Raw genomic sequence first — 72,089 nt, forward strand, 5'->3', positions numbered from 1 at the left:
TGCCAAGAGCTATCCACAGAATCAATTTCAAGTAACTTTGATGAAATAGAAATCCTATGCGTAGGATGTCTCTAGCATGATTTTGACCTTTTGTGCAAGAAATGACTTCATGGGAGCCATTACCATGGTGCAAGAAGCTCATATATCAAATTTCAACCCATTTGAATATCATTTGCCACCTGTCGATGGCATCCTACCAATTTGTGAGCCTATAGCCTGAATCTACCCAAAAATGCACTTTTGATGCCCAAACCCAATTCCAATCACATAGCCATGTTCAACAGGTCAAGGACCACCAGCATACCAAGTTTCACAAAAAACTGATGAAATAGACATCCTACGCGTAGGATGTCTAAATGATAAATTTTGGCCAGAATGATACTGTGAGCACATGCAGTGTTTCCCAAGTTCCTTTTAAGTTTTATTTTCAATTTTCAAGTCATTTGGATAGTTAGAACTCAGTTTCTCAGCTGATATGGAAAAAATGCTAACTTTGGAGTACTGAGTGCAACAGGATCCATGGCAGCCGCAAAATCACCGGCAAAGAAGAAGAGAATGACAATAAAAGACTATTTGGAAGAAGTAGAGCCGTTTGTCATCCCAGAAGGAACTTTGAAGCCAACCAACATGTGGATTCAGGAGGATTTTCTAGAGTCCAATGACTTAAAGATCTACCAAGGCGTGTTCAAAGATATTGAAGGAAATGCAATAGAGCTACCCATGCTACCTCGGGAGCTCAACGAATTTGTCAGAAGCAAGATGGGAGAATACCTAGATAAGATAGATCTCCATAACTACTTTGAAGCTCTGCCAGTGGGAATCGACATCAAAAGAGTGTGGGAGTTTGTAACTACTATCAAAAGAAGATGGAGTGGCCAAAGTCACTAATCTGCAGGGCAAGCCAAACACTATGATTGTGATTACAGAGAGAGTTGTGGAAGCAACACTAGACCTCTCCAACAAAGGGGATAGTGTGACCAAGAGAAGAGATGAAGTCAAGGTATACTCCGAAAAGAAGAACAAGTACACCTTTGAAGACATTGCAAACCCAAAAGTGGCATTCATGAGCCAGCTCTACAACCAGTACTTCCATATGTGTACAAAGCGGCCACAGAAGTACAGAATGCCACCTGGAGCCATTGCTACCACCTTCACCATGCAAAAGAGCAAGCCAAAGGTGATAAATTATGCTGCTTATATCCATGACAACCTGGTGAAGATGGGCAACAAGAATCCCATCTACATTGTGTTAGGTGAACTAATAACAAAAGTGGTTTATGGGGCATTGCACGCCAAAGGAAACTAGCCAGAACCTCCATCTCAGAATGATTTGCTAAGGCTGAAAGAAGATAAAGAAGAAGAACCGCCCAAGGCACCAAGAGTAGCCACAAGGTTGAAGCGCCAGCTAGAGACTATGCTAGAAGAGCCGCCAGAGCCGAAGAAGGGAAAGAAAGAAAGTGTACAAGTGCCGGTCAAGGAAACCAAATCACAGAAAGCGGTACGGCTAGAAAGATTGATGGAAATCTTCAGAGCTGAGAGAGCACTGAAAGGAGATTTGAGCGAGCTATGGAAGCCCTCACTAGAAGCCATGTCGGGATCATCCCGAAGGGTGCACAGAGATAGATTTGAAGACTACATCAAGAATTTTGAGATTTTGGATGCTATGAAAGAAAATATTCATAATATCCCTTTTACAGAAGAAGAAGTGGATGAAGTATGAAGGCAACTGCTAGAAAAGCAGGAAGGCCAAGAAAGAGAGCGAAAGACCAAGGCGGACCGGGACTTCAAGAAGAAGCCACCAACTCCACCATCAAGCAGGGAGTCCAGCCCACCGCCATCACCACCTCCTCTTAGCCCTCCACAAACCCAACAAAAGGAGGAGCTAGATACATCTGATGAACATGAAGGTTCTAAGCAAGAAAATAGCCAAGGGGAAGAGCAGAAAGAAGAAGTTAAGCCCAAAGATAAGCAGCAAGAGCCAGAGGAAAGAAAGTTTAGCACATTCCTTGGTCTACTAGCTGTGGGGTATTCACGAGAAGAGGCAGCTGCAGTGGCCTTTGAGTTGGCAAGCACAAGGCCCAAAGAACAGATGCAGAGCCTACAGTTAGTGGAACTGAAAGAGATGGCCACTGATACAGTGGACCTACAGCCACCTACCAATGATTGGGATGTGGTGATGCACAAGCTAACCGGGCTCATGGCAAAATCAATGGCCACAGACAGTGAGATTGACAATCTCAAAGCCAATGAAGTTCTTATCAAATCTGAAGTCGACACACTACAAAAACAAAGCCAAGAGCATGTAGAGAAAGAAGCAGATCTGCAAGCCAATCTGGCCACGGTATTACAAAGATGCCAGGAGATGGAACGAGAGAATCAAGCAGCAGAAAACAAGCTTCAAAGAGCTGAAGAAGAATATAAGAAAATCAGCAAGTCCTTGACAGATGTAGAGAGGGAAAGGGACAACCTAACCCTGCAACTTGCTGAAGAATCCAAAGAAGTGGAAACACTCAGAAATGCCAAAGAAAAGGGAGAGATAGAACATGAAGCAAGCCAAGATGAGGTCATCGATCTAAAAGACCATATTAAAGTCAAAGATCAAACCATTCAAAGATTGTAGGCATCTCCTGCCAAAGTCAGAGCTACTAGCTTGACTCACACTACTTCAAAGATTGATTTATATGAAGAACAAATGAAAGAGCTTCAAAAGGAGTTAACATTGGAGAAGCGGCAAAGGCTGATGCTGGCTGAGGGCTCTATGGTAATGCAGAACCGAATGGAAAAAGAGCACAAGGCCATGCAAAATGAGCTAGAATCCATCAAGAGAAAGCTCGAGGAGGCGGAAAAGATAAATCGATCTAAACGACCTCCTTGTGAATATGGGAGAGCAAGCGGAAGAGGAGAAGAAAACATTTCAGAAACAGATAGAAGAGCTGAGAGGCCAACAACAAACAAAAGAGCAGCTGTTTAGCAGTGGGCAAGCATTCATGGAGGGAATAGACATAGAGAATGTGGCAGATCCAGTTGACACTACCATGCAAGAGGAAATACTTGTGGGACCCTCAAAAGAGCCACAAGATCTGACACAAGAAGAAGAAGACAAGCTACAAAAGTCCATAGAAGCGGCAGTCAGAGACACAGCCAAAGAAGCCTTGGAATGGGACCAGAGGGTCCTTAAATCAATGACTATCCAGAAGATAGATGCCAGCAAACTTCGGCCTGAATGGCTACAGCCCTCTCTCCCATATCCTCTGTTGATCAACAAGTGAATCAGAGAGGAGCCAACGTGCCAATGTACAAAGCAGACATCTCCAAACCTGAAGGGTCAAGCTGATAGTAGACTCTCAGCCTAGGTGGAGAAAGGCATGGCTGACAGTATCTAATCCATTTGGTAGAGGCACCTAAAGTGATTAGAGATAACCTCAATTTCTATCCTCTACCAAGGATGAGGATGTGGAAAGCCCACGAGCTGCTGCAGAGAAGACAACCTACTTGGCTAAATTACCCAAAGCTGCCCCGCTCAAAGGCAGGCGAGAGAATAAGTGAGCAATACATGGTGAAAACCCTAACGGGTGCCATCAAATTGTTCACTGGCTTGCCTGACCTATCTTGCATCATGATGAGAAAGATTTGTAAAACACTTTTGGCACTCTTCGAGACCTTCAGACCAGGCCAGGCGACAAACAGTATCTTCTTCTTTCAAGATACATACAGATGTGCATACGATCTATCTGGTCAGCCTTCTCACGAGGTGATACATGCATTGTATCACACGATCATGTTTTTACCATCTTATCACCTCCAAGCCTTTGAAGAAGCCTTCTACACCGGCTTCAATCAGCACATATATATTCGGCCCAACACTACTGGCTCAACATGCGAGATATGAGTCACTTCTCAAGATGAGAGAAAGCCTACGATGAAGAAGCAGCTCAACAGCCATGTCGGGGACGACATGAACAAGGAGGGGGGGAGTGTTAGCGGCTGGACACACCCTACGGAAAATGACTGCTTGGTGGATTATTGTTTTTTGTAATTATTCATTTATTGAGAAAACCGGACATTTCACCTTAGTAAATATTGGGGCTTACAGAAGTTTCCAGATTGTATCCTAGTTTTGACATTTAGATTGAGTAGATGGTTAAATCGGAACATTAGGGTTTGAGATTGTAAGGTATTTATACCACTTTTTGACCTTAATGAAAAACCTTTGTCATTTTAAAAAGTATTGTCTGTGAGTGAGTGTACTGTGTATGAGAGAGAGTGAGAGCTTCATCTTGACGCTACGCACGCACCGGTGATCAAAATCGAGTGCGAAGAAGTGCAGGATGTTGCCCCCAATGAGAGCTACGTGTCGATAACTACATTGCGAGTGTACGGTTCGGTTTTGCGAGCTCGACCTCTGAGCTTCATCTGGTGATTCGGTGAGCATACGTTATCCGTTTTTGCATTTCAACATATCCACGCGTTCGCATTGAGTAGAGCTACATATTAGGCACTTTAGTTTTTGGAAACGATGACCTGCAAATTTCGGCCAGACATCCTACATGATTTTGCACCAGGTGTTTTGGGTTGGGATTTTGGTTCATGGACCTTAGGGAGAGCGACCTATTGGTGATAGTAGGGTCTCCTTCAAGTTCTATGGCGTTTTGAGACCATTTGATGGGTATTTGGCTCTTGGAGGCGTTGTAGGAAATCTCCTCTTATGCACTCCTGAAGGCTATAGCTTAGACATTGGGTAGAGACCTCTGTAGGAATTAGTCGAGAGCCGGTCAAGAGAGTCGGTAGGGTGTAGAATGACACCCTATGCTTGCTTCCACACGCATGCGGGTCGAGCTTCATCCTTAGCCGACAAATCTTGTTAGGTGAGTTCTCGCTGTGATGATGTCCATTGCGGCGTATCCGCCAACACTCACACGATGGATGCCAAGCTCAAGGCAAAGGTTGAGACCTTTCTCCAAAGTAGCATACTCAACTTCATTGTTGCTTTGTGTTGCAAGCTTCAAACTCCTTTTAATTACCAAAGCACCTTGAGGATCATAAATTACAACACCTCTTGAAGCTTCACCATGCGCTTTCCTATAAGAGCCATTAAAAAGAAAAAGATAGGCATTGTCTATGTCAGGAGCTTCCATGTGTTGCTTCTTCACTGCATCCTCCTTAAGAAGAAGAGGGCTTTCCTTATAAGTAAGAAAATCAGCCAATGTAGCCCTTCTACTCTCCTCAACAAGAAAAGAAAATTGGAATTCTTGTAGCTCCACAATCCACTTCATGACCCTCTTTGACAAAGTAGGGCTATTCACCAATTAAAGTAGAAGAGTGTTGCTAGTGAGGAATGTGAATGGTTTCGGGATAAGGTAGTGCCTAGACCTTCTACATGCATAAATCACACTTATCATAATAATCTCCACCTTAGTATAGCCTCTTTCCACCTCTAGCTTCACCCTACTAGAACAATAGATAGGCTTCATGTAGTGGGAGTTGTTACCTCTTTGAAGAAGCATATCTCTAACAGCATCCTAACCTACTTATGGATTCACATTAAAATCCTTATCCCAATTAGGAGCTTGCATAGCAAAAAGAGAACCCAGAACCTCTTTGATACCTTGGAAAACCTCTTCACATTCATTTGTCCATTGTAGAGGATCCAACCTTGCTACTTCTTGTAGAGGATAAACAAGTTGAGAGGACAAAGGAATCAACCTTGCCATATAATTCACCTTTCGAATAAAAGTAGAAAGTTGATTTGTATCTTTAGGTGATGGAAGGAGCACCAAAGCCTTCACTTTGTCAGGATCTGCTTCAATCCCATTCTTTGAGATCATATGCCCCAAAAACTTCACTCTTGGCTGAGCAAGATGACATTTCTTTGGGTTGAGTTGATCTCCACTCATATTGCTTCAATGCCATCCCAAGCTTTACACAATGATCCTTTCTAGAGCTATAAACACAAAAGTCATCAATAAGATCCTTCACAAACTTTCCAAGAAAGGGAGAGAACACCTTATTGATGCGCTTTTGATACCACGCACATCCATTCATAAGACCAAAAGGAAGCATACAACAACAAAAGCATCCCCATGGTGTGATAAATGTGGTCTTATTTTGATCTTCTAAAGCCAAGGTGAGCTGAAAATATCCAGAGAATCCATCACATACACTATACCTCGCATGTCGTGCAATAGAATCAGGTATGTCATCTATGAAAGGAAGGGGATATGGATCCCTATTCATGGCTGCGTTTAGAGGCTTAAAATCAACACATATCCTCCACTTTCCATCCTTCTTGGGTGTGACAACAACAGGACTCACCCATTCTGCAATACTCACAGGACATATGAAACCTGCTTCAAGAGGCTTGTCTACTTCTTCCTTTAAAGCATTACGTTGTACTTGTCCCATTCTCCTTAGATTTTGGCGTATGGTCTGAGCTCCTTCCTTGATTGGAATGTGGATTTCCTCTCCCTGAAAGACTCTAATTTCCTCATAATAAGTGATGAATCAATGGGGAAATTGTTGTATCATATGTAGGTACTCACCCTTCTCATGACTAGTCAAGTCGGGAGACAACATACCTTGTATCAGCTCCTGTTTGACATTAGGTTGAAATTTGGGTTGCATCAGCTCTTCAATTTTCTCATAAGGACCAGAGATATCCTCATTCTCCATAAGGCCAAGAAATCTTTCTTTCTCATCATGCTCTTCTTCAAGAAACAAGGAGGAAACATCTAGATCGCTATCGTTGCTATCTTCCACTTCACTGCCATCATCCCCATTGTCTTCTTCTTCACTTGATACTCTTCTTCATCACTTTTCTCATCAAAATCAACATCCAAATATTGCTTGCTAGCCATGTCAAACCTCTTCTTATCACCCCTTCTATTGTAGAGAGTGATGGTACCATGTCCCTAATCCTATACAACTTTGGTTGCCTGTAACCATGGTCTTTCAAGGATGAGAAGGAAAGCACCAATACCCGTAGGCATAACATGGCAATTGAACAACAATTTAACATCAACATCCACCTCCAAGTCCTTTACAACTCTCAAGCACCTCACCTTTGATTGGTTGGCAAGCTTTATGCAAAAACCTGAATTCTTCAACATGTTGAGTCCCAACTTTGATACACAAGCTTGAGTAATAACACATACCTGTGCACCTCCATCCATATAAGCCTCTCCAATGCACTTCCTCGTGTGCCATGCATCCATAGTAGGGCAAATATCAAGTAGCTCATTCAAAGATAGGACTCTCACTGATCCCGTTACAAGCTCCTTCTTCATGGGGTTGACTACGTGCTTCCATTGCCTCTTTAACTTGGGAGACATCTCCATGAGTTGCCCGAAGGTAACATTAGCCTTTCTACCCACCAAATCAGCCCTTAAACTATAAATTGGTTGCCCTTCTCCTAAAGGAAAGTCAGATGCATTGTAATGTTTCCTGGGTCTTCTCTTCTTCTTCTCTTTACCTGTACCTGTTTCCCTCTTTTATGGTTGGGACTTGCATCACTCATGTCATGATCTCTTGTAACCATCTTACCTATAGGCATGACCATAGATCCCAAATACTCCTCTTTCTTCTCCAAACGGATTATGGTTATCACCTGTGTTTTTTCGTCCTCTTCTGTTGTCAAACCACTTGGTCTTGCTTCCCCTTTAATCTCAATACAATAATCTTGAGCTCGAGAAGGAATTTGGGGAGAAAGAGGAAACATGTCACCACCCATTCTCTTTGGCTTGTCACATTGAGGGCTTTTATGACCCCATTCACCACAATTATAACACTGAAACATATCCCCTCTTCCAGCCATGCCTCTTCCTCTACCACTTGTAAAACCCTCATTGCTTCCATAACCACGTCCATATCCATAGCTTTGACCTCTTCCACCTCACATCATATGCACACTAAGATTCTTCATAAGACCTACAACCTCTTGCATCTCCTTGCGAAAAGCATTGACATCATGAGAAGATTGTTGATCATAACCTGGCTCCCTAATGAGGACCATTGGTTGCTCTACCGCTTTCACTTCAACCTTTGGCTCTACATTGATTCCAAGTTGATGAAGACGCTGTGCTTTCTAATCTTTATTCTTTGCAATTTCGACTGCCTCCTCAAAGGTCCTTGGCTGCTTAAACTCTATCTTCAAGCGTAGGTTACTCCTCAAACTTGCAAGAAACCTATCCTTCTTTAACATGGCTGGAGTAATTTCAGCCCCTAAAGATGTACACCACTTTGGCCATAATGCATTGAATGCCTTCACAAAGTCTTCTATGGTCTGGCCTTCACCCTGTACCAAGCCTTGAATAGACTGCCATACCTTTTGTGGGTCTTCAACCTATTGAAAGTGTGTAATAAAAGCATGCCTTACCATTTCATAAGTCAAAACTTGAGGAGGCTGGGCTTATTGTATCTCCTTTTCCTAGCCTTCCAACCATTCCCTAGTATCTCCCTTCAAACAGAAGTAGAAGATTCGTAGCACCAACGCTGGGTCTTGCTTGTCATCAAGAAGGCAAGCAAACTCCACTCTCTCAATGAAACCTTTGGAACTTTCATTTGATTTCCCACTAAACTCCGGAAAATTAAACTCCATGTCTTCCAAAACCTGTAAACTGAAGGTAACTTGAACCAATTCCTCGGTGGCGGGCACCAAAACCCTGTTGGGAAACAAGCAAATTGAAACACCTCTATAGCGATGTCACCCAAGAGCGTTGAAAGAGAACTATAAGACACCAAAAGCTTTGAAAAAACCCCTTTGAAACACCACAATTCCAGCAAGAGTAGTCCCCTTGGGAATTTACTGGCCGTCGCCCACCCAAGAGACTATGTCAAATAGGAGAAAAACCCTGCCAAAGCATGGATTTACAGCACACGCCGACCAATGCATATGAAGACAAGGGCCTCCCCTTTCACCACTGAACATCACAAACCCATAAATTCAACATCAATTCCACAATTCCTAGATACATGCCCTCCCAATCTGCCTGCACACAATTTGCCACTAGGCTACCATACCCATAACCCTACAGAGAACTAGTCGTAACCTGAAGAGCACAACTCCAATTGGGGTACTTTAAAGCTTGAGAGAAATCTTGAAAAATGAGTGGCCAAATTTGAATCTACATGCCGCTACATTCAAAATTGATGCGAACAGGGAGCTGTCCCAACACGACTACGCGTAGAGTAGGCAAGGCGAGGGAAAAAACTGCAGCAGAAACCATCAAGGAGGCACAACGAGACCAAACTTGCAAAATTCTGGAGTTTGGCTGAACGTTTTTAAGTTTGTACATGATTTTAAGTTATATACAAGTCTCACTTCAAAAAACTCACTCACGGACACTTACAGTAGCCCGACAGTTGTCATTAGACTAGTGACTTGCAGTGCATGTACATATGCTTGCTAAAGCAAGCTAGAAACCCCACAAAAAGAAATCCCACACACACTTTTTACATTAGGCTTCATGTCCGTATGTACAAATTTACAAAAAACGGGGTGTCAGAAATGCACCCAACATAGTTTGCCACACAACAACCTGCTAGATCATTCATGATTAACAACACAAAAGAGATCCTGTAAACCACATGAGGGAGTCTTCACTTCATCTTATTCATTAGCCACATGATCAAAAAATTCTTCAAAAGAAGGCTCATCCTCAATCACAGTCATCAACCTTGCAATATACTTCTTCAACCTGTAGCGATTCACACGTGCTTTATGTGGGGTACCATCCAAGTCAGCAAGCTGATATGTGCCATTTGGAAACCTGTTTAAGACCAAGAAAGGACCTTGCCACTTGATTTGATTTTTTTTTTTGAAAAGTGCTATCAATCTTACTATCTTAATGAAGCACCATGTCACCCTTCTTGATGTCCTTGTCCTTCACCTTCTCATTTGCCTTTGCTTGATTCTTCTTCAAGCCCTGCTCCTAATGCTCAAAATCCAACAACCTATCCAACTATACACATTGCAAATATATAAGCCTTTCCTTGAATGCATCATTGGGCCCTTATTCAAGCTTTAGCATCATCTTCAAAGATGGTATCTCCACCTCAATAGGAAGTAAAGCCTCTTTGCCAAAAACTAGATGGAAGGGAGAGAAACCAGTACAACCTGATTTGATGGCAGTCCTGTAAGCCCATAGAGCACAAGGTAGCTCTAAATACCAATTCTTCACATTGTTTTTTGTCATATTTGTAAGAATCCTTATGAGCTCTCCATTAAATCTTCATTCATGCCATTGCATTGGGGATAATATGGAGTAGTAAACCTGCAATGCACATGAAGCTTCTCACATAGATAGTCCACCAGCTCTCCACTGAAACATGGACCCTTGTCAGAAAGTAACTCCAATGGCATGCCAAATTTGCAACAAATATCTTCATATAGGAATAATAAAACATCTTCACTCGTGATGTGCTTAACAGCCTTCACCTGGATAGATAGTCAAAAACAGTAAGTATGTAACATTTGCCTCTAGCTGTCATAGGTAGAGGACCTATTGCATCAATACCCCACTTCTCAAACACGTCATAAGCCACAATGAAACCTCTAATTTTTTATCTGAGAACCCTATTTTCCATGCTTTGACACTCTTTACAAGACTTGCACCAATGATGAACATCACGTTGAATGCTTGGCCACACATAACCTTCCTGCAACACTTTATGCAAAGTGATCTTTGAAGCAAAGTGACCACCACAAGAACCCTCATGATTCTCCTCTAAAATTTTATTAATTTCCTCTTTCCAAGGAATGTTTCTCATCACAAGATCAGCCCCCTTCATATATAAGGAATCACCAAGTAGCACATACCTTTTGGCACAATGTAGGAAGGTGTACTTTTTTGACTTCTCCAACTCTGATGAAAGCATACCTATTTGTAGAAACTCTTCCTCCCTCTCTAAAACTTTCCTTCCCAAATAAAGAGGAGAATCATCCCTTATCACATACAATTGTCCAACTGAAGCTTGCACTGCACCATGTGCTTCTTCATTTTGTGACCTGTCCACATGCATTAAACTCCAAGCTTCAAAATGCTTAAGCAGATTCTTCACTTGAAAACACATATTTTTCAGCCTTGGATTCTTAGTTTTCCACACCCCAAGTAGTTGCTTAACCACCAAAAGAGCATCACCTCTTACCCTCACATGATGGATGCAAGCTCAAGGCAAAGGTTGAGACCTTTCTCCAAAGTAGCATACTCAACTTCATTGTTGCTTTGTGCTGTAAGCTTCAAACTCCTTTTAGTTACCAAAGCACCTTGAGGATCATAAATTACAACACGTCCTGAAGATTCACCATGCGCTTTCATGTAAGAGCCATTAAAAAAAAAATAGATAGGCATTGTCTATGTCAGGAGCGTCCATGTGTTGCTCCTTCACTGCATCCTCCTTAAGAGGAAGAGGGCTTTCCTTATAAGTAAGAAAATCAGCCAATGTAGCCCTTCTACTCTCCTCAACAAGAAAAGAAAATTGGAATTCTTGTAGCTCCACAATCCACTTCATGACCCTCTTTGACAAAGTAGGGCTATTCACCAATTAAAGTAGAAGAGTGTTGCTAGTGAGGAATGTGAATGGTTTCGGGATAAGGTAGTGCCTAGACCTTCTACATGCATAAATCACACTTATCATAATAATCTCCACCTTAGTATAGCGTCTTTCCACCTCTAGCTTCACCCTACTAGCACAATAGATAGGCTTCATGTAGTAGGAGTTGTTAGCTCTTTGAAGAAGCATATCTCTAATGGCATCCTCACCTACTAATGGATTCACATTAAACTCCTTATCCCAATTAGGAGCTTGCATAGAAAAAAGAGAACCCAGAACCTCTTTGATACCTTGAAAAACCTCTTCACATTCATTTGTCCATTGTAGAGGATCCAACCTTGCTACTTGTTGTAAAGGATAAAGAAGTTGAGAGGACAAAGGAATGAACCTTGCCATATAATTCACCTTCCAAAAAAAAGTAGAAAGTTTCTTTGTATCTTTAGGTGATGGGAGGAGCACCAAAGCCTTCACTTTGTCAGGATCTGCTTCAATCCCATTCTTTGAGATCATATGCCCCAAAAACTTCACTCTTGGCTGAGCAAGATGACATTTCTTTGGGTTGAGTTGACCTCCACTTTAATCATATTGCTTCAATGTCGTCCCAAGCTTTACACAATGATACTTTCTAGAGCTATAAACACAAAAGTCATCAATAAGATCCTTCACAAACTTGCCAAGAAAGGGAGAGAACACCTTATTGACGCGCTTTTGATACCACGCACAGCCATTCATAAGACCAAAAGGAAGCACACAACAAAAAAATCATCCACATGGTGTGATAAATGTGGTCTTCTTTTGATCTTTTAAAGCCAAGGTGAGCTGAAAATATCCAGAGAATCCATCACATACACTATACCTCTCATGTCGTGCAATAGAATCAGGTATGTCATCTATGAAAGGAAGGGGATATAGATCCCTATTCATGGCTGCGTTTAGAGGCTTAAAATCAACACATATCCTCCACTTTCCATCCTTCTTGGGTGTGACAACAACAGGACTCACCCATTCTGCAATACTCACAGGACATATGAAACCTGCTTCAAGAGGCTTGTCTACTTCTTCCTTTAAAGCATTACGTTGTACTTGTCCCATTCTCCTTAGATTTTGGCGTATGGTCTGAGCTCCTTCCTTGATTGGAATGTGGATTTCCTCTCCCTGAAAGACTCTAATTTCCTCATAATAAGTGATGAATCAATGGGGAAATTGTTGTATCATATGTAGGTACTCACCCTTCTCATGACTAGTCAAGTCGGGAGACAACATACCTTGTATCAGCTCCTGTTTGACATTAGGTTGAAATTTGGGTTGCATCAGCTCTTCAATTTTCTCATAAGGACCAGAGATATCCTCATTCTCCATAAGGCCAAGAAATCTTTGTTTCTCATCATGCTCTTCTTCAAGAAACAAGGAGGAAACATCTAGATCGCTATCGTTGCTATCTTCCACTTCACTGCCATCATCCCCATTGTCTTCTTCTTCACTTGATACTCTTCTTCATCACTTTTCTCATCAAAATCAACATCCAAATATTGCTTTCTAGCCATGTCAAACCTCTTCTTATCACCCCTTCTATTGTAGAGAGTGATGGTACCATGTCCCTAATCCTATACAGCTTTGGTTTCCTGTAACCATGGTCTTTCAAGGATGAGAGGGAAAGCACCAATACCCGCGGGCATAACATGGCAATTGAACAAAAATTTAACATCAACATCCACCTCCAAGTCCTTTACAACTCTCAAGAACCTCACCTTTGATTGGTTGGCAAGATTTATGCAAAAACCTGAATTCTTCAACATGTTGAGTCCCAACTTTGATACACAAGCTTGAGTAATAACACATACCTGTGCACCTCCATCCATATAAGCCTCTCCAATGCACTTCCTCATGTGCCATGCATCCATAGTAGGGCAAATATCAAGTAGCTCATTCAAAGATAGGACTCTCACTGATCCCGTTGCAGGCTCCTTCTTCATGGGGTTGACTACGTGCTTCCATCGCCTCTTTAACTTGGGAGACATCTCCATGAGTTGCCCAAAGGTAACATCAGCCTTTCTACCCACCAAATCAGCCCTTAAACTATAAATTGGTTGCCCTTCTCCTAAAGGAAAGTCAGATGCATTGTAATGTTTCCTGGGTCTTCTCTTCTTCTTCTCTTTACCTGTACCTGTTTCCCTCTTTTATGGTTGGGACTTGCATCACTCATGTCATGATCTCTTGTAACCCTCTTACCTATAGGCATGATCATAGCTCTCAAATCATCCTCTATCTTCTCCAAACGGATTATGGTTATCACTTGTGTTTTGCCGTTCTCTTGTGTTGTCAAACCACTTGGTCCTGATTCCCCTTTAATCTCAATACCATAATCTTGAGCTCGAAAAGGAATTTGTGGAGAAAGAGGAAACATGTCACCACCCATTCTCTTTGGCTCGTCACATTGAGGGCTTTTATGACCCCATCCACCACAATTGTAACATCGAAACATATCCCCTCTTCCAGCCATGCCTATTCCTCTACTACCTGTAAAACCCTCATTGCTTCCATAACCACGTCCATATCCATAGCTTTGACCTCTTCCACCTCCCATCATATGTACACTAAGCTTCTCCATAAGACTAGCCTCTCTCCCTAATGAGGACCCTTGGTTGCTTTACCACTTTCACTTCAACCTTTGGCTCAACATTGATTCCAAGTTGATGAAGACGTTCTGCTTTCTACTCTTTATTATTTGCAATTTCGACTGCCTCCTCAAAGGTCCTTGGCTACTTAAACTCTACCTTCAAGCATAGGTTACTCCTCAAACTTGCAAGAAACCTATCGTTCTTCAACATGGCTGGAGTAATTTCAGCCCCTAAAGATGTACACCACTTTGTCCATAATGCATTGAATGCCTTCACAAAGTCTTCTATGGTCTGGCCTTCACCCTGTGCCAAGCCTTGAATAGACTTCCATACCTTTTGTGGGTCTTCCACCTATTGAAAGTGTGTAAGAAAAGCATGCCTTACCATTTCATAAGTAATAACTTGAGGAGGTTGGGCTGATTGTAGCTCCTTTTCCTAGCCTTCCAACCCGGGGTGGTTACTTTTTAAAATGTGTATGCTATCACGTGAGTTAACTGGAGAGTATTATTAAAAGATCAAAATGTATCAAAATGTATACATACAGAGGGGGGTGGGGGTTTTTTAAATAGGCACGTAGTGTAAATCAAAATGTATACATATAGAGGGGGGTGGGGGTTTTTTAAATAGGCACGTAGTGTAAATATAGTATGTATATTGAGGTATTATTAATAACCTCTTGAATGCACGTGATATAGGAATATTTTGATAAGTGACCGCCCCGGGCCTTCCAACCATTCCCTAGCATCTCCCTTCAAACAGAAGTAGAAGATTCGTAGCACCAACGCTGGGTCTTGCTTGTCAGCAAGAAGGGAAGCAAACTCCATTCTCTCAATGAAGCCTTTGGAACTTTCATTTGATTTACCACTAAACTCCAGAAAATTAAACACCATGTCTTCCAAAACCTGTAAACTGAAGGTAACTTGAAGCGATTCCTCGGTGACGGGCACCAAAACCCTATTGGGAAACAAGCAAATTGAAACACCTCTATAGCGATGTCACCCAGGATCGTTGAAAGAGAACTATAAGACACCAAAAGCTTTGAAAAATCCCCTTTGAAACACCACAAGTCCATCAAGAGTAGTCCCCTTGGGAATTTACTGGCCGTCGCCCACCCAAGAGACTATGTCACATAGGAGCAAATCCTTGCCAAAGCATGGATTTACAGCACACGCCGACCAATGCATATGAAGACAAGGGCCTCCCCTTTCACCACCACTGAACATCAAAAACCCACAAACTCAACATGAATTCCACAATTCCTAGATACATGCCCTCCCAATCTGCCTGCACACAATTTCCCACTAGGCTGCCATAGCCATAACCCTGCAGAGAACTAGTCGTAACCTGAAGAGCACAACTCCAATTGGGGCACTTTAAAGCTTGAGAGAAATCTTGAAAAATGAATGGTGAGAAAGCTGAAGATGACAAAATTTGAATCCACACGCCGGTACATGCAAAATTGATGCTAACAGGGAGCTGTCCCAACACGACTACGCGTAGAGTAGGCAAGGCGGAGGCAAAAACTGCAACAGAAACCATCAAGAAGGCACAACGAGCTCAAACCTGAAAAATTCTGGAGTTTGGATGGTTTTTTTTAAGTTTGTATATGAATTTAAGTGATATACAAGTCTCACTTCAAAAAACTCACTCACGGGCACTTACAGTAGCCCGACAGCTGTCACTAGACTAGCGACTTGCAGTGCATGTACATGTGCTTGCTAAAGCAAGCTAGAAAACCCACAAAAACAAATCCCACACACACTTTTGACATCGGGCGCCATGCCCGTATGTACAAATTTACAAAAAATAGGGTGTCAAAAATGCGCCCAACAGCGTCTTAGTGTTGTACTTGTTGTTTGTAATAGTTAGGCAAGAAGTTATTTCCCTTGCAAGGGAATATGATTATATGTGCGTATACAAAGCTAATGAGGTGGTGAATACATGCAAGCAATAGGGTCGATGCAACTAGTTTTTTTGGGACATGTTTCACAAGAGACCACCGCCAGCAAAAAGCGAAGGTAGGGCGCAAGGCATCTCAAGACCCGTGGGGTAATTCAAAACTCCCTGCAAAACTTTTCAAGCAATCATAAAATTGAGCAAATCCAAAAATGATTGATATTCATAAAAGGAATTTTCATATAGCAAAAGTCATACAATAGTTTAGCTATCCCTAAACACCTCTCCTCCCCCTTCTGGCTTTGCCTAACCAAAACTTATTTGAAAATTGGAATATATAGCTCTACTCTAAGGTATCCCTACATCATCATTTTAGATTGGCCACCATTGCTAATTTGTCAGTCTTGAGCTTCTCCGCTATTGCTACCCATCCACAAGTGTCAATACTAGTAAGAATGGCAGTAGCACCACCCATTGCCTCTCAGCTCTTTCCTCATGAGCATTTGCACTAGCACCGACAGGAGTCTTACCAAACGGCGAGTGAACATTCTCAACCAAGGAGAAAACCGAGAAACCTTCTCACAAACATCGAGCAAAAATCCATATACTTCAAAACCTTTCTATATTGAAGCTTCCAGCAAGATTATTGAGAAGTCTACATTTGAATAACCTTGGAACATCAAATATTTCCTAGTCATAGTCGTCCCAGGGATTTCATAGTCAAAGTTCTCGAAGGGATTGAATATGTGTAGAGAAATCAATCCAAAGTTCTGGTCATTACAGGGATTGGAGAGAGAGAGAGAGAGAGAGAGAGAGAGAGAGAGAGAGAGAGAGAGAGAGATGAAGAGAGATAGAGAGAGTCGGCATGGTGGTGGAATTATGGTGGTGGGATTGAATTTCCCAAAACTAGAAAAAAACCCTTGAAACAAGCAACGGTAGACTTTTTGAGGGTTTCTTTTTTAGTTTTTAAACGAGTCTTTGAGGGGTTTTTTTTGTTTTTGGAGGTTTGATGCCACCACCATGCCAACTCTCTCTCTCTCTCTCTCTCTCTCTCTCTCTCTCTCTCTCTCTCTCTCTCTCTCTCTCTCTCTCTCTCTCTCTCTCTCTCTCTCTCTCGTTTCGCGCTCTAATGACTTTTTTAGGTTCTTTTCTTTACTTATTGAAGGTTTGGTGTCACTATCATGCCCAACTCTCTCTCTCTCTCTCTCTACCAAAAATTGGATGATGTACCATGCCGACCACTCTTTGAGAAAAAGTGTGCCTCACTGTAGCCTTGAGCCGATGTTTTGGGTGAGCATTGGAGGTTTCTCTCACCAATGTTTTGGGTGAGCACTGGATGTTGAAAAATCAAAATAGCCAATTAAAAGGATGGGGAGAAGGAGAAAACTCGCTTAGACAATTCATGAAAATAAATTCCTATTTGAATCTACCATAAAGGTAATTTAGTATGTTTGCAAAATTGATCTCTCTCTCTCTCTCTCTCTCTCTCTCTCTCTCTCTCTCTCTCTCTCTCTCTCTCTCTTAGCCAAAGGAAAGAGGAATTAGCACTATGTATGTATTTCAAACGGGCACCAATGTACAGTGAAATGGTTGAGCAAAAATTATGGATGAAGAAGATTAAATATGATGCACCATTGGAAACTAAATGGGAAGCTCAAGAAAGTTATTTGTTCTTGTGCCGAAGAATGTTTTGCTATAAAGCATCTCCATGGCATCAACAAAGATAGATCACGCAAAAGGTGGTTTGATAAAGAATGTCAAGATGCTTGAAATTCCTTGATAAATCTTGATGCGACTATGGACAAAGACAACTATCAAATTCTTATGCATACATACAATGCATTGATTCAAAAGAAGAGAAGAAGATGGGAAGTAAAGCAACAACGTTTTCAAGCTTGTGGAAGATTTTGGAGAAACTTGAGGGGCAAGCGGGTTGAGAATTTTGGTAACTTGAGTATTGTGGATATGTACACACATTGAAGGAAATTATATCAGCAAGAAAATGCAGAAAAAATATCATTTTATGGTTCACTCCCATGTATGCCCTCTTTTTTTACTATTGAGGATAATGCGGTGGGCTTGAAAAGTTGGCCACTCGCAAAGCAGGAGTTCTTCAAGGTATCAAGCCGGAGATGATCAAATGGACGGGAGATTTTACCTATGAGTGGATGTGTGAGATGCTCAACCTTGCACTTCAACATGGCATGCCTTGTGATTGGAGTATTAATTGGGTTTAGTCTTTTCATAAAGGAAGGGATGTAAAGAATGTAAACAACTACCGGACTATAATGATTGGGTCTCTTATGGAAAAGTTGTTTGGGTGCATAATGGAGATAAAAAAGAGTGATTGGGCTGAAGATAATGACAAGCATGCAAAGGGACAAGCGGGTTTTCGTCGATGCCATAGCACCATTGATCATCTTGTCACTCCTCGTGTTCTCATGGAGGAAAGTGGGTTGAAAGACAAGCCATTGTATTGTTGTTTTGTAGACTTTAAGAAAGCCTTTGATATGATTCCACGTAACAATTTGTGGAGAAGGATGGAAGAACTCAAAGTGCCAACTGAGTTTATGCTTGCAGTTTCTCGAATCTATGAGAACGTGATTTGTCAATTACGCATGGGAAGAAAAATTTCAAAAAAAATTGTAGTCACTATTGGGGTTAAACAAGGATGTCGTTGTCACCAACTCTTTTTGGAACAAATGGAAGTTCACTTTATGCTAGAAGAAGGCATTGAAGAGGTCAGTATTTGCAATGCGGTAATGATGCTTTTGTTGTATGCGGATGATGTAGTGCTTCTACACACACTTTAGAAGATGCACAAAAGCTTATGGTTGTCCTTGAGAACTTTTGCTTGCATAGTGGGCTGATTGTGAATGAATCCAAAACAAAGGTTATGCTTGTGAAAACCAACCATAAGGAGAAGCCATGCATTGTGTACAACAATGAGACACTTGAAGTTGTTGAGAGCTTTAAGTACCTTGGCCTTGAGGTTCCGTCCAATCAAAAGTGACATGAATGTGCTATGCGTCGTTTGGAAGTGGGAAAGAGAGCATATTATGCATTTGAGAACATATGTAATGCGCGAAACATCAAGTGTTGGGTTCTCAAGAAGTATCTTTTTGATGCATCGGTGACACCGGTTCTTCTTTATGGAGTTGAAGTGTGGGGCGGGAGCATCTCACAGTCTACTTGGAAAGAGTTTGAGAATGTCCAGAAGCATTTTCTTACAAACTTTCTCCAAGTGAAGACACAAACACCATATCGGCTCCTACTTCTTGAGTTGCGATGTCTTTGAATTGAGGTTATGGACATGGAAAGGGTTGTGGAGTAAATGATAAAGATGTGTTGAAACCCCTCACATTGACTTCCTACAATTGCATGGGAAGCAAGCAACAAAGTTCAAAAGACGCATAAAAGCAAGATCTTGAGCACGGGATGGATGCAAGACGTAAAGAAGTGGTTTGGGAGATGGGATGCATTACGCTTGCTACATGATGCTTCAATTGACTCCCAAGTGAATGAAGCTTTTCTACGACGCCAATGTATTACGGCTTGCGAGAAATCCGGTGGGTCACGCTTCATACATTACACCACCCATATTGCCCCCAACTACAAAACCATGTTCTTCACTATAAGAGGAAACCGTACTCGCACTTACATGATTGAGCCTATCCCCTTGTCGGAGATACGCACTATCGCAGTCATGGAGCTTAGCTCCCATTTCCTTTGATGCGAGATAGGGCATTGGGGCAATGGAGAAGAGTCAAATCCACTGTGCACATGCTCACTGCAAGTTCGAGAGTTTGAGTACCACACACTACTAGAGTGCTCAGATTTTGGCCACATCCGAACTTGCTTTTCTCACATTTTCAGCCATAACTTAGATCTACACACTTTCCTCTCCCAGCCAAAGTGTGGGCTCTGCATTGCGACTATCATCACCACAATTTTGGAACATCAAGAGTCACTCATCATCCATACACATACTACCTCACATGTAAATTCGGTCCCATAGGTCATATTTGACCTTCGACGACGATAATAAAATCTCTCTTTCTCTCTCTCTCTCTCTCTCTCTCTCTCTCTCTCTCCTCTCTCTCTCTTAGATCTCTCTCTCTCTCTCTCTCTCTCTCTCTCTCTCTCTCTCTCTCTCTCTCTCTCTCTCTCTCTCTCAGAGATCTCTCTCTCTCTCTCTCTCTCTCAGAGGCTCTTAGAGGCTCTCTCTCTCTCTCAGAGGATCTCTCTCAGGCTCTGAGAGAGAGATCCTCTGAGAGAGAGAGAGAGCCTCTAAGAGATAGAGAGAGAGAGAGCCTCTGAGAGAGAGAGAGAGAGAGAGAGATCTCTAAGAGAGAGAGAGAGAGAGAGCTCTGAGAGAGAGAGAGAGAGAGAAATATTAAAAAACTAACTAGAAATAGTCCACATTTAAATATAAAAAAGAACCTACTGGAAATAGTCCGCACCAGTGCGGACTATTTCCACTAGGTTCTTTTTTATTTAAATAGAGAAACATAAAATTTCTCTCTCTTCTGCTCGCACATCTTAACTCTCCTTGCTTGCACGCATATGCCTTCAAAAACGTATCCCTCTCTTTATTTAGTCTATAAAAAAAAACTACTGCAAGCAGTCTGTGTCGGCGTGTTTTGGACAGTTTTTTTAGTTTCAAATAGCCTAGAGAAACCCATAAGAGAGCATGTTGTTGAAGAGTACCTGCGGATGGGAACTGCCGGTCGGGATCCTCCTTAGAGACAGACCCAAGAGGAAAAAGAAACGGAGCTAAGTGGTTGAAACACTGCCATGCAACGGTGCTAATGTTAGCGGGTACGCCGCGACGGACGATGGAGCACAGCGAGAACACAGACCAAAAAACTTTCAATCCGAGGACGTAGCTGACCCGACTAGGGCATGGAGGCAATCTCTCGATTGTCAACCCTGAGCTAGACACGAACAACACTCTACAATCACTAATCCTACCACAACACTACCATAAAGCAAAGAAACAGACAACGCATCCTACGAAACACTACAAGCTCGAAACAGTCTCAAATCATATCGGAATGACTCGAACTCGGAGGGTAAGACTCACAAGGACATATCCTATGTGGCCAAACACCTAAACCCTGAAAACCATAACTATAAGACCTCTAATCGCTGTCGCGATAGACTCAAAAGAGCAATTTCCAAAGTGTCCGAAACTGATCTACAAAGACATCAACACCAAGAGCTTCTTGCCCTGATTCTAACGACTACTCGATCATTCAGAACGGATGTCGTTTGAGGTACTTACGACCAAATATAGCTCGTAGCAGGTGGGCTCGCGATGTGGTCCTCGGCTTGCATTGCTTGCGTTGACGCGGAGAGCTCCTTGATGCTAACACGCTCCTTCTCTCATATCTACAATGTGATTAGTGTGCGCGATGGTGTGTGTGCGTGAAGCTCACTACTGTGTGCTGCAGAACCCACGACTGTATATTAATTGAGATAACATAATGTGTTTCTTACAAAGCCTTAGGTTTTAGCTTATATACCAAGCCTTCAAACCTAATGTCCGGCCAAATGACCTGAATTGTCCCTAGGCTTCTACAGAGCTTAATTACAAGAAATTGAGTTGGCTTTACTCATGATACAAGCATCTGCGGCCAAAATACAAGTTCCGATTTAAAATATGAGGTTCCCATAAACATTACAAAAGTGGTCATAATGGCTCAAAATAATAATAACAGGATATTCGGTGACGTCCATGAACTCGTATCTTCATGTTGCAGCATCCATCTTGATCTTCATTACTTCATCACCATCTTCATGTGGAATCTTTACAGAATCTTTGAGGAATCTTAATGGAATCTTTATGGAAACGTTGTTGAAAGGGCGTCCTTTCAACACTCTCCCCCTCCGAATTATTGTCGTGCCCGACAAGACCCTATGTGTTGGCTGGCCTTGACGAGTTCTTGATGTCTTGGTGTTGGTTGAAGTTAGCGGGTACACCGTGACGGACGATGGAGCACAGCGAGAACAGAGACCAACAAACTGTCAATCCGAGGACGTATCTGACCCGACTAGGGCATGGAGGCAATCTCTGGGTTGTCAACCCTGAGCTAAACACGAACAACACTCTACAATCACTAATCCTACCACAACACTACCATAAAGCAAAGAAACAGACAACGCATCCTACGAAACACTACAAGCTCGAAACAATCTCAAATCATATCGGAATGACTCGAAATCGAAGGGCAAGACTCACAAGGACATATCCTATGTGGCCAAACACCTAAACCCTGAAAACCATAACTGTAAGACCTCTAATCGCTGTCGTGATAGACTCAAAACAGCAATTTCCAAAGTGTTCGAAACTGATCTACAAAGACATCAACACGAAGAGCTTCTCGCCCTGATTCTAACAACTACTCGATCATTCAGCACGGATGTCGTTTGAGGTACTAACGATCAAATATAGCTCGTAGCAGGCGGGCTTGCGATGTGGTCCTCGACTTGCATTGCTTGCGTCGAGGTGGAGAGCTCCTTGATGCTAACATGCTCCTTCTCTCATATATGCAATGTGATTAGTGTGAGCGACGGTGTGTGTGCGTGAAGCTCACTACTGTGCGCTGCAGAACCCACGACTGTATATTAATTGAGATAACGTAATGTGTTTCTTACAAAGCCTTAGGTTTTAGCTTATATACCAAGCCTTCAAACCTAATGTCCGACCAAATGACCTGAATTGTCCCTAGGCTTCTACAGAGCTTAATTACAAGAAACTGAGTTGGCTTTACTCATGATACAAGCATCTAAGGCCAAAATACAAGTGCCGATTTAAAATATGAGGTTCCCGTAAACATTACAAAAGTGGTCGTAATGGCTCAAAATAATAATAACGGGATATTCGATGACGTCTATGAACTCGTATCTTCATATTGCAGCATCAATCTTCATTCTCATTACTTCATCACCATCTTCATGTGGAATCTTTACAGAATCTTAATGGAATCTTAATGGAATCTTTATGGAAATGTTGTTGAAAGGGTGTCCTTTCAACACTCTCCCCCTCTGAATTCTTGTCGTCCCCGACAAGACCCTATGTCTTGGCTGGCCTTAACGAGTTCTTGATGTCTTGGTGTTGGTTGAAGTTGTTGTGGTAGCCTCTTCTGTAGTTGGTCGCTTTGCGTGATGTTAAAGCTGCCTTGAAGTTCTACCTGTAGTGTATCTGAAGCATGGAACTCTCCCCCTCCGATTGGTTGTTGTATCTTGAATTGCATGAGGTTGTATCGACTTGTTGGTGCAGCAAGTCGTTGTCATTGTAGCTTTAGTATTTGCTTTTCCTATGGTTGTTATCTGGCAGTCGTACCTGTAAGTTGACTTGAAGCTTTGTCAAGCTGTTTTTTGGCCTCTCCCTTTTGACTTGTCATCAGTAGATTTGCAATTAGTAGTGTGGGGATATCGTGGTTCTTCTTGTTTTTGTTGTTATAAAAAATAAAAGAGTAAAAGTAAAATGTAGCGTATATACAAAATGAAGGTCTTGGATACCTAGATAAGACTAAAGGGAAAAACCCAGCGGGAAAAAATGTCTTTAGGCATAATTAAATGCGAGGCTATATGTACTTAGGTTCTGATATTATAGAGTTATGCTGAGTTAAAGAACATATGGCTATATGGCTACTAGTATGGGCTTGATATACATGGATAAGTGTTAGTAGCTTGAAGTCGGAGTCATTGTTGTTGAGCAAAGGCTTATAAAACCTGTTTCCGCTTGGTCATCGTCGTTTGGTTGTGTAATTGCATGGGTGGAATAAAAAAGAGTGCCTAATGCATATGTCCAATGATGGGACATCTATATGCTTGCACAGATTTATGCATGTTAAACAAGATGCGGTGCGAGAGAAGATTATTGATGGATTCTTCATGGAGTTAGTGTAGCAAGCAAAACATATAGCATGAGTGCTTCAAAAGCTTTCACTACTCACAAGAATGTTAGGAAATAAGACGTAGCTAAATAGATAATTGAGTAGATTACTTAATGGAGAGAGACAGATTTATATACACGAGATTATAGAGTAGAGAGAGAGAGAGAGAGTACACACGATATACGTGGTTCACCCAATGTGGGCTACGTCCACGGGAAAGCAGCCACTCAATGGATTTAGTACTTAAAAACAAGAAGTAGTTTACAAAGGGATTATACCCTTAATGGAGCTCCCGCCTTGCTTCACTCTCACCACCTCACACTCACCTTGTTGCATCAACTTCACACTATGAAATGTGTGTAGAAATGGCCTCCTTTTATAGGCCAAAAGGGCTGCCCTCTCTTATGAGAGACAGCCATGTGTAGCCGCCCTTGTTCGAATAAGTCCAAATCGGACCCTCCAATCCGCCCATGTGTGGCCGCCCTTGAGAAGACAAGTCCGCTTTTGAATTCGGCCACTGGCCATTGAATTCGGCCACCAGCCACCGGCCATTGACTTCCGACCACCGGCCATCGTCCATTGACTACCGGCCACCGGCCAACCGACCGGTTGTTTTCCGACCACTTTCCGGCCGCCATCCGGCCATAATGTTCCGGGGAAAAAGAATATTTTGGCGAAAAAAAAGTCTCAGGGGCCTCCGTCCCCGAGGCCTTTAAAGTTGCCCCTGATTCTTGTCCGTGAAAATTTTTGGTTTCCGGTGAGTCATTTTCCTTCACACACGATGGATTCTCCTCATAATGGGGGCCTTACAAATGTGCGCTTTTACCACAGAAAATTACAAAGGTTAAATCAGGCTCCATACTTAACAATCTCCCACTTGGAGACTGATCTCCAAACCAAACCTGTGACTGCTTTCCATTCTGGCTTCTTATCCTTGAATGCCGATTGAAGATGAGCAAAAGCTCAACTTCTCCTTGTTGACCACCTTTGTAAACATGTTTGCAGGATTTTCACTTGTATGCACCTTTCCTAGCTTTAGTTGTCCCTCTTCCAAAAGAGTGCGTATGAAGTGATATCTCACCTCAATGTGCTTTGTCCTTGAATGAAAGGCGGAGTTCTTCGCAAGATGGATAGCGCTTTGGCTATCACTGTACAAGACACAATTGTCTTGTTTGAATCCAAGCTCTTCTAAGAATCTGTGAAGCCACAGAATTTTCTCTTGCTTGTCATTGCTACATACTCTGCTTTGGTAGAAAGTGAAACCACTTTCTGTAGCTTTGAAGCCCAGCTTACTGCTGTGCCTCCAACCGTGAACACATAGCCAGTAGTGCTCCTTCGAGTATCTTTGTCACCTGCCATATCTGCATTAGCATACCCTTCTAGAAAAATATCAGTTCCTCCAAAATACAAAGCATTTGTTGTTGTCCCTTTTAGATACCTAAGTATCCACTTCACAGCTTGCCAAAATGCTCTTTACCTGGGTTGTCCATGAACCTACTCACAACTCCCACTGCATGTGCAATGTCTGGGCTTGTTCGACCATAGCATACATTAGAGAACCTACAGCTGCAGCATATGGAACTTTAGACATATAGGCTATCTCCTCTTGTGTCTTTGGACACATATCCTTCGTTAGTTTAAAATGACCAGCCAAAGGTGTAGAAACTAGTTTTGCATTTTGCATTGCAAACCTTTCTAGTACCTTCTTGATGTAATCTTCTTGAGATAGCTTTATTGTCTTCTTCGTCCTGTCCCTTGATATTTTCATACCAAGTATCCTCTTTGCAACACCTAAATCTTTCATTGAAAAAGATTTGGACAGCTCCTCTTTTAGGTCTTTGATGTCCTGCATGTTAGCACTTGCAATCAACATGTCATCAACATACAACATTAGGATGATGAATTTCCCATCTCCCAAATTCTCCGTGTAGACGCAGTGATCTGAGTTGCATCTTGTGAATCCATGATCCAACATCCATCGATCAAACTTCAAGTACCATTGTCTTGATGCTTGCTTTAAACCATACAAGATCTTCTTTAATCTGCAAACCATTTTCTCCTTACCTTTTACTTCATACCCCTTTGGTTGAAGCATGTAAATTTCCTCCTCTAAGTCACCGTAAGGGAATGCCGTATTTACATCCATTTGCTCGAGATTTAGATCATGAGCAGCCACAAGGCTTAAGACAAGCCTAATTGAGTTCATTTTTACAACAGGAGAAAATATTTCATTGAAGTCAATACCTTTCTTTTGAGAAAAACCTTTTACCACAAGCCTAGACTTGTACCTTTTCTTCCCACCTTCTTCTTCCTTTAGCTTGTACACACATTTGTTTTGAAGTGCCCGCTTACCTTTAGGCAACTCAACCAACTCCCATGTTTGGTTGCGATGTAGTGAGTCCATCTCCACTTGCATGCTCTTCGTCCATTCTTCTTTGGATTCATGTTGCATAGCTTCTTCATATGATTCTGGCTCTCCAGAATCTGAGATCAAGAGATGGTTGAAGGAAGGAACAAACCTTTCTGGAGGTCTACTTGCTCTTGTAGATCTTCGGGGAATAGGTTGAGGCTCCTCATTTGGTTGACGTTGTTGCACATTGTCACCGTTTGCAGTCCTTGAGTCTTCACCGTCCTCAAGCTCCATGTACTCATCACCTGTTTCTTTTGTTTGTTTTCTTTCCAAGTAATCTTTGTACATATTTTGTTCGTTAAAAATTACATCCCTACTCCTTAAGATTTTACCATCTTCAGGATTCCATAGGCGATACCCAAAGTCTCCTTCTCCATAGCCAATGAAGAAACACTTTTTAGACTTTCCATCTAACTTTGATCTTAGGCTTCTATCTATGTGCATGAAAGCCTCACACCCAAACACTTTGAGAAATGCATAATTCACCGGTTTACATGTCCATGCCTCTTCTGGAACTCCCCCATCCAATGCCGTTGAGGGTGACCGATTGATTAAGTACACAGACGTACTTACAGCTTCCGCCCAAAGCTCAAGCGGTAGGCCTGCATGTAGCCGCATGCTTCGTGCTCATTCCATGATTGTCCTCTTCATCCTTTCCGAAATCCCATTTTGTTGAGATGTCCTTGGGGTTGTCCTTTGCCTCCGAATGCCATTGCTAGCACAAAAGCTTTCAAAAGCTTGGCTGCAATATTCGCCTCCATTGTCGGATCTGATGCATTTAACCTTGGTACCTGTTTCATTCTCCACAAAGGCTTTCCACATTTGAAATATGGAAAATACATCGGATTTATTCTTCATGACATAAACCCATGTTTTTTAAGTCGCATCGTCTATGAATGTTACATAGTACAATGAGCCACCAAGTGATGGTGTACTTGCAGGACCCCAAACATCAGAATGAAACAACTCAAGTTTTTTATTTTTTCTTTCATTTCCTGATTTTTGAAATTTTACCCTATTTTGTTTACCATAAACACAATCTTCACAGAACTCTAAGTCCACTTCTTTCAAACCTGGTAGAAGCTTCTTTGTTTGAAAGATTTGCATTCCTTTGGCACTCATATGCCCAAGTCGGTAGTGCCACACCGCACTGTCAACTTCTGTAGTTGTTGCACAAGCTGAAGGTTGCGTGCTAACAGTACACAAGTAAAGTGTACCGACTTTTTCACCCTTGGCAACCACCAAAGATCCCTTTGAGATCTTCCACCATTTGTTTCCGAATGCAATGTTGTGACCTTCATCGTCCAATTGTCCTGTAGAGATCAAATTTTTGCGAAGAGAAGGAACATGCCTAACATCTTTAAGCTTCCATTCATTTCCGTTAGCAGTTTTGACAGAAACTGTACCTTTGCCAACAATCTCACAAGCTTCATCATCTCCCAAGTATACATACCCAAAATTACCTTTGGTGTAGTCTTGGAAATGTTTCTTGTGTGGTGTCGCATGGAATGAAGCCCCGGAATCTACTATCCAGGAATTAGACACGTTGTCTAATGAGAGAATTAGAGCATCTTGCTCTACTTTACCTGCCACATTGGCCTCCGATGTTGGCTTGTTGTCTTGAGACTCTGTCTCCTTCTTCTTCTTGGACCAGCAATCCTTCTTGACGTGGCCCTTCTTGCCGCAGTTCCAACATTCAAGAAATGACTTTGTGCGTGACTTGCTCCGCCTTGAGCGATCACGACCCTTTTGGTTTTTGAACCTCTCCTTAAGCCTTCCTCTTGTTTCCACTGATAGTGCAGCACTTGATGATTCTTCTGTGCTTCTCCTTCGCATTTCCTCGCTTAGGAGAACACCCACAACATCATCAAACTTAAGAGTATTTGTGCCAGAGATAGAATTACTTACAGCCATCACAAGGCTGTCCCAACTATCTGGTAGAGATGATAGTATAAGGAGAGCTCTCACTTCGTCATCGAAATTGATTTTCACTGACCGAAGTTGACTTATGTTTGTGTTAAAGTCATTTAGGTATTCTACAACTAAACCATTCTCTGCCATCTTTAGATTGAACAAGCGCTTCATAAGAAATACCTTATTGGATGCCGATGGTTTCTCGTAGAAGTCGTCAAGTGACTTCATCAAGTCCTCCGTGGTCTTCATCTCCGAAACATTGAAGGCCACCGTTGACGCCAAGCTTAACCAGATTGTTCCCAGTGCCTTTCGATCAAGGACAATCCATGCTTCATCTGCCATTGTTGCGGGCTTCTTCGCAAGACCGCCTAGTGGCAAATAGAGGTCCTTCTGGTAGAGATAGTCTTCAATCTGTATCTTCCAATGTTGGTAGTTTTTGCCGTTGAACTTCTCAATCTTGAGCTTCCCTTCCTCCGCCATAACTCCCACTCAATTGAAGGAATCCTTTCCTTGAGATAATTTAGCTACGAGCAAACCTTGCTCTGATACCAGTTGTTAGGAAATAAGACATAGCTAAATAGATAATTGAGTAGATTACTTAATGGAGAGAGACAGATTTACATACACGAGATTAGAGAGTAGAGAGAGAGAGAGAGTACACACGATATACGTGGTTCACCCAATGTGGGCTACGTCCACGGGAAAGCAGCCACTCAATGGCTTTAGTACTTCAAAACAAGAAGTAGTTTACAAAGGGATTATACCCTTAATGGAGCTCCCGCCTTGCTTCACTCTCACCACCTCACACTCACCTTGTTGCATCAACTTCACACTATGAAATGTGTGTAGAAATGGCCTCCTTTTATAGGCCAAAAGGGTTGCCCTCTCTTATGAGAGACAGCCATGTGTAGCCGCCCTTGTTCGAATAAGTCCAAATCGGACCCTCCAATCCGCCCATGTGTGGCCGCCCTTGAGAAGACAAGTCCGCTTTTGAATTCGGCCACCGGCCATTGAATTCGGCCACTGGCCACCGGCCATTGACTTCCGACCACCGGCCACCGGCCATTGACTTCCGACCACCGGCCATCGGCCATTGACTACCAGCCACCGGCCAACCAACCGGTTGTTTTCCGGCCACTTTCCAGCCGCCGTCCGGCCATAATATTCCGACGAAAAAAAATATTCCGGTGAAAAAAAAATCTCAGGGGCCTCCGCCCCCGAGGCCTTTAAAGTTGCCCCTGATTCTTGTCCGTGAAAATTTTTGGTTTCCGGTGAGTGATTTTCCTTCACACACGATGGCTTCTCCTCATAATGGGGGCCTTACAAATGTGCGCTTTTACCACAGAAAATTACAAAGGGTAAATCAGGCTCCATACTTAACAAAGAAGGGTTTTTGCTGTTGAGGTTTCTCCACTCTTCCTCACTGTGTCAAGTGCGTGAGTGTTTTTTTTTTTTTTTTTTGAACTACTCCGCCTTCTCCACCTTATATATTATATGGACTTTGACTCTTATGCTCACCTCTTCCAGCATGAGCAACATGACTTTATGTATGCTCAACTCTCCAGCTTGAGCTTATACCTATTAGCTAGACTCATAAACCACAAAAAAATATTAACTTGAAGCTTGGGTCTGACACTTTGCTCATTTAGTGGCTTAGCTGCCCGACTCTAGACTCTTATGCCATGTAAGTTTAATGGCGACTTGGACTTACCTAATGACGGCCTGAGATCCAATTCCATATGCTTTTGATGTTTAGGCCTTTCTCGTTAGTTTCTGCTTGAGATGACATGTTGTCCAATACATTGGCATATATCTGCTCTTCATTCCTTAGTAGCAAATTGTGGTCGCTTGATGAGACAGGTATTGATGTTGAAGCAATGGTTGATGAATTCTTCTTCTTCAAGATAGTGTTCTTCAAACTGTGACCTCCGCATTTACCGTTGCTTTCTTTTTGTTGTTAAGAGGCTGAAAAGGAGTTGTGTATCTTTCTTGTTGTTGAGCCTCAATCGCGGATTTTGGAACCCACATTGTTCTTGGGCCTGGTGTGATCTCCTTTGCCACTTGCCTTGTTTCTTCTTTGACTTGATGGTACCTTGTCTTTAATTTCCAAATATGGCTGTTACTTTTGTAAAAGCCTTGCTCTTGTAGTAATTGACAAGGGATCCATCTATAGGTTGTAGTACTCTTGGGTGTAGCGGGTGGCTGCTCTTCATTTCTTGATGTTTCTTGCTTTTCCTGGGTGATTCCTTGATAAGCTACTACCTTAGGTAACCATATTTGAAAGTTACCATCATAGAATCCTTGTGCTTCAAGTAACTCGACTGGAATGAATCTTTGGACTTGCTTGGAGGTGATCTTCACTTGACTTTGTTGGGTAGTCTGGTAGAATTCTGATTTCATTACCCAGACTTGTCATATGGTTTGTCCAGTGGAAGACCTTCTCTTTTGCTTTTTGTACCTGTCCTTTCTCTTGGTTGAGTTAGGTGATTGACGTTGATAGCTTTGTTGATTCCTGACTGAGTGGTTGTCATGGGATGGATATCGCCAGGCTGTTATCTTGGGCTTGTTGACCCAAACATCTAAATTTCCTTTCTTGTAGCCTTGTGCAATAATTGACTCGCTTGATGTGATCCATCCTGTTACCTTTTCTTGTTGAGGTTGTTCCTGTGATTGTATCCAAATTGGATCATTAACTTTAATATGTGCCTTGGATACTAGCACTTGGTTGACCTGTTTTGACTTCCTTTGGAGACTTTCGGGCGATGGAAACTTCGGTTGATAGAATTTTTGCTTGGGTTTCCATTGTTTTGTTGATGGTTTGGATTTTGATGTAGAGGCTTTGTCTTGCACTTGCATTGGCTGGGCTAGAGACTGGTATGGGCTTACTTTAGCTTTTCCTTTTTCAATAGCCAAGAATCTTTGAACTGTTGTAGGCTTGACCTCTGTTGCCACTTGATAGCTTGTCGCAATGACCATTGTTGAAGATTCAGGCTCCTTTTCAAAGACTTGTGCCCATGGCTTGGACAAAATCAAGTGTGTTCCCATTTGTGGAGAATCTACCACCAAGAATTTTTCTTTGACATTCTGTGAGTGTAGTTGGACAGTAGCTTCTGCAATCCCCATACTTATAACATCCACTTCAGGTGAGAGATTTACCTTTATCTGAATATCATAAAGCTTTGGCTTACCTAGAAGTAACCACATGCCATATGACATGACATTAGTCATGGAATTTGTATCAATTTCTGCCATAAAATTCATCTTGACTCCGTCTTGTGCACTTAGCAAAAAGTTGATCTTCTTTGGTACTAGATTGTCTGTGTTCTCTTGAGTGACTTGAGCAATCTTTGGCCTGGACTCCTTGTCGTCTTCTTCTTCATTGTTCACACTTTTGAGTTCATATATGTGTTCTAGCTCCTGCTTGACCACCATTTCATCTGATATGTCTTTTGGAGAGACAAAATCAGTATTTGGTTCCTGTAGAGTCATAGGCTCTTCTTCCTCAACTTCAGCTGTTGAAATGTCAGCAATAGTGTCTGAACTTCCTGTCACTTGCTGTACCTCTTCTTTGATTGATTCCAAGTCTTCATATTGCTCGTTTGTAGGCGCTGGACCTGAAGCATCTTCTTTGGATCTTAGCCCTTCTTCCTGCAACTTTGCTTCGTTGACTTGCGGCTCCTCCTTTGTACTATGCATTCGAGTTGGACAGTTTGTAATCAAGTGTGTTATCGCACACTGATCGCAAAGAGCACCTATTTCTATATGACCAGTATTCGGGCTAGGTATCTGGTTTTGTGTTATCCCCATAGCTGATAACCCTGTTTCGAACTCATACGCAGATTCGACACCTATCTCACCCATAACCCTTAGCATGTAGTAGGGGACTATGTCATACCCATTCTCATCGCAAAATTTTGTTGGTGTGGTCTCATTAACACAGACATCCAAAGTAGCCAATATCTGATTCCACTCTAGCGGTTCTAACACCTCTTCCGGAAAAGGTTCTCTTATGTAAGCATCATCTTCTAAGACCCTCTCTAAGGCATTCTCGTTTCTCCCAAAGTCACTACACTCCGATGCTCCGCACATCCAGATTTCTTTCTTTTTGCCCATCCATGGATGGTCTATTGATCCACTTTGTGTTGCAGAATCAAAATCTTCCACGGGCGTTCTAGTTACATCTTGGTAACTATGATCTCTCATATTTACACGTGTTGTGGTTTCAGCATGTCTCAAGTATAGATAATCATAACCCCAATCTTGTACCATCTTAAGTTGCCTCATGAATGGTCTTCCAAGGATGATTTCATAGTTATTTTTCTTGCCAAAGTCAACTATGGCAAAAGTATGTGCATACTCTATACCACAAGAAGACACCACTATCGCTTCTAGCAATCCCATGGGTCTTTCCACATGCCCATCCGCTAACTTTAATTTTATTATGGTTGTTCTAAAGGCGGGCCTACCCCATTTCTCCCATATTCGTTTTGTTGCTATGGCAATTCCTGCTCCGCTGTCAAGTATAGCTTTTGTTTCAATCCCATTGTACTCGACAGGAAAGTGGCATTACCATCTTCTCCTTCACAGTACTCTCCTACTTTGTTCAGAGGTACCGGTCTTACATTTGATCTAGGCTTCTCGATCTCATCTAGCTCTTTTTCCAGGAACCTTAACGGGCTTTTGATCCCAATTTTTTCCAAGCATTTTCCTATATCCGTCCACATACTTGGCCTGATTTTCAAAAGTTCTACCAATGTAATTGTGCACTTCACTGGCGTTGATAGCAAGTCAGTCAAAATTTTTGTGTCCAATTCTTTTGTCCCTCCTAGCCTCTGTGATGGAACTCTCACAATCTCAGACTTTGCCTCAAAATCTCCCATGTACTGTGGCAAAGCTCTTAACGATGCAAGTCTACTGTCTTCGAAGGCTATCGATCCTACGTCACCATGATATGAACTCACATCAACACTCATTTGTGGTCTATCTAATGTGATTTCAGGAAGTGGTGTTGGTCCAGCATCCTCTTCTCTTTTTTGGGCATCTCGGACAGCCTTCCATAACTCCTCTGACCACTGCTCTTCAACTATAGGAACATAAGGTGGGAAATCCCTCATTGATTCATCTGTTGTATTTTGGACTACCCTCGAGTCTTGCGACCTTGGCAATGGTTCTTCCCTATGATCCACCTCTTCTCTAGGCAATTTGTCTACTTTAATGCTCTCGTCTTTGTGCACTGGGGTGACTATCCTATCCTTCACTTCTGGTGGAGGTGGTTCTAGCAATGCTTGAGCAGTTTCAATGAGCTGCTTACACATTTCTAACCTCTGCTTCTCTAGTTCGGGATAAGGATGGATCATCCATCTTTGTTCTAAGGTCTGTCCATTTTCCAATGTAGCCTCATAAGCCTGTAAAATCGCATCTAAAGGCTCATTCACTTTGTCCACTAGGACAGATCCTCCTGAACTAGCACTCTTGGGTTCTTCAGCTGGTTTAAGGGTTTCAACTTCCCTTTGCTATGTCTGTTGCTCTTGAGTTGTTTCCAGCTCAGCTGTAACAGCCTTTTCTTCCCCTTTTTCCCTTTCTAGTCTCGCTTTCATTCTAGTCCTTCTTGCTCGTCTAGAGTTTCTACGGCTTTTGGAACTCTTACTAGTCTCTCCATTTATAGGCTTCTGCTCTTGAACTTTTGCTTGTGCTCTTGTGACAACGTTTACTAGAGCAACTTGCTTAGTTTCATCTTCTTGTTGTTTAAGCACCTGTTCTTTTGCAATGGTTTCTTGCTCTGTTGTTGTTGTCGTCTCTCCTTTTGTTGCGGCTCGTTCTTTCTCTGATTTGCTGGTAGAAGGAAAGGTAACATGTGGTTGCATTTTACCTTTCTTTCTTGGATTCTTAGGACAGTCCAAAATCATATGTGTGATTGCACACTCATTACAATATACATTTATCATGATATCATGGTGTGGACAATCCTTAATCAAGTGATCACTACTACCACATTTGTCACATGGACGTATTGGTTGTTGTGGCAATACTTGATATTGACCTTGAAGTGGCCCCTGATCTACCACATATCCTTGTATTTGAATCTCATGATTCACATATGCATTTCTAGTAGCTATGGGTATTTCACTTAAGAACACTTGTTCCACTACAGGATGATATCTAGGAGGTTCAGACATAACATGCTCAAACCCTGGTGGAGTCTTAGGTCTATAGTCACGACAATGTTGCGTCGGATGGTCCCCTCCACATGTCATGCACCTTCGTTGTTGAGGAACTCCATAGGCTGGTACTCTATCAGAGTGGTTGATGCGTTGCATCACATTCTCTATGATTTGCTCCTCAACATTTACTTGGTTTTGTCCTAGATTCCCTCTTTGACCCTCAAGATCAGTGGTTTTCTTTTTCTCACTCGCATCATTCATCTTCTTTTGACCATCATCATAGAATTTGCAATTGTCAACTAGGTCAACTGCCGCTTTGCTCACCTCTTCCAAGGTTTGGTATCTTCTCACGTATAGGTCCTTTTGGAGATTCTCATTCCTAAGCCCTCTGATGAATCATAGGATCTGACGTTCTGGCGTGGGTAACTCTTGGGTAGGACATCTAGCAACAAATTTCTTGAAACGCAATATTGCATGTCGCAATGTTTCTGTTTCGCCTTGTTTAAATTCCTGAATCTTAGGAAGGGTGTTATGTTTTATGCCCCTCTTGGTGAATTCTTGAACAAATTCATCCAACATTTTCTCAATGGTTGTGAACTCTCTCCGGTTCAATAGTTCAAACCATGCTTGTGCATTGTCCTCCAATGTAAGTCCAAAACCCTCATACTGCGTGTGGAAGTCCTCTACTCGTTCTGCTCGTAGGACTTGCTTGAAAGCCGAGACATGGGCGTATGGGTCTCCGATGCCAGTGTACTTTATATTTACCCATTTTCTTAGCTGAGATGGTCTTATACTTTGGCGTGCAAAGTATGGAACCATACTCCTCTCTAGCATCGTTTCATCTCTCATTATCGCTCTAGGAGGAAATCAAGGTGGTGGTCCCCTCTTTGGAATTCTCTTAGAGGTTCGTGTGTTTGGTGGATGTATCTGAGGTCCTTCATTGACCAAATATCCACTCATCTCTAATTTGGTTCGTGGATTTGTGCTTTCTACAGCTCTCTATTCTCGTCCATACTTGTCAACAAATAAAGATGTCCATTGTCGGTCAACCTCGTATGTATAGACATATAAGAGCTTGTACTCTGTCAGCTCATCTAGGTAAGGCTCTAAGCAATTGTAAAGGTTGAATTGATCTCCATTAATATACCTATATAGTCCTTCACTTTCATGGTTATACGTCCAAACTCTCTCCACAAAATTGGTCTTTATGTACTGTAGGTTTGGAAGATCTATTCTGGGCGGGTGCTCATCTATCCCTGCAATCCATGTGCTTGTAAAAGCTGAGTCTGAGTCTGATGTAGACATGACTTCTAGGCTTAACAGCTCTAGCTTGTTGTAGTAATACCTCTCTCAGTGTGTTCAAGTGTTTTGGTCAGGGAAAATCCAAAACTATGTCCAAAATTGTGAGCGTTTTCTCACAATTCTCTCAAATTGTCGGTTTTAGACACCCCTGACTTCCGGATGCATTTTGAGGCCTTAAACAGCGTTTTTTTCAAAACTAACCAAAATGTATGCCATTGGCAACCATTTTGGTCAGTTTACCCTAAGATCTGTAGTGCTGCTCTCAAGCTACGTTTTGATAAAAAAAAGTTTTGGAATCGGAGTCCGTATGTGAAAGTTATGACCAAAACAGTGAGATGTAATTTGGAAAGTTGCTCTATCTGATGTTTTTGCAAGTGGTCAGTTTGAGCCCAAAATTGGTGTGTGCACTCCTTAGGCAATGATAAACCCAGTGGTATACTTGGTTTCAAAAAAAATTTCAAAATTTTTTCCTCAGTTGTCTATTGTGATAGACTCACCAAGTACCCCTTGCAGATGTCCAAATGCACTCAAACTTTGTGTACAGGGTATAATGGGCCTTCTGAACCCAAATATGAAGTCAGATTTGAATTTTTATTTTTCTACAATGAATTTCTGAGTCTATCACGATAGACTCACCAGAGTGTTACTGGGATACAGTTTTTCAACTGTTTTCACATATTTGAGTTCCCCCTTCTCTTGAGATACTACTCACCAAGTTTCAAGCAATTTGGAATACTTTTCCTTTGTAATTGCATCAAACAACAGTTTCTTTTCTGATCTTATGAAGTAATCCTCTTAGATGCACTTACAATACTCCAAATTTACTCAAAATTTAACCATAGGCTCACAACAACATGTAGAACAAGGGTCTAAGGTCAGTTTTCAAAATTTTCAATTTTTTGTGAAAAAACCCTAGTCTATCGCGATAGAATCAGCAGATTCTTCATTTTTGAAAATTTTCCAGATTTCTCTTTACCACTGTGTTCCAACACCTCTCCTTAGTCCTCCTACCAATTTTCAAGTGGTTTGGACTTTTACTTTGTCAGTTAGACCAGATCTGGTGTTTTCTACAAGCTGAATCCTCTCAAATGGTCTTAGACCCACTTTTTGATGTACAAATGACTTCAAAACTTTTATGTGTCCTTGATAGCACCTTTCCAAGCTATGCCACAAAGGTTTTTGAAAAATTCAGTTTCTATCACTGGGTTCTTAGTCTATCGCGATAGACTCACCAAGTATGCTAACATGACACTTTTTTCAAATTTTCTCTTCACAGATGTGTTCCCTACCTTCTGTAGATCATGTATACCAAGTTTCACAAGGTTTGGAAATTCGGTCAAGTCCCTTTACCCAATTTGTCTCTGAAGTCTGACTCAAAACACCAGACAAGTGCTTTGGTGGTCTTCTTGATGTCCAATTTCAAATTTGAAATGATGGTTAAGGTCTAGGTGAGGAGTGGATTCAAGCTATCTAGTCACAATTTCCAAAAACTGTCCCACTCAAAATGTCATGAGTCTATCACGATAGACTAGGCAGATTGTGCAGGAAAAGTCAACTCAAAATTGTGACTTCACTTTTAGATTCCCCTTACTCTCTTGTGTCTATCCCTCAAATTTCATGCAATTTGGACACTTGGTTTGTGTTTTGGGCCATTTTTAGTGTTTTTGTCAGAACCTGAATCTCTATCTGGGCTTTAGATTCACTTATAGTGATCCAAACACCTTGAAATTTGGTGTGTATGCTATATAGGCTCTGCTTAAGCTATCCCTAGGAGGGATTTGCAAAATAAGGTCCACAGCTAAATATCCCCAACCTATCACGATAGGCTCATAAAGTTTCCCAGTTTTGGTCTTTTTACAAAGTTCTCTTCACAACTAGTTTCCTTATCCTCTGTATAGTGAATACACAAAGTTGTGCAATGTTTAGGCTATTGGTCAAGGTCTTTTTACCACTGTGTCTCTGAACTTAGACTATAAACACCAGATTTGAGGTTTAGTGGTCAAGCAGGTGTCCAAGTACACTCAATTTTTGGGAGCAACCTTGTATTGATGTGTTTTACCTGTGGTATGAGGGGTTTTTCTTGATTGAGTCTATCTCCAATTCATCAGTCTATTGTGATAGACTAGGCAGAGAGCCACTGGAAAGTATTTTTTTCTCTGTTTTTGGGCAGTTTAGTTCCCAATGCCCTTAGAATCCTATCCCCAAAGTTTCATTCAATTTGGACTTCTTTTCCTTTGGATTCAAGCATTTCACAGTTCACTTCCTTACACTCAGAAAAAGTAAATTCCCACTTAGATGCACAAGCACTGATGTAAATGCTTTGAAATTTCACATACAACCTCTAGAGCATATGCAAAACAAGGTCTTGAGGTCAAGCTTTCTGTTTTTTGAAAATTGCAGATTTGGTTCCAGATTTATTTATTTTTTGAATTTTTAGAGGTTTTTTTTTTTGTGGATTGGACCAAATCTGTGTTTTTCCCCTACCTTAAGGTCTCCAATGGAAAAACAAGCACTCAAATCGGCTTTCAAACGACCATTTTAGAGCACTTTTACCATAATCAGCACAATTCCGCCTTTTGTGTTTTCAAGCACATTTTCATGTCAAAATTGCTCTAGATCAACATCAGATGTTCTACACTACCTAAAGTCCTACTTTGGATGGTTGAATGGTTGTTTTTGCTTTCTGGCAAGCAAACAGCCTCCTACTTACCTTTTGCGTTTTTCTTTGCGTTTTTTTTTTTTCTCTTTCAAGTTCTTCACAACCATAAGTGACAACCAAACACACAAACCATAAAACCTAATCTAAACACACAACAAAAAAATATAACCATACCTCAACCTCATGGTGGACCACCTCGGCGAGACGCAGGCTCCCTGGCTATCCCTCAGTTAAGAGATCCGCTCTCTGACTTCCCACTAAGAAGGCAAATGGTGACAACACTCTAGAAAACTCTAGAGAAACGCTATACTATCAAACACGAGTGATGCGGTCTACACTAGTTTAGGTGCTTCGTCCCCGGCAACGGCGCCAATGTTAGCGGGTACGCCGCGACGGACGATGGAGCACAGCGAGAACACAAACCAACAAACTGTCAATTCGAGGATGTAGCTGACCCGACTAGGGCATGGAGGCACTCTCTGGGTTGTCAACCCTGAGCTAGACACGAACAACACTCTACAATCACTAATCCTACCACAACACTACCATAAAGCAAAGAAACAAACAATGCATCCTACGAAACACTACAAGCTCGAAACAGTCTCAAATCATATCGGAATGACTCGAAATCGGAGGGCAAGACTCACAAGGACATTCCTATGTGGCCAAACACCTAAACGCTGAAAACCATAACTGTAAGACCTCTAATTGCTGTCGCGATAGACTCAAAACAGTAATTTCCAAAGTGTCCGAAACTGATCTACAAAGACATCAACACGAAGAGCTTCTCGCCCTGATTCTAACGACTACTCGATCATTCAGAACGGATGTCGTTTGAGGTACTTACGACCAAATATAGCTCGTAGTAGGCGGGCTCGCGATGTGGTCCTCGGCTTGTATTGCTTGCGTCGACGCGGAGAGCTCCTCGATGCTAACACGCTCCTTCTCTCATATCTGCAATGTGATTAGTGTGCGCGACAGTGTGTGTGCGTGAAGCTCACTACTGTGTGCTGCAGAACCCACGACTGTATATTAAATGAGATAACGTAATGTGTTTCTTACAAAGCCTTAGGTTTTAGCTTATATACCAAGCCTTCAAACCTAATGTCCGACCAAATGACCTGAATTGTCCCTAGACTTCTACAGAGCTTAATTACAAGAAACTGAGTTGGTTTTACTCATGATACAAGCATCTGCGGCCAAAATACAAGTGCCGATTTAAAATATGAGGTTCCCGTAAACATTACAAAAGTGGCCGTAATGGCTCAAAATAATAATAACGGGATATTCGATGACGTCCATGAACTCGTATCTTCGTGTTGCAGCATCCATCTTCATCTTCATTACTTCATCACCATCTTCATGTGGAATCTTTACAAAATCTTTGAGGAATCTTAATGGAATCTTTATGGAAACGTTGTTTAAAGGGCGTCCTTTCAACACACACACATACACACACACACACACACACACACACACACACACAGAAGGGCTAGCCTCATGAGCTCACATAAAGTCTCTCTCTCTCTCTCTCTCTCTCTCTCTCTCTCTCTCTCTCTCTCTCTCTCTTAGAGCTCTACGAGAGAGAGAGACTCTACTCTCTCTCTTAGAGCTCTAAGAGACAGAGAGAGAGAGAGAGAGCCTCTAAGAGATAGAGATAGAGAGAGAGAGCCTCTAAGAGATAGAGAGAGAGAGAGAGAGAGAAATATTAAAAAACTAACTAGAAATAGTCCACATTTAAATATAAAAAAGAACCTATTGGAAACAGTCCACACCAGCGCGGACTATTTCCACTAGGTTCTTTTTTATTTGAGTAGAGAAACATAAAATCTCTCTCTCTCTCTCCTGCTCGCACGTCTTAACTCTCCTTGCTTGCACGCATATGCCTTCAAAAACGTATCCCTCTCTTTATTTAGTCTATAAAAAAAAACTACTGCAAACAGTCTGTGTCGGCGTGTTTTGGATAGTTTTTTTAGTTTCAAATAGCCAAGAGAAACCCATAAGAGAGCATGTTGTTGGAGCGTACCTGCGGATGGGAACTGCCAGTTGGGATCCTCCTTAGAGACAGACCCAAGAGGAAAAAGAAATGGAGCTAAGTGGTTGAAACACTGCCATGCTCTACAAAAGGATGCACCCACGTGCCTTAGCACTCTCTCTCTCTCTCTCTCTCTCTCTCTCTCTCTCTCTCTCTCTCTCTCTCTCTCTCTCTCTGCTCTCTCTCTCCCTCTCTCTCTCTCTCTCTCTCTTAGAGCTGCAAGAGAGAGAGAGAGCCTCTAAGAGATAGAGAGAGAGAGAGAACCTCTGAGAGAGAGAGAGCTCTAATCTGTCGTAGAGATCTAATCTCTCTCTCTCTCTCTCTGTCTCTCTCTCTCTCTCTCTTTCTTAGAGCTCTAAGAGAGAGAGAGAGAGAGAGAGAGAGACAGAGAGAGACAGAGAGATAGAGCCTCTAAGAGATAGAGAGAGAGAGAGAGCCTCTAAGAGATAGAGAGAGAGAGAGCCTCTGAGAGAGAGAGAGAGAGCCTCTAAGAGAGAGAGAGAGAGAAATATTAAAAAACTAACTAGAAATAGTCCACATTTAAATATAAAAAAGAACCTACTGGAAACAGTCCGCACCAGCGCGGACTATTTCCACTAGGTTCTTTTTTATTTGAATAGAGAAACATAAAATCTCTCTCTCTCCTACTCGCACGTCTTAACTCTCCTTGCTTGCACGCATATGCCTTCAAAAACGCATCCCTCTCTCTATTTAGTCTATAAAAAAAAACTACTGCAAACAGTCTGTGTCGGCATGTTTTGGATAGTTTTTTTAGTTTCAAATAGCCTAGAGAAACCCATAAGAGAGCATGTTGTTGGAGCGTAGCTACGGATGGGAACCGCCAGTCGGGATCCTCCTTAGAGACAGACCCAAGAGGAAAAAGAAATGGAGCTAAGTGGTTGAAAGACTGCCATGCTCTACAAAAGGATGCACCCACGTGCCTTAGCGCTCTCTCTCTCTCTCTCGCTCTCTCTCTCTCTCTCTCTCTCTCTCTCTCTCTCTCTCTCTCTCTCTCTCTCTCTCTCTCTCACACACACACACACACACACACACACACACACATACACACACACACAAGGGCTAGCCTCATGAGCTCACATAAACTCTCTCTCTCTCTCTCTCTCTCTCTCTCTCTCTCTCTCTCTCTCTCTCTCTCTCTCTCTCTCTCTCTCTATCTCTCTATCTCTCTCTCTCAGTGCAGCCGTTTTTTGACCTAGTAGACAGCAGTCCACTCTTTTGATCATAACTTCTTCATCCGAACTCCGATTTGGGTGATCTATAGCCTCAATCGAAGAGCACAAACTCCTCTACGCATTGTTGTAAAGACAAAAAATTTTAGAGTTATGGAAGGCATTTCTCTAGCAGCATTTCCGAAGTGAACAGGTTCAACAAAATTGATTCTCATTTCCTATTTTACATACAATGTCTTCCGACACTCGTAAGGGTTCTTCTTCTTCAACAAGGTCCACAAACATTGTGGAAAATGATCCAAAATCTCCTAAGTGTGGAGATAGCAACACAACCACCCAACCAACGACATCGGAAACCATGATCATGGCGTACTTGGTATCATTGCAAGAGACCGTAAACAAACAAGGCGAAGACTTACGAGCACTTGCAATGGAGAATGGCATACTAAGGGTACTTGTGGTTGAGAATGAGAATCTCAAGAGGACACTTGAGATGCAAACAACACGTTTGATGCAACTTGAAGAGGAAGTCAAGGAATGTAAACGCTCTCTTGTGGACTTGAATGCTTTGAAGGAGCGGATGAGCAAAGTAGAGCATGACCATGTATTGAAAGAGGAGAAATTTGACACTATGAGCCGGGATGTATGCGACATGAAAAATGTATGTACAAACAAGTCTTGGGCTGATGTATGTGGTAGCAATGTGGTTTCTAATTCCTCACTCATGCAAGCTATGGTTCAAACAAAGAATGTTGAGAATGTGGATGTGGAGGAGTTGAAGGAACGGGAGCGACGTTCCAAGAACATTGTTATTCGTGGAATTCCCGAAGAGAAGTTAGAGACACCTCCTTCTCTTGCCATTGTTATTGAAGATTTCTTCAAAACCCACTTTGGCATGTCCAGAGTTATGGTCTATGGAGCACATAGAGTGGGGAAGCAAGGAGCTCCTCGCTCGGGAGAACGGCCAATTGTATGCACCATGTCGGATGAGACCAAGCGAAAGATTATCCTTGATAATAGTTGGATCTATTTGAGGGATACAAAATGTTTTGTATGTGAAGACCACACTATTAAGCAACAAAATATGCGTCGCAAGGCATATGAGAAAAAGAAAAATAAAAACAAGGAAATCTCTCATGCAGAAAATGTGCCCAAGGAGGAGGCAAGTCTCTTGTGTATCATGCTCCCAAGTTTCAACAAGAAGTACAACATCGGCTTTGCTTGTTAGTTCATCAATGCCAACCTCCGCATTCCATGGGTATCCATTACAATTCCAAAAGCATATTTTCAATTGTAACTCGGTCTCATAGGTCACGCATCCCTATTTGCTTGAGAGACTTGCCTCCTCCTTGGGCACATTTTCTTCATGAGAGATTTCCTTGTTTTTATTATTCTTTTCCTCATATGCCTTGCGACGCATATTTTGTTGCTTAATAGTGCGATCTTCACATACAAAACATTTTGTATTCCTCAAATAGATCCAACTATTATCAAGGATAATCTTTCGCTTCGTCTCATCCGGCATGGTGCATACAATTGGCCGTTCTCCCGAGCGAGGAGCTCCTTGCTTCCCCACTCTATGTGCTCCATAGACCATAATTCCGGACATGCCAAAGTGGGTTTTGAAGAAATCTTCAATAACAATGGCAAGAGAGGGAGGTGTCTCTAACTTCTCTTCGGGAATTCCACGAATAACAATGTTCTTGGAACGTCGCTCCCGTTCCTTCAACTCCTCCACATCCACATTCTCAACATTCTTTGTTTGAACCATAGCTTGCATGAGTGAGGAATTAGAAACCACATTGCTACCACATACATCAGCCCAAGACTTGTTTGTGCATACATTTTTCATGTCGCATATATCCCGGCTCATAGTGTCAAATTTTTCCTCTTTCAATACATGGTCATGCTCCACTTTGCTCATCCGCTCCTTCAAAGCATTCAAGTCCACAAGAGAGCGTTTACATTCCTTGACTTCTTCTTCAAGTTGCATCAAACGTGTTGTTTGCATCTCAAGTGTCCTCTTGAGATTCTCATTCTCAACCACAAGTACCCTTAGTGTGCCATTTTCCATTGCAAGTGCTCGTAAGTCTTCACCGTGTTTGTTTACGGTCTCTTGCAATGATACCAAGTACGCCATGATCATGGTTTTCGATGTCGTTGGTTGGGTGGTTGTGTTGCTATCTCCACACTTAGGGGATTTTGGATCATTTTCCACAATGGTTGTGGACCTTGTTGAAGAAGAAGAACCCTTGCGAGTGCCGGAAGACATTGTATGTAAAATAGGAGATGAGAATCAATTTTGTTGAGCGTGTTCACTTCGGAAATGCTGCTACAGAAACGCCTTCCATACCTCTAAAATTTTTTGTCTTTACATCAATGCGTAGAGGACTTCGTGCTCTTCGATTGAGGCTATAGATCACCCAAATCGGAGTTCGGATGAAGAAGTTATGATCAAAAGAGTGGCCTGCTGTCTACTAGGTCAAAAAACGGCTGCACTGAGAGAGAGAGAGAGAGAGAGAGAGAGAGAGAGAGAGAGAGAGAGAGAGAGATAGATTGAATTATCATCCACGAAGGTCAGATATGACCCATGGGACCAAAAACAAACATTACAACCACTTCTTCTAAGTGAGGGCAATGGATACATATCAGTTAAGGACTGAGGGTCCAGCAAAAGAAAAAGCAAAGTCTAAGGGGGGTCCTGTGGGGCAGGAGCACGGGCCGGTTTAGGAGTTCAAAACTCCTGGATGATGGCCTTCCCTCTATGGTATACTGCCCACTTGCCTTTGGCTCGTGCTTCACGCACTTTTTTCAGCTCTTCGCTTTTGTGCTTGATTTGTGTCGGGGTGAGTTCTTCGGCGATCCAAAATTCGGTGTCTCTAAGAGAGATAGATAGATAGATTTTATTATCGTCCTCGGAGGTCAAATACGACCTATGGGACCAAAGTTACATGTGATGTAGTATGTGTATGGTTGATGAGTGACTCTCGATGCTCCAAAATTGTAGTGATGAGAGTCCCAATGGAGAGCCCACACTTTGGCTGGGAGAGGAAAGTGTGTAGGTCTAAGTTATGGCTGAAAATGTGAGAGAAGCAAGTTCGGATGTGATCAAAAGCTGAGCACTCTAGTAGTGTGTGGTACTCAGACTCTCGAACTTGAAGTGAGCATAATGTGCACAATCGATTTGACTCTTCTTCATTGCCCCAACGCCCTATCTTGCATCAAAGGAAATGGGAGCTAAGCTCCATGACTGCGATAGTGCGTATCTCCGACAAGGGGATAGGCTCAATCATGTAAGTGCGAGTACGGTTTCCTCTTATAGCGAAGAACATGGTTTTGTAGTTGGGGGCAATATGGGTGGTGTAATGTATGAAGCGTGACCCACTGGATTTCTCGCAAGCCGTAATACATTGGCGTTGTAGAAAAGCTTCATTCACTTGGGAGTCAATTGAAGCATCATGTAGCAAGTGTAATGCATCCCATTTCCCAAACCACTTCTTTACGTCTTGCATCCATCCCGTGCTCAAGATCTTGCTTTTATGCGTCTTTTGAACTTTGTTGCTTGCTTCCCATGCAATTGTAGGAAGTCAATGTGAGGGGTTTCAACGCATCTTTATCATTTACTCCACAACCCTTTCCATGTCCATAACCTCAATTCAAAGACATCGCAACTCAAGAAGTAGGAGCCTATATGGTGTTTGTGTCTTCACTTGGAGAAAGTTTGTAAGAAAATGCTTCTGGACATTCTCAAACTCTTTCCAAGTAGACTGTGAGATGCTCCCGCCCCACACTTCAACTCGATAAAGAAGAACCGGTGTCACCGATGCATCAAAAAGATACTTCTTGAGAACCCAACACTTGATGTTTCGTGCATTACATATGTTCTCAAATGCATAATATGCTCTCTTTCCCGCTTCCAAACGACGCATAGCACATTCATGTCACTTTTGATTGGACGGAGCCTCAAGGCCAAGGTACTTAAAGCTCTCAACAACTTCAAGTGTCTCATTGTTGTACACAATGCATGGCTTCTCCTTATGGTTGGTTTTCACAAGCATAACCTTTGTTTTGGATTCATTTACAATCAGCCCACTATGCAAGCAAAAGTTCTCAAGGACAACCATAAGCTTTTGTGCATCTTCTAAAGTGTGTTCTAGAAGCACTACATCATCCGCATACAACAAAAGCATGATTACCGCATTGCAAATAGTGACCTCTTCAATGCCTTCTTTTTGTATAAAGTCAAGTACCATTTGTTCCAATTGATCGATGCATAGACCAAAGAGATTTGGTGACAATGGACATCCTTGTTTAACCCCAATAGTGCTTACAAATTTTTTTGAAATTTCTCTTCCCATGCGCAATTGACAAACCACATTCTCATAGATTCGAGAAACCGCAAGCATAAACTCACTTGGCACTTGGAGTTATTCCATCCTTCTCCACAAATTGTTACGTGGAATCATATCAAAGGCTTTCTTAAAGTCCACAAAACAACAATACAATCGCTTGCCTTTCAACCGACTTTCCTCCATGAGAACACGAAGAGTGACAAGATGATCAATGGTGCTATGGCATCGACGAAAACCCGCTTGTCCCTTTGCACGCTTGTCATTCTCTTCAGCCCAATCACTCAATTTCATCTCCATTATGCACCCAAACAAGTTTGCCATAAGAGACCCAATCATTATAGTCCGGTAGTTGCTTACATTCTTTACATCCCCTCCTTTATGCAAAGGCTTAACCCAATTAGTACTCCAATCATAAGGCATACCATGTTGAAGTGCAAGGTTGAACATATCACACATCCACTCATGGGTAAAATCTCCCGTCCATTTGATCATCTCCGGCTTGATACCTTGAAGATCTCCCGCTTTGCGAGTGGCCAAATTTTCAAGCCCACCGCATACATCCTCAATAGTAAAAAAAGACGGTATACATGGGAGTGAACCATAAAATGGCATTTTTTCAGTATTTGCTTGCTCATATAATTTCCTACAATGTTGTACATATCCACTAGACTCAAGTTACCAAAATTCTCAACCCGCTTGCCTCTCAAGTTTCTCCAAAATATTCCACATGCATGTGCCTTTTCTTGGACTTGAAATTCTTGTTGCTTTACTTCCCATCTTCTTCTCTTCTTTTGAATCAATGCTTTGTATGTATGCAAATGACTTTGATAGTTGTCTTTGTCCATAGTTGCATCAAGCTTTATCAAGGACTTTCGAGCATCTTGACATTCTTTATCAAACCACCTTTTGCGTGATCTATCTTTGTTGATACCATGGAGATGCTTTATGGCAAAGCATTCTTCCGCACAAGAACAAATAGCTTTCTTGAAATCTTCCCATTTAGTTTCCAATGGTGCATCACATTGAAGCTTTGTCATCCATAATTTTTGCTCAACCATTTCAATGTACATTGGTGCCCGTTTGAAATCCATACATAGTGATAACTTCTCTTTCCTTTGGCTGAGATTATCATGCTTAGTTGCTTCTCCACATGAAAGGTCAATACATAAGGTGCGATGGTCGGATTCCGGGGTCCATTGACCAAACATAAAACTCTTTATGCGATACATGATGGCTTTAGCGAGTAGCATATAGTCAATCACACTATCCCCATTATGTCTCCTACATGTAAATCCATTGGTTCCACTCCACAAAGATACACCATTGGCAATGAGCATACCCGTGCTATTACACATGTGTAAAAGTAACTTTCCATAGTGATCCGGCTCTTTCTCATCCATTGAAGTACAATCATACAAGTGAACTTCCTCCAACTCCCTTGAAATGTATGGCATATCAAATTGTTGAGTATCATGTTGCAATGTTTTTGTGCGAGCATTCATATCCCCAAATACAATAACATCACCTTCACCTTTGAAATAAGCAATGTCCTTTTCCAAATCAAAAAATGGTTGATCTCTATCCATGCAAGCATAAAAGGGAGAATCATGATGAGGAATGTAGCAACCGGCTACAAAAATGGGTGCTCTTTTTGGTGTCATAATTTTCAGCCATACATAACGTTTGTACGTGTCATCTTTCACAATTGATACACAATCTTCCAATCCTTTCTTAAACATACATGCTAACCCTCCTTGTCCTCTTCGTTGCTTGAGATTCTTTGACCACATCAATGAATGTACATTGTAATCCTCCAAGCCGTTAATCCTTTGTGTACCATGCTCCCAAGTTTCAACAAGAAGTACAACATCGGCTTTGCTTGTGAGTTCAGCAATGTCAACCCCCGCATTCCATGGGTATCCATTACAATTCCAAAAGCATATTTTCAATTGTAACTCGGTCTCATAGGTCACGCATCCCTATTTGGGCTTGGAGGATTACAATGTACATTCATTGATGTGGTCAAAGAATCTCAAGCAACAAAGAGGACAAGGAGGGTTAGCATGTATGGTTAAGAAAGGATTGGAAGATTTTGTATCAATTGTGAAAGATGACAAGTACAAACGTTATGTATGGCTGAAAATTATGACACCAAAAAGAGCACCCGTTTTTGTAGCCGGTTGCAGAGAAACACACACAGCTTGGAGAAGACGAAGGAAGCTCAAGGCACACAATAGAGAGTGTATTCCTTAGTGTGCAATGGAAAGATAGATAGCCCTAGAGTGATGGGCGTATATACAATGCACGGGGGAAAAAACCTCCTAAAGAGGGAAAAAATGCCCCGGCAGTCCTAGTGTGTTCACACACATCACTACCACATGTATATGGTAACAAATCCCCCCTGGAGTGATGCGGTGAACGAGAGCTGGCACATGAGTAAAGGGAAGTGCCATGCCCTGAGGACAGGATCAGTCCACAAAGGGGAGTAAGCCCAAAGCTTTGCGGAAAGCTTCAAGCTTCTCACGAGACAATGCCTTTGTGAAAAGATCTGCAAGGTTGTCCTGTGTTGGCACATAAGCCAAGCTGATCTCTCCTGCTGAGAGCCTCTCCCTGACATAGTGGTAATGCACCTCAATGTGCTTTGTGCGAGCATGAAAAACTGGGTTCCTCGCAACTGCCAATGCGCTCTGACTGTCAGTGTAGATAGTGTTGGCAGTGTCCTGTCCAACACCCAAGTCAGCCATAAGGCGTCTGAGCCATACACACTCAACCGTAGCTGTGAAGACTGCCCTGTACTCAGCCTCACAACTCGAAGTGGCCACAGTAGGTTGCTTCTTGCTCAACCATGATATACATGAACTGCCAAGCATGAAACAAAAACCACTTGTGGACACTCGCGTGTCAAAACAACCAGCCCAATCTGAGTCCGAAAAAGCATGTAAGTCTGGCGGCAATGATCCCCCCTTGGGATAAAACAAGCCAAGATGTAAAGTGCCACTAAGGTAGCGGAAAATCCTCTTGACAGCCTGCCAATGCTTAGACCCTGGGCTATGCATAAATCTGCTGACCTGCGAGACTGCAAACTGAATATCTGGCCTCGTGTTACATACATAAATGAGGCAGCCAACAGCAGTTTGGTAAAGAGTGACATCAGCAGGATCGCCAGCATCATGTAGACTCAACTTCAAACCTGTTTCCATGGGAGTGGCAATAGGTTTGCAATCCTCAAGTCCAAACTTACATAGCAATGTCTCTATGTAACTTTTCTGACACAAGGCAATACCACCATCACACTGCTTAAACTGTATACCCAAGTAATGATGCAACAGCCCCAAATCTTTCATCTTGAAAGTAGCATTCAAATCAGCCTTAAATTCAGCAATATGTCTCTCATTTGGTCCAGTGATCAGCAAATCATCAACATAAAGAACCACAATGAGAAATACATCATCCTCACGCTTTACATACAATGTGCTTTCTGTTGGACTGTTACGAAAGCCTCGTTTAACCAAATGAGTGTCAGCTTTCTCATACCAAGCACGAGGAGATTACTTCAACCCATACAAAGCCTTCTTACATTTGCACACTTTGTCCTCTTGTCCTTTTATGACAAAACCGCGAGGCTGCGTTACATAAACTTCCTCAAATATGTCACCATTCAAGAAAGCAGTAACAATGTCTGATTGATGTACATCCCAACCAAAATGAGCTGCCAATGCACATAGAAAACGCACAGTAGTCATACGACAAGTGGGAGCAAAAGTCTCTTCATAATCTATGCCTTTTTGTTGTGCATAACCCTTTGCAACAAGTCGAGCCTTATGGCGATCGATCTCACCATCCGGCTTGCGTTTCAACTTGTAAACCCACTTCGTACCAATGGCCTTTTTGCCACGAGGCAAATCACATAAAGTCCATGTGTCATTCTCTATAAGTGCATCATATTCTGATTTCATGGCAGCAATCCAATTTTCTGAATTCTGTGCTTCATCAAAAGACAGAGGCTCCTCAACATCATGTAGACTAGACACAGCCAAAGCATAACAATCTGATGCATAAGATGCATGGCGAGAGCCTGAACGAGTACGACTAGATAAAGGTGCATCCAATTTACTGTCACGCAAAGTGTGCACCAGCCATTTTGGCATACCTCTAGCCTGCTCATTTTCAGCCCTTTCCTCATCAAGTACATCATGTACATCTGCATCAGTAATAGGCTGTTCTAAAACATTTTCAGAAACCCCCATAGGCTGTACATTTGCCTCATTGGAACTTACATTCGTATTTCCACCACTGAAAAGAGGCAACAAAGTGTCATAAATGTCCTGTGAGCTTACATTACTGTCTCTAGTACATGACAGCAAGGGTTGAACAGAATCTTCCACAAACACTACATCCCGTGAAACCAAAATACGTTTTGTTTGCGGATGATACAACCTGTAACCTTTGCTTTCAGCACTATAACCAACAAAAATACATTTGACAGCCTTATCATCCAATTTTCTGCGCTGCACTTGTGGCACCAAAGCATATGCCAAACAGCCAAAAACACGCATGTGCTCAATAGAAGGTTTTCTATCATGCCATGCTTCATATGGAGTAATAGACTGCAAAGCTTTTGTAGGACACCTGTTAAGTACATAAGTGGCACACATGATGGCCTCAAGCCAAAAAGAATGCGGCAAAGCTTGACTTTTGACCATACATCGTGCCATTTCCGTTAGTGACCTATTTTTCCTCTCAGCAACACCATTTTGCTGAGGTGTATAAGGCACTGTACATTGGTGTTTTATCCCACGACTAGCCAGAAATGCATTAAATTCATGAGACATATACTCCCCCCCTCGATCGGAACGGAGGGTGCCCATAGTACATTTTGAGACATTTTCAGCCATAGCCAAAAATTGTTTGAAGCACATAAAAACTTCGGACTTTTCTTTAAGCGGAAATACCCATGCATGCCTGGAGTAATCATCAATGAAAGTCACGAAGTACAGGTAATTGCCCAAGGACGGAGTTTGCATGGGCCCACAAACATCACTATGCACAAGCTGCAACCTGCATGTGGCCCTAACTGAACCATCCTTTGGAAACTTAGAACGCTGCATTTTACCCAGAATACAGCCTTCACAAACATGTTTGATAGGTGCTTCAAGAGGCGGCAAAGAAGCAACCATATCAGATTTCTGCAAACGCAGCAAACTGGCAAAATTCAGATGACCAAAACGTGCATGCCAAAGTTTTGCATCTGAAATAGCCCTTGAATCTGCAACAGCATTTGCAAAATTTTGTCCACACTTGTCATACAAAGTGAGCTTATACAGCCCACGGCACAAAAGCCCAGATGCAACAATTTCATCACCAAAACTGAGATCATGAACTGTACATCTGTCATCCACAAATTTGACTACAAGTCCAAGTCTAGCAAGTGCGGATACAGACAATAGATTCTTCTTGATCCCAGGTACATAAAGTGCATCAACAAGTGTGAAGGAACTGCCATAAGCAGCAGTGAGCACAATCTTTCCAACTCCCTGAACTGGATAAGAGGCGTTGTTGGCACAAGTGACTGAATTCCCATGAGGGACAGACTCGAGAGAGGTAAACAATTCACGATGTGAGGTAATGTGCTTTGTAGCACCACTGTCGAAATACCACACATGTGAATCTGCAGCAACTGACAAGCATGCATCATGGACAGCAGGATTGTAAGTGCACTCTGCGCTAAAAGCCCATTCTGCATCAACATCAGCATCACAATCTCCTTTCACAGAAGACTCAACAATGGCTGCATTTGTAGTGGAACCAGCATTTGCAGTGGAACCACCCTCTTTCTTCTTAGCCTCTTTGGCCTTCAACTTAGGACACGACTTGATCAAGTGATCATTGGCTTTACAATAATGGCAACGCATCTTCTTTTTGCCCTTATCACCAGAATTGCCAGACGAAGTGCTGCCAGCAGAAGCATTAGGAACAGAATTTTTGCCACTCGCAGCAGAACCATAAGAAGTGGCTGCATTACTGTTACCACCCTTTCTTTGAGAAGCAATAAAAGCCTGTTCAACTACACGCTGCCTAGTCCTGTTTTTTCTAGAAAGTGACTCTTGCAACAGCAATGTGCATAATGCATCAAACTTGACAACTTCAGGATTTCCTTGGGTCATCAGTCTCCAAGTACTAGCAAAAGTCTGGTAGGAATCTAGTAAGGCATCAAGAACAGTCTGCACAAGGGAACTGTCAGAAATGACTTCACCTGCAGAAATGAGTTGCTCATTGATATCCTTGACACTAGCAAGGAAAGTGTCCATATCATCTTCCTCATGCATAATCTTCGACTCTAGCTCTTTACGCAGCAAAGCAATTTTAGCCTCATTGCGGCTTGCATAAAGACCTGCTAGAATATCCCAAGCCTGTTTTGCAGATTTTGCTGAACGGATGTGAGGAATAATGGTGCGCTTCACAGACAACGCAATCAATGCATGAGCCTGCGCATCCTTAACATCCCAACGAGCTTGTTCTGTTGTAGGCAAAACAACTCTAACAGCTGCAATCCTTGCAGCAAGACCTGCAACATCCTCAATATCGCCTACATCTTCAGAACCAGGACGTACATCAATGCCCTGCACAATGTTCCAGACACCTTTTGACACAAGAACGTGTTGCATCATATAAGCCCACATAGGGTAGTTGTCCCCATCCAACCTGTCCTCAGCAGCAAACATCTTGAACACATCTGTGTTGTTGTTGTCAGCCATGGTAAATGCTGCACCTGATGTGAAAACTGCCCGAAAATAGGAGAAATGGAGCGGGAACAACTTGTGCTATATAGCACAAACCGTAGAAGACTATAAGGCACCTGTTATGCAGAAAACGGCACTGACAGAAAATCTGCACAAAATGACGAAATAACCTGTGCAGTACTGCCCGTAGTGGAAACGGAGGCCGAAATGAGTCCAAATCAAAATTCTGAGCAGACCGAGCTCATCGAGCTTTCCCAAAATATTTGTCGACCTGCGAACGCTTGCCAAAGCTCACTGAAATCGGAGAAAGTGAGCAGGCGTGTGCTGGAGCAGCTGGCGACTAAGCCCGGGAGGACGTGACCTGCTCTGATACCAATTGTTGGAATTAGGGTTGCAGAGAAACACACACAGCTTGGAGAAGACGAAGGAAGCTCAAGGCACACAATAGAGAGTGTATTCCTTAGTGTGCAATGGAAAGATAGATAGCCCTAGAGTGATGGGCGTATATACAATGCACGGGGGAAAAAACCTCCTAAAGAGGGAAAAAATGCCCCGGCGGTCCTAGTGTGTTCACACACATCACTACCACATGTATATGGTAACACTTGCATGGATAGAGATCAACCATTTTTTGATTTGGAAGAGGACATTGCTTATTTCAAAGGTGAAGGTGATGTTATTGTATTTGGGGATATGAATGCTCGCACAAAAACATTGCAACATGATACTCAACAATTTGATATGCCATACATTTCAAGGGAGTTGGAGGAAGTTCACTTGTATGATCGTACTTCAATGGATGAGAAAGAGCCGGATCACTATGGAAAGTTACTTTTACACATGTGTAATAGCACGGGTATGCTCATTGACAATGGTGTATCTTTGTGGAGTGGAACCAATGGATTTACATGTAGGAGACATAATGGGAATAGTGTGATTGACTATATGCTACTCTCTGAAGCCATCATGTATCGCATAAAGAGTTTTATGTTTGGTCAATGGACCCCGGAATCCGACCATCGCACCTTATGTATTGACCTTTCATGTGGAGAAGCAACTAAGCATGATAATCTCAGCCAAAGGAAAGAGAAGTTATCACTATGTATGGATTTCAAACGGGCACCAATGTACATTGAAATGGTTGAGCAAAAATTATGGATGACAAAGCTTCAATGTGATGCACCATTGGAAACTAAATGGGAAGATTTCAAGAAAGCTATTTGTTCTTGTGCGGAAGAATGCTTTGCCATAAAGCATCTCCATGGTATCAACAAAGATAGATCACGCAAAAGGTGGTTTGATAAAGAATGTCAAGATGCTCGAAAGTCCTTGATAAAGCTTGATGCAACTATGGACAAAGAAAACTATCAAAGTCATTTGCATGCATACAAGGCATTGATTCAAAAGAAGAGAAGAAGATGGGAAGTAAAGCAACAAGAATTTCAAGTCCAAGAAAAGGCACATGCATGTGGAAGATTTTGGAGAAACTTGAGAGGCAAGTGGGTTGCGAATTTTGGTAACTGGAGTCTAGTGGATATGTACACACATTGTAGGCAATTATATGAGCAAGAAAATACTGAAAAAATGCTATTTTATGGTTCACTCCCATGTATGCCGTCTTTTTTTACTATTGAGGATGTATGCAGTGGGCTTGAAAAGTTGGCCACTCGCAAAGCGGGAGATCTTCAAGGTATCAAGCCGGAGATGATCAAATGGACGGGAGATTTTACCCATGAGTGGATGTGTGATATGTTCAACCTTGCACTTCAACATGGTATGCCTTATGATTGGAGTACTAATTGGGTTAAGCCTTTGCATAAAGGAGGGGATGTAAAGAATGTAAGCAACTACCGGACTATAATGATTGGGTCTCTTATGGCAAAGTTATTTGGGTGCATAATGGAGATGAAATTGAGTGATTGGGCTGAAGAGAATGACAAGCGTGCAAAGGGACAAGCGGGTTTTCGTCGATGCCATAGCACCATTGATCATCTTGTCACTCTTCGTGTTCTCATGGAGGAAAGTCGGTTGAAAGGCAAGCGATTGTATTGTTGTTTTGTGGACTTTAAGAAAGCCTTTGATATGATTCCACGTAACAATTTGTGGAGAAGGATGGAATAACTCCAAGTGCCAAGTGAGTTTATGCTTGCGGTTTCTCGAATCTATGAGAATGTGGTTTGTCAATTGCGCATGGGAAGAGAAATTTCAAAAAAATTTGTAAGCACTATTGGGGTTAAACAAGGATGTCCATTGTCACCAACTCTCTTTGGTCTATGCATCGATCAATTGGAACAAATGGTACTTGACTTTATACAAAAAGAAGGCATTGAAGAGGTCACTATTTGCAATGCGGTAATCATGCTTTTGTTGTATGCGGATGATGTAGTGCTTCTAGAACACACTTTAGAAGATGCACAAAAGCTTATGGTTGTCCTTGAGAACTTTTGCTTGCATAGTGGGCTGATTGTAAATGAATCCAAAACAAAGGTTATGCTTGTGAAAACCAACCATAAGGAGAAGCCATGCATTGTGTACAACAATGAGACACTTGAAGTTGTTGAGAGCTTTAAGTACCTTGGCCTTGAGGTTCCATCCAATCACAAGTGGCATGAATGTGCTATGCGTCGTTTGGAAGCGGGAAAGAGAGCATATTATGCATTTGAGAACATGTGTAATGCGGGAAACATCAAGTGTTGGGTTCTCAAGAAGTATCTTTTTGATGCATTGGTGACACCGGTTCTTCTTTATAAAGTTGAAGTGTGGGGTGGGAGCATCTCAAAGTCTACTTGGAAAGAGTTTGAGAATGTCCAAAAGCGTTTTCTTACAAACTTTCTCCAAGTTAAGACACAAACACCATATATGCTCCTACTTCTTGAGTCGGGATCTCTTCCAATTGAGGTTATGGGCATGGAAAGGGTTGTGGAGTACATGATAAAGATGCGTCAAAACCCCTCACATCGACTTCCTACAATTGCATGGGAAGCAAGCAAAAAAGTTCAAAAGACGCATAAAAGCAAGATCTTGAGCACGGGATGGACGCAAGACATAAAGAAGTGGTTTGGGAGATGGGATGCATTACACTTGCTACATGATGCTTCAATTGACTCTCAAGTGAATGAAGCTTTTCTACAACGCCAATGTATTACGGCTTGGGAGAAATCCGGTGGGTCACGCTTCATACATTACACCACCTATATTGCCCCCAACTACAAAACCAAGTTCTTCGCTGAGAGAGGAAACCGTACTCACACTTACATGCTTGAGCCTATTCCCTTGTCTGCGATACGCACTATCGCAGCAATTTGGCTTAGCTCCCATTTCCTTCGATGCGAGATAGGGCGTTGGGGCAATGGAGAAGAGTCAAATCGATTGTGCACATTATGCTCACTGCAAGTTCGAGATTCTGAGTACCACACACTACTAGAGTGCTCAGCTTTTGATCACATCCGAACTTGCTTCTCTCACATTTTCAGCCATAACTTAGACCTACACACTTTCCTCTCCCAGCCAAAGTGTGGGCTCTCCATTGCGACTCTCATCACTACAATTTTGGAGCATCGAGAGTCACTCATCAGCCGTACACATACTACATCACATGTAACTTTGGTCCCATAGGTCATATTTGACCTCCGAGGACGATAATAAAATCTATGTATCTATCTCTCTCTCTCTCTCTCTCTCTCTCTCTCTCTCTCTCTCTCTCTCTCTCTCTCTCTCTCTCTCTCTCTCTCTCTCTCTCTCTCTCTCTCTCTCTCTCTCTCTCTCTCTCTCTCTCTCTCTCTCTCTCTCGTGCACGCGTATGAACTCTAGTGCAGAGGCCTTGTTCTCATCCCTCTCTTGTGCATCTGAGCTGTGTAGAGGCTATTGACCAAGCATTGAAATAACGCTTGGTCTTTGCATTGCACCATACAAATCTCCTAAATTTTCTGCCTCACATCACCTCCCTAACCCTCCAAAACTTCAGGAAGTTGGGCTTCATCCTTCGCAGCTAGAGCCTTGCCATCTCAATCTCATCAAAAATGTGTATCTCTCACATTGGCTCTCTTGCAGATCTGAGTATGAAGGAACATGCCATTGGAGATGTCATACAGGTGCTTAAAACGGGCCGACATGTAGCTATAAAGTGGTGTGCGATCACTAGGTCCGACATGGAAACTCCCACCAAGACCTAGCACCCTCGTTTGTATTCTCTTCAAGAACATGTATCTCTCTCTATTAAAGACTTTAAAAAAACCTACTGGAAACAGTCTACACTAGCGCAGACTATTTCCAATAGGTTTCTTTTAGTTTTTAATAGAGAGAGATAGGTCTGCACAATTGATCAGAGTTCAAACTTGTGAGAGAGAGAGAGGCAGATCTGAGAGAGTGAGTTCTTGGCTCATTGGGAGTCGGGATACGTGAGTGAGAGAAAGACAAAGAGAGGCATCTGCAGTCCACTTTGCACCGCACCTTAGCGCGCGAGAGAGAGAGAGAGAGAGAGAGAGAGAGAGAGAGAGAGAGAGAGAGAGAGAGAGAGAGAGAGAGAGAGAGAGAGAGAGAGAGAGAGAGAGAGAGAGAGAGAGAGAGAGAGAGAGAGAGAGAGAGAGAGAGAGAGAGAGAGAGATTGATTGATTGATTTTGGCTCATTAGATACATTAGCAAGAGAGAGATGCAAAATCAGCTTGTTGCAAGCACTTCTTGCGTGACATTGTTCTCATGCTGATGTAGGTTTCCTGATATCGATTTGAATGTAAACTACACATCACGGATAGGATTTTGTAATGAGGTCAAAGGAGAAGGCAATGAAGCTAGCTGGATTGTGCATGAGTAGTGGCATGTTAGCCTTGGTGTGATTGTGACACTAGTATTGGAGTAGTGAATGCAAGAGGAGTACGTAGCCACTCATGTGGAGCTTGTTGAGGGGCTCAACAAGCTCCACTGTTGAGGGGTTCAACTTGTCTGGCATGGAAAACAATTTGGGCATTTTAGCAGGGGAATATACAGTTGATGTCGAATCAGCATGGTGGACGTATGGTACATACTATAGATAGAGTGTTGGCAAGACTCGCTAGGGTAGAGGCATTTAAAAAATTTCCAAAAACTAGAAAAAACTTTCAAAACAATCCACATTGGTGTGGATTGTTTCAAGAGCTTTTTTTGTCTTTTGCAGTGGGGGAGAGAGAGAGAGAGAGAGAGAGAGAGAGAGAGAGAGAGAGAGAGAGAGAGAGAGAGAGAGAGAGAGAGAGAGAGAGAGAGAGAGAGAGAGAGAGAGAGAGAGAGAGAGAGAGAGAGAAAGAGAGAGAGAGAGAGAGAAAGAGGCTTTCAACTAGGGCTAGAAAAATACATTTTTGCTAACCAAAGAAAATAAGGACAAACTTGATAAGGAAAAACTTAAAATTCTATCGATTTTTCTTCAAGGCAAGGTACTAGGATTTTAAAATTTGAATCGGTTAAAATACACCCGGCTTTTCCTAACAATGGTTTCAACTATAGCCAATTGTGACTTATGCAACTTAAAGGAGACACGAGAAAATGTCATCTAGTAAGCAGGCAAGAATGGGAGTGGTAGCAAAGACGATATGTGTTGCACTTCTCTACAATATTGCATGGGGAGAGAGAGAGAGAGAGAGAGAGAGAGAGAGAGAGAGAGAGAGAGAGAGAGAGAGAGAGAGAGAGAGAGAGAGAGAGAGAGAGAGAGAGAGAGAGAGAGAGAGAGAGAGAGAGAGAGAGAGAGAGAGAGGAAAAACTCAAGGTGCCCTTGAAATCTTCACAAATATGTCTCTCTACAAAGAGTATCATAAGGTGGTGAGTCCTATTAGTCTGTAGTTTTGTACTTGTTGTTTGTAACAGTTAGGCAAGCAAGTATCACCCTTGCAAGGGAATATGTGCTCCTATATACAAAATCTAATGAGCTGGTGGATACATGAAAGCGATAGGGTGGATGCAACTAGTGTTGTTTGGGAAAAATTTCAAAAGAGACCACCGCCAACAAAAAGCCAAGGTAGGGCGCAAAGCATCTCACTACCAATGCTAGTGCAAATTCTCATGAGGAAAGAGTTGAGAGGCTATGGATGGTGCTACTACCATTCTTACTAGTATTGACACTCGTGGATGGGTAGCAATAGTGGGGAAGCTTAAGACTTACAAGTCAATAGCCATGGTGGCCAATCTAACATGATGATGTAGGGATACCTTAGAGTACAGCTGGATATTCCAATTTTCAAATAAGTTGTGGTTGGGCAAAGACAGAAGGGGGAGGAGAGGTGTTTAGGTATAGCTAAACTATTCTATGCCTTTTGCTATGCAAATGCCTTTTATGATTTTTTTAAAATATCAATCATGTTCAGATCTACTTGGTTTTATGATTGCTCAAAAAGTTTTTCTCGGAGTTTCGAATTCCCCGGGGGGGCACACCTGCCTACACACACCCAAAAGCATTGCACAACAGAGAAAAAGAGAATAAAGGGAAGGGGGAACGACATCAAAAGCAACACAATCATATCTTGATTCTTCTTCAATTGATGGGCTATGGTGAAGCATACAACAACAGAAGCTCTCTCCTTCTATGTTTTGTTTGCAGCCTCCCAAACATAGCAGAGTAAGAAAACTTAAATATCTCCTAATCAGTGCAGTATTAGCCTCTGTGCGTGAGATATAAAAATGCTCAAAACATCATTTTTACAAAAAAACCAATTTTACAAAAGTTTTACAAACTAAGACTTTTTCGGCCTCCCTCATGCAGAGGTGTGAAGTCTCTCGCACACTTTCCTTTTTTCCACTGACCACATGTCTTCCTTTATTCAAGCATGTCATAAGAGCCTTTTTACATGTAAAACCCTTTTCTTCAAGCATGGAATCTCTATGCTTAGGCCTTCATCACAACATAAAACATACACTTCCTATATCTTCTTGCTTGTAATGGGCCTTCATATTTGTTTTATCACCCATGCCTATACCTGTAAGCATACAAACCCCAGCCTGGCCTTCTGCTAAGGTCGACACACTTTGGCTACACCACCGTTGTCGGGACGAGACAACCTAAACTAGAGAAAAACCCAAAACAATCACTTGAATTTCCATTACTTCCTCTAGTTTCGGCTAGCGTAACACATTTTCTATTTTTATCAGGGGTTGAGAGGTTCTTGAGAGTAAAGTTACTCGGTAAGGACCTCGGGAGCTTTTGATAGTAGGACAACTAGGTATAGGATCCTCGAGACTCACTAGTGGTCGATAAGGGTGTTACCTAGATAGAAAGTAAGGATTTGAGACTGAAAGTTGCATTTTTCACTTTTTTTCACTTTTCTTTATGTCCAATAGAAGTAGGGTAAGTAGAAAACCATCACGAGTGCATCTGGTCAAATGTGCATTGAAGAAAACCAAAAAACTTGACAAGTCTATCTTCAGCGCGTTGAAGGTAAACAGGGGGTTTTTGATACTAAAATTGAGAAACTTAACTTGCAAGGTGGTAGACCAACTTGTTTAGACTATCCCCATTGATTTTGAAAACATTTGGATCACTGAAAGGTCTGGTCAATCCCAAAGTGGAAAACAATCGCCAAATCAGGCTAAAACTTGAAACCAAGGTGTGTATAAATCCTAAAACTTGTGGGAAAATCAATCTTTGAAGAAAACAATAAAAAATGTTAAAATCTTGAAGAGATTTATCTTCGGCATGCTGAATATAAAAATCTCAGTAGAAGGAATATTTTGCTCATTTTTCAATTCCCAAGGTCTACTAGGGTTATAATACATCTCCTAAGAAAGTTTCATCAAAATTGGAGGTTTGCAAAAATCAATACACCGAGGAAAGAGCTAAAAAAGAGCTAAAAACATTAGGACGTGGCCAAAACTTTGTGAAATTCATGATACAAGCTTGAAATCATGTGAAGAACCCAAGCCAACAAGCCACAAATTGCAAGAAAAAGTGAAAAAGAAGAAGATTTATCTTCGGCATGCTGAAGATAAATCTCACACCAGGGAAGTAATTTTACAAATTTGGCATTAGGGTTGTCTTTGGCAGACCATAAGGACTCTATTTATGAGTTGAAAGTTGAAATTGAGCCAACCTATGAGTGCAGATATCTTCGATGTGCCTAAGATAGCCTAAGAAAAATTCACACGTTTTTTGCTCAAGGAGTGTATAGAGGGATAAATAAGGGAAATTTTGTATCTTTTTTACTCCTTATTGACCAAATTGACATTAATTTGTGGAATCACATACGGTTTTAAGTGCTGGTGGGCAAGTGTTAGTGCCTAATGTGTCAGGGTACTTATCTTTTTGCACTGTAACTAAGGTCTTAGTTTTAAACCTTAGGGGTATGTTTACATAAGTGCCTAATGCTTAGGTAGTTTGAAATACCCAAAATGTCTTATGGTGTGTAGCAGTTTTTGCATGTAACCAACGAGCAGTTTGCAGTCTTCGTGTAGTTGTTTTGATGTTTTGGGCCTATAGTTTGATGATGATGATGAATACATCGTGAAGCAGTACCTTCTTTTCTCAATGATGGTGTTCCTTATTCATAGCTTTGCAGTTATGTGAATTAATGTGCATTCTCTTGTAGTTGCTTTTCTTTATACTGCATGTTTCTTGTACTTGATACTTGTTAGGGTTGTGAGCCTCTAACACTTTGGCGATCCTGCAGGTGTCTTTTCTTGGAGATGGAATAAGCTTTTGACATCTTGGGAGGATTGGTGAAGCGGTTCCTGCAATTGGTTCGAATTCAGCCTGAACCATAAGGCACTCAAAAATGCAGCAGGGTGCTCACTTGTTGGTTGGAAGAGTAGAGGAGTTCTTCCCGAATCTTCCAGGGGAAATCAAAATTACAATTGCTAACAAGTTGCATCTATTTGCAAGTTCTTGATAGTTCTGTGCAGTTTTTGTGTAGATTTTGTGTAGGCAGTTTATGTGCAATCAATTGCAATTTAGTTCAGGCAATCGCAGTTTTCTTTTGCAGGCAATTTTTACTTCTTGAAAGTATGCAAGTTATGTAGTACACAACTTTATGCAGTTTTCTCAAGGTTATTTCAATATGCGGTTATTACTGTTATCTATTGCTTTAATATTTGCTTTATGGCAGCAAAGAAGAAGAAGAAAAAGTGCTCTATTTGTCAAAAACATGGGCATTGTGCAAATCGCTGTCCTTACATGTGTAAAACTTGCCGGGAAGAGAATGTTTGTGTCAATTATTGCATGCCAAAGTTGTTCAAGGAGTTGTATCAAATTATGCAGAGTTTTCAGGATACATCATGTCATCAGGACATGTGTGATGCTCAAGAGGATCTAGACTGGTTTTCTGATTTTCTTGGATATACACACAACTTGCATAATAGTCGAGTTGGTAAGAGGAGAAATTCATGCTTAATTGTCAAGCGGATATCAAGGTTGCAAGAAGTGTGTAAATGTATTTTAGAGAACTATGAAGATGAGTTTGATGATCACCTTAGTGATGACGATTCTCAATGGTGTTTTCAAATACCTGTTACTATTCCCAACCTGAAACAACCTCAAGTTGTCAATGTTTACTTACCAACAACCTTTTAGGCATCTACAATTTCAAAGCTTGAATCTAATTTTTCAGCACCTAAAGTTTTTCAACCTCATTTTGATGTTCTTAAATATGGGATCAAAGTTGTAAATAGAAGAGAAGAAGTTGATGCAAGAAGGAGATATTGTTCAATGCAAGAGAGATGAATTCCATAAGATGATGAATGGAGAAGGAGGAAGTCAGGAGCATCTCATGAGCCAAAGGAGCCAAGAGGATTGCCAGCTATCCCCAAACCTCACATCAAAGAGACTCACCTCTTTGCAGGAAGAGAAGGAAAGTCACCCAAAAGAAGATTTGGTGATAGAGAAGAAGGGAATCCAAGTGGGGAGGGTGAGCAAGAGAAGTCACCAATATCCCATACAAACCCATATACCAACCTTGGACATCAATCTTGAAGAGGATGAAATTCAAGGAGATATTAGATTTTAATGTAATGAAGTGGAAGAGATGAAGATATATGAAAACATAATGTGTTTTGATGATGAGGATGATGTGATGAATCATTTTTTGATGTATCTTGATGAGGATTATCTTGTAGGTGACAGTCAAAGGGTGTTTATGTTGATGGAGAAGTGTTTTCTGGAGCCTTGAAGAATGAGAGCCAATTTTTAGGAGTGGATATGAGTTATTCAAGTTGTAAAGACAAGGATCCTGAATTTCAGATCCTTGAAATGCAAGTTTTGATATGGAAGGTTCCTCATTTGCAGAGGTCCAAAATTCAAGTCCTTGATCCTGAGATTAGTGATTTTTAAAGAAGTCATGTACCTGAATTTTCTAAATTTCAAAGTCTTGTTGTTTTTCAAGTGGAGATGATTAAAAATCTCTCATTAGAGTTGAAGAATGAGAGGCATTCAAGTATGGTTGCAACAAATGAAGTGGTTTCTAAAATCAGTCAACTTCAAGAAGAGAAGGTATCATTGATGGTGGAGATTTCTCAGGTTCGAGCTGAATTTGACTTGCATATTTCTTACTATTATGAGGTTCATGATGCTCTTAAGCAAGTTGTTTTGGATAATGATAATCAAATTGAGGATTTGAATCTTCAACTTAAATCAACAATATGGAGTCTTCTTCAAACCTTGATGTTATGGAAGGTGTCTCGAATGATGATGTTATCATCAATGATCTTTACGATATGCTTTTGCAAATGTTCTTTAGGATTTATACAAAGTTCCTGATGTCAATGGTTTTGCTAATGCCAAGGAGATGGTTTTGTTAGATGATTATGCAAGCCTTTTTCAAGTTTTTCATCATGGTGATGTGGGTTTTCCTGAAGACGGTTCTATATTTTTATGTGATTCTGCAGAAGATGATGTTGATATCCTTATATCTCATTGGTTTTATGTTTTCATGATTGATGCCATAAGGGAAGTTTTTTAGGGAACACAAGTCAAAAAAATTCAGTTTTAGGGAGATATCAGTGATTGGAGTGTTTTGCAGCTACAAACTGGATTTATTTTTATTTTTGAGAGGGGATGTGAGCAAGTCATCTTGATGGTGTTTTCTATGTGTGAAGGAGAGTTCAACTTGTTATTTTCAAGCCTTGAATCAAATTAGTTTGGGTTTTTCTTGAATCAAGATTTTCAAGATAATTAATTTTTTTGGTATACAACGTCTACATCAGGTCTTCCAGTGTTTCATCTACATGCATAGCTATTGGATGTGTTCAAGTGGTAGTGTATAATGGTTGCAAAATTTTCATCCTACCTTGAATCTTTCTTCAATATTTTTGAAGAGAAACCTCAACCTGACCCTAAACTTGAACCTAAAACTGGTACTGAATTTGAATGTGTACTTGAATATGAAAATGGGCCTAAAGACCTGAAATCACTTAAAGAAGAGGAGAGTTTGCTACTTTGTAGAAGGTATCTCAATTCAGGTGATGTGAAGAAGATGAAGGCTGAAATGAGGACTATATGGAAGGTGTTTGGGAGCAAATCAAAGTCAGAATGTACGATGTGGTCAGTAAACCATATCAAATCTTTGCAGAAGAAGAAGTAAAGGAGGAGAATTTGTTTGTGCAAAGGTAGTATGATGAAATGAAGCAGTAGTATGAGGAATTGCAGAAGTAGTTGGAGAAGCAGAAACATCATCAACATGAGCAACTTCATTCTCAGTGTTTTATTGTAATGCTAGATAAATCGGAGACTGAAGTTCAAGTGCAATCAACTGAAGATGCATTTACAGTTAAAGTTGCAAAACTGAAATGGTAGGTGATGCAGGTGGACAAGAGAAATGTAAAGATCCAGTACTAATTATTATTGAGGATATACTCAATAAGGAGAATACTGAGGTTACAAAAAGGAAGCAAACGAAGTTGAAGTGGATGAAGGACTTAATGAAGATGATCAAGAAACCATAATTGAAGGAGAAAGTGCAATGCATAATGAAGTTAAAGATCATTTTGATGTTGATATTTATGATCGAGGGATGGGTTCTCACAATGTTTGATAAATTTTGCCCACCAGGTGTGCTAGGTGTTAGTGTCTAATGTGTCAGGGTACTTATCCTTTTGGATTATAACTAAGGTCTTAGTTTTAAACCTTAGGGGCATGTTTACACAAGTGCCTGATGCTTAGGTATTTTGAAATACCCCAAATGCCTTATGGCATGTAGGATGTAACCAACAAGCAGCTTGCAGTTTTCCTGCAATTTTTTTGTTGTTTTGGGCATGTAGTTTGATGATGATGATGAATACACAGTGAATTAGTACCTTCTTTTTCTCAATCATGGTGTTTCTTACTCATACGCTATGCAGTTTTGTGACTTAATGTGTAGTCTCCTGTAGTTGTTTTCCTTTATATTGCATGTTTCTTGTACTTAATACATGTTAGGGTTGTGAGCCCCTAACAGCAGGGAATGAAGACTTGGTGACAAATCAAGAGAAAAATAAAAAACACTACAGTTGAAATTAAGGCCACATTTCCACGTTGGAAGTATCAGTTTAATTGAGTGAATAAGTCCATATATGAACCTAAGATCTGGTAGAGTTTTGGGAAACTCGATTGACTTAGGAGAGAATAGGAGCAGAGCATCCACAAAAGAGAGTGTAAACCAAGGGAGACCATTAGAAACTATTGCAAAAGAAGTGTCAGACACTCACTCCAATTCAAGCTCAGGCATTGACGGGAGCAAAGCGAACCCCGAACCCCGACGGCCTCTAAAACACCGGGGGCCGAATGGCGCGCCTCGAGCCTGTCACGGTAAAGCGAACGGGGGCACCACCTAGCTTTGAGCGGCTAGGACACAGACCACGATGATATGAGAACCGCAAACTTACACATAGTGAGAGAGAGAGAGAGAGAGAGAGAGAGAGAGAGAGAGATTGACAAATGATGAAAACCCTCGAGGGTGTGAGGGAGAATTATTTCTGCAGTATTTACAATGACCTTCCTTCCAGTGAGGTAGCACACCGTGGTGATAGAGAGGTAGGGAGAAGGAATCTACTTGGTGCGTTCTCTAAGACGACTCAATGATTGTGAAGCTTGCTACCAAGAGCGTCTATACGTGTGTGCATCAACCATTGGAGTCGAGAGGTGGACATGGCTCCCTTCGCATGGTGCAATTCCCAAGGCAAACCAACACACAAGCCCCCTCCCCGTGATGCCAATAGTGTCAACTCTTCCCACTACACTCTACCAAGTGTTGACCTCTCATGAACTGCCCCCCCCCCCGATAGTGACCTCTCAGTCCCAATTTATAGGTGTTGGCTGCTTGGATTACGGTAATCCCGGTGTGATTAGGGTAAGCTAATTGGGGAGACAAAGCAAGGTGGGCCCGGTGTGGTTGACCCTTGCTTTGTTTGGGGGGTTATTAAAAATGAGAATCTCTAGGTGGGTCTTTGTGACCATCACCTAGAGAGAGGGAATTTACAAATTTGGGGATTTTACAAGGCTTGGGTGAAAACTGAAAAAATGATGAACATAACCTACAAATTACTGAAAATGGCATCGTGGTTGCGTGATGCCGGCGAATGGTGTGTTGTCGGGGCATCGGTGTAGCGCGTACTTCTTCTCGGGGTCGACCGAGGCATGCCTTCAGCGTATTTCTCTTGCTTTGTTTTGGGGGGTTATTAAAAATGAGAATCTCTAGGTGGGCCTTTGTGACCATCACCTAGAGAGAGGGAATTTACAAATTTGGGGATTTTACAAGGCTTGGGTGAAAACTGAAGAAATGATGAACATAACCTACAAATTACTGAAAATGGCATCGTGGTTGCGTGATGCCGGTGAATGGTGTGTTGCCGGGGTGTCGGTGTAGCGCATACTTCTTCTCGGGGTCGTCTGGGGCATGCCTTCGGCGCATTTCTCCTTTTTGTTGTTGGCGGCGCGTGATTCGGGTTCCTCCTTCTTTTGTCGATGACGATGGCGTAGGATCTATCTTTTTGTATTTTTTTTTAAAATACGTGCGTATACATGTGTCGTGTGTATATATATGGGTGCGTGAGTATATTTGTATATGTGTGTGCATGGCTACGTGTATATGTGCATGGAAGCGGGTCTGTGCGCGAGCGTGCGTGGGAACGGGGTGTGGTGTGTATATAATGTATATATAATTATTTATTTTTTAGTTTTTTCTGGTGGTTTTCGGCAGTGCAATGGGCGACGCAAAGATGGGGGGGTGAGCATGGTGAGTGTGTGTGTGTGTGTGTGTGTGTGTGTGTGTGTGTGTGTGTGTGTGTGTGTGTGTGTGTGTGTGTGTGTGTGTGTGTGTGTGTGTGTGTGTGTGTGTGTGTGTGTGTGTGTGTGTGTGTGTCAAGCGGCGCAGCACGGGGTGTGTGTGCAGAGAGCGCATGCGGGTGTGTGGAGCCGGGCAGCCTGCGGGCGAGACAGAGCGCGAGAGAGAGTGAGAGTGGGGGGGAGAGATGGTGAGGGAGGGGAGAGGGGATAGGGTTGGGGGTGTGGTGTATGGCAGAAATGCGCGCAGCAGGGAGGGGATGAGTGCAAGGCCCGGGACAGGGGGGGTATGGACAACGGGCACGACAAGGAGGGGGGTGCGGTGTGTTTAGTCAACGAGAGAAAGAGAGAGGGAGTAAGTAAGGGGGTGGTTCCCACCAAGGGAGGAGAGAGGGGATAGGGTTGGGGGTGTGGTGTATGGCAGAAATGCGCGCAGCAGGGAGGGGATGAGTGCAAGGCCCGGGACAGGGGGGGTATGGACAACGGGCACGACAAGGAGGGGGGTGCGGTGTGTTTAGTCAACGAGAGAAAGAGAGAGGGAGTAAGTAAGGGGGTGGTTCCCACCAAGGGAGGAGAGAGAGAGAGAGAGAGAGAGAGAGAGAGAGAGAGAGAGAGAGAGAGAGAGAGAGATAGGGGTTGTGAGGGAGGGGAGAGGGGATAGGGTTGGGGGTGTGAGAGATAGAGGGAAGGAGAGGTGATACTTTCCCTAAGGCCCGCCGTGGCTACTTCCAAGAGAGAGGGAGAGAGCTAGGTGTAGATAAGGGGGGGGAAGGTGCTAGGCTCATGGTCCGCCAAAAAGGGGGGGCGGGGGGGGGGGGGGGGGGGGGGGGATGCTTAAGGCCGAAGGGAGCGTGGACGAGAGGAGGTGGGGGTATGGCCAGCCGGGGGCTGGAGTGTGGACAAGCAGAGAGAGAGAGAGAGAGAGAGAGAGAGAGAGAGAGAGAGAGAGAGAGAGAGAGAGAGAGAGAGAGAGAGAGAGAGAGAGAGAGAGAGAGAGAGAGAGAGAGAGAGAGGGAATATTTGGAAGAGAGAGAGAGAGGGAATATTTGAAAGAGAGAGAGAGAGAGAGAGAGAGAGGATACTATCTGTGACGGCCCATGGGGGCTGAAGTGTGATAGAGATACCAAAGGCACCTACCGGGCCGGATGATGCACTGGGTGTGTAGGAGAGAGAGAATATGGGCGGGCCGGGCAGTAAGAGAGAGAGAGATATCGTCTTGTGGTGATAATGGAGGGGTGTGGCCAAACTGGTGGCATCCTACCGGTGGTTAACCTTGGGGCGGGGGGGGGGGGGGGGGGGGTGAATGGTAAAGGCCCTTTTTTGTTTTTTTTTTTTTCTTTCTTGGTAACAAACCCTCCCTTCCTTAGGGTGTGGTTCTCACAGGCATGGTTTCGAAAGCCGGCTATCAGCATGTCTTCCATTTTTAGTCAATCAAGAACAGGGACCACACTCAAATTCCAGCATATTTTGACTTTCTTCAAGACCAACAAATATGAAGCCCAGATTTACTTGGACCCAAATGAGGAGTTTGCAGTCTGGATAGATGACCATACCATTGATTTTGAAGAGGAGGTGAGAGCAAACAAATAGGATGACCTGTATGTAGACCAAAATGGAGTACATTACGGCAAGATACAAGACCCTGATTCAGTGGATGAATGGGGATTAGAGGTTGATACTTTAATGCCAGATAAGGCTGTAAAAGAGGGACCTCCAATGTTAGAACTAGAAGGGTATGAGTTAATAGATTCTAAACCATTAAAATGCATCCCCATTGATAACCCAAGAGTTGGAGTTTATTGTTGGGAAGAAAAAAATATTAAGAATTTGGTATGGAATACACATGCCAGATTAGAACAACTAACTCCCTTAAAAATTGTGTACATCTTCAAGATCAAGGAAAAAGGGTTAGCAGAACTTCCCACTCATCTCTTTAGAGATTTTTACACTAATAACTTTGTTATCATGACCCCAAAACAAATTGAACAAACCAAGTACCAAGGAAACTCAATCCGTGGAGTAATTATGGAAATTGCACAGGACATTGATCGAGATGTGGATCCAAATGCTAGATCTTATGTCAGCATAGCCAACCAACAAGGAAGCACAGCAAGGGTTAGTCACCTCAATGGTACCAAAAGAGAAAGAAAGACTAAAATAACCTATAACGGGGGAGGAATGAGTGACACGACAAAAAGGGGTCCACATGAGTCACACTTACCAAACAGCTAGTTTGAGGGATTAATGGGAGAGACACTAGTTAGAAGAGAAAGAGTGGGTGCAGAACACAATCATAGAGTCAGACCAGTAGAATCCAAAAGTGGGACAAAAAATACAGCAGATGAGGGGATCCATATGACCATTTGGCCAGTATCAGACAAGTTTTGAGAGCTGAGCACATAACCGACTTATATATGCAGTTTGAGGGGTTCGATATGACCTTGGAAGGCAAAGATTTGACCTGTTTTCAAACCATATCGTTTGGATCGATAACTGAATTGCCAACCTTGGCAATGAGATTTGTTGCTACTTGTTTCAACATGGGGATAAAGCACAGTACAATGATGCAAATCTATAGTTTCATGCAAAAACAGGGAGAGACTATAAGGGATAGTGTGAGTCAAATGAGGCAATATATAGAAAGATGTTTGGAGTTGGAAATTCTGACCGAGGAAAGACTCGTCTTGTTATTTTTGGAAGGGCTATTAAAAAATGAATTACATGCTATCTTGTACAACAAAAAACATATGACTTGGGAAGCATGTAGTCTAGACGCGATTGACCTGAGTGATAATTGTGAGATTTATAATGAGGAAAGTAAAGCAAAAGACGTAAAAAGAGAACGAACAACCACTATGCCAGCACAAGTTGGACTAGCTGTTGCGGCTTTCGCCAATTCTATAGACGACATGCTGAAGCACATGAACAATATGATGATCAACATGCAAAGGATGTCGTCTAGAGGCCCAACGTAGGGATCAAATCAAGGACAATTGCAAGGGCAATCAAAATGGTGTGCCATTGAAGTGAAATGGAAAAATCACAAGACAAGCAAGTGCTACTACAAGCCTAAATCACGAGACAAGAAAGTGCTACTACAAGCCTAATTATTATGGGAATGTTCAATACGTGCCAATGAGGCCACAAGGACAACACGTGTATTGCTACCCACCAAATTTGGCACCCATGCAGAGATTCCCAATGAATATAGAGAGACCACATCTAGTATTATGCCATCAGCCACCACTCCCTGGGAATAATGTTGTACCGGTCAAGTATATGCTACTAGAGGGACAGATGGATGAGCAAGCTCTAGTACCTATTACTCCATACCCTGAAACAAGCTTTGTAACAATGAGGATAGAAGAAGAGTGGTATAGCCAACCTGCTCCAGTCCCAGGGGGCAAGACCACCAATGGTCAATCCAATGCCCAGACTGAAAACTAAAAACGGATGATCATTGGAATAATGATTGTCTCGATCCGGATAAGAATTCACGACCTATAGAGGCTTATTGTGGGGCATGTGGATGAAAGGGAGGACACTTTTGTGAAGATTGTCATAGGAATCCAACCAACAAAGGAAGAACTACTATAACCATAATTCAAATCATGCCAAGTAGTTCATCAGAAGGGGAGCCAACAATTCTTGTTCAAGTGATGATTATAGCCCAAGACAAGGAGAACAAGCTAGAAAAATGCAAGTGGCTCTGACAAATCCAATAAATTCTCTAAAAATTATAGGAAAGAAAGAAGTAAGAGATATGAACTTAAGAGGAAAAAAATAGCAAAAAGAGATTGAAGAGAAGATATGGAAGGAAACAGAAGAAAAAATGCAAACTCCTTCAACAGAATGCAAGGAACCAAAATCAAAATCGGCTTATCAGTATGGTCAATCAAATCTACAAACCCGCCAATGCAGCTTTGGAGGCTTTCCAAGCTGGGTTGAAAGTGGGTAAAACCCTAGAAAATCAATGGAAGAATTTTCCAACACCAGATATGGAAGCAGCTAGACTAGAATCTTACAAATACCTCGTACAAATCACACAAACCATGATGGAAAAATAGAATCCACAACACGAGGTTGCAAAAAAATCGATTGAAAATAAGACTGAAACCATTAGGGAAAGAGTTCAAGAAAAAGGATGAGTTGGGAAACATGGAAAACAATAAAGCACCAGCACCTAAACTGGAAGTTCTTGATAGTGAGAAAGGATGGGACGAGGTGCTGATAGTTGAAGGAGATTGGACAAACTACCTATGAAAAAGGTTAGAGAAGCAAAAGATGGGACTATAACCTTGAGATAACTCCAATTGAGGAAGTTCAATTTGATAGATTTCCCATGGAACTGGATAAATAATCATTACATGGAGATTGGGGATCCGAGCAGTCAGGCTCTTTGAAAGCTGGAAATATGCAGATGCTGCCATCCTACTTAGGAAAGAATGAAGAGAAATTGATGGTCTACAAAACAAACAAACTAGAAATGCAAAGACAAACCTTGGATGTGGCTTATCTATAATCCATTATGTCAACACCAGTGAATAGTGCACAATCACTTTGGGAGTACTACTGAGATTAAAACCACAATTGTGGGGATATATACAAACCACCATGGAAAAGATGGGGCTAAAAGAAGCATCTCAAATGGACTTTTAAAATTTGAAAAACAAAGACATATATACTAAAATTGTCAGGTCATTACCTATAAACAAGGTAGAGCACTATTGTAGAGGGAATGAGGGAAACACTACCCTTTTCATATAGTACAACGATATAACTACCATGGCTATTTTAGACAGTGGTGCAGGCATTTCCATAGCAACCAAAGCTATCTAGGAAGCTTGGGGAAAACCTGCAATCAGGCAAACAAGAATGAAACTGCAATTGGCAGATGGACATATAGAGAAACCAATGGGCTTACTTGAGAATGTGATAGTCACTTCCTGCAGAATTGACTACCAGCACACTTTTGCCATTGTAGATTTTGAAAAAAAAACTCAACTATGAAATCATCTTGGGAAGACTCTTATGAGACAGATACAACTAGTTTAAGACTGAGGCAATGATGTTAAGTATGGAGCCTGATTTACCCTTGTAATTTTCTGTGGTAAAAGCGCACATTTGTAAGGCCCCCATGCCCAAGAATTTTCATGCAAGA

Source organism: Adiantum capillus-veneris, chromosome 4 (genome assembly GCF_014529385.1).
Source record: "Adiantum capillus-veneris isolate H3 chromosome 4, ASM1452938v2, whole genome shotgun sequence".
Taxonomy (NCBI): domain Eukaryota; kingdom Viridiplantae; phylum Streptophyta; class Polypodiopsida; order Polypodiales; family Pteridaceae; genus Adiantum; species Adiantum capillus-veneris.